Source organism: Hyperolius riggenbachi, chromosome 11 (assembly GCF_040937935.1).
Source record: "Hyperolius riggenbachi isolate aHypRig1 chromosome 11, aHypRig1.pri, whole genome shotgun sequence".
NCBI classification, from domain to species: domain Eukaryota; kingdom Metazoa; phylum Chordata; class Amphibia; order Anura; family Hyperoliidae; genus Hyperolius; species Hyperolius riggenbachi.
Genome location: NC_090656.1, coordinates 113,366,731 through 113,438,819, shown reverse-complemented (window position 1 = coordinate 113,438,819; position 72,089 = coordinate 113,366,731). Strand labels below are relative to the sequence as shown.

General features: G+C 45.3%; 1 protein-coding gene across 1 annotated transcript; it reads right to left on the bottom strand.

The window, feature by feature from the left end:
* Positions 1–34,946: 34,946 nt before the first annotated feature.
* On the bottom strand, positions 34,947–69,857 carry IFITM10 (interferon induced transmembrane protein 10). The gene is made up of 3 exons (XM_068259469.1): positions 69,751–69,857; positions 65,750–66,115; positions 34,947–35,501 (listed from the first exon to the last, which is right to left on the bottom strand). Exons 2-3 carry the CDS (start codon positions 66,008–66,010, stop codon positions 35,352–35,354), a joined length of 411 nt encoding a protein of 136 aa, XP_068115570.1. The 5' UTR covers positions 66,011–66,115; positions 69,751–69,857; the 3' UTR covers positions 34,947–35,351.
* Between the last annotated feature and the right edge of the window lie 2,232 nt (positions 69,858–72,089).

The following is a 72,089-nucleotide window of genomic DNA, read 5'->3' as shown; positions in this document are numbered from 1 at the left end:
GCAGTTTTCTTTGAAGGGTGGAGCTTAAAATGCAGCTAAAAATTATGCTTTGGTAAGAAAAACAAAGTTCTGATGCTGTGAAACTGTTAAACAAACACCAAGGCTTCTCAGTTCTGCTGAGTAGATTTTTAGTCCGGAGGTTCACTTTAAGCTCTCCCCACGGCAAGACGAACCCCGGCATATAAGACAACCCCTGACTTTTGAGAAGATTTTCCTGGGTTAAAAAGTACTCTTTTACGCCAGAATATACAGTAATTAATAAAATTGCTTATTTTTTACAATATTATTTATAGATTATTTAGTCAGTGTTTTCCCATTTTAAAATGGGCAGTGATGTTTAGCCTAGGCTATGATGTCATGAAGCATTCTCCTCCCAATGCATTCCAGGGCCCATATGCAATTAATTTTTCTCCTGAGTTTCCTCCTAGGTGATATTTTCAAATGTGTCTATAAAATGCATTTTAAACCATCAGCAAGCAAGAAAATACTAAAAATAATGTTGGTAATACTTTTTCTTCTACTTTTTGGTACTGTTTGAATTGCAAAGTGCCGAAAAAGTATTTTAAAGGGAACCTGTACCGAGTAAAATTATTTAAAATAAACATGAGGTAACTTCAAATGAACATTAAATAGTTACCTTGCCATCAGTTCCTCTCAGAAGCTCACCATTTTCATCTGACAGTGATCCCATCCAGTTCTGACAATATTTTGTCAGAACTGAAATATATCAGTTGCTGTCAGTTATAGCTGAGTGGACATCTGATGTGGCCGGTAATGTCCGCGTTTCCCTATGGCTCAAGGGGGCGATGTTACAGTTTAACAGTGTGCTGACCAGAAAGCTGTTATGGGGTAATGGCCATTTTCAAAATGGAGGATGGAGAATTCCCTTGATCACAGTGGACAAACAGGAAGCAGGAGAGGAGAAAGCGATTGATGAGTAGACTACACATGAGTTAAGCATGACGTGTGTATGTTTATTTTGACTTTTAATTTTCAGTTCAGGTTTTCTTTAAATAGAAGGTGAAAAATTATTACCTAGGAGAAAACTTAGGAGAAAAAGTTACTTTCATATGGGCCCAGGTGTTGTTTTTGCGCTCTTTGGAACAAACAAACATTCCACAGTGATGCACCTGCCAGCATAAAGATGTCATCAAAATTTAATACATTTTCAGAATGTAAATCAGGGTGAGGAAAGACTTTACAATGGGCAAACACTGACTAAATAATTTCGAAAGAAATAACCATTTTAGTCATTAAGTAATATTCAGTGAATTTCCTCTTTTACTGTTTGGTAAATAGGGCTGGTAAGATCACTTATCCTAGAACCATTATGGAAGTAAGGTCACATGACTCTAGTCTGATGTCACTGGCAGCATGCTTGTTCCAGCTGTACGGCTCAGTTATGAAGCTGAAGAACCAACATGACACTTGAGCAACTGGCATTTTTTAAACGTGAATAAAGATGATGCCTTCCATAGTCTTCTTAATGCAGGTGTCAAATAAAGTGTTGCACTTATGTACAGCCTGATGGCTTCAATCAGTATTGTAAGATACACTGCTAAAAAAAAATGCTTTGAAATCAGATCAAAATAGGAAAAAAAGATCATGCTGGATATCTGCTGATCAGGGCCGGCGCTACCATAGAGGCAAAGGAGGCAATTGCCCCAGGGCCTTAGAGCCTGTAGGGGCCCTCAGTGGCTACAAGAGGAAACATTTTTTTTCCAAAAAGACCTTATAGTTTTTGAGAAAATCGATTTTAAAGTTTCAAAGGAAAAAAAATACACATTTAAACACCTGCCGACTTTAACGGTTAATAGCAAATCCACCTTAAATGCTATAAAACACCAAATTTGCAGGATATGTTAAGGAGATCATTAGGAATAAGAGGAAAAAACAATTTTTCAAAAAGACCTTGTAGTTTTTGAGAAAATCGATTTAAAATTTTCGAAGGAAAAAAGTATACTTTTAAATGCGGTAAATGTCACTTTTAGTAGCAAACCTAACGGTAGTGTAGTTTTACATGTATCAAAAGAAAGAGCAATGAATTTCCTGACGGGGTTTCCAGGGGGTGGAAACTCCTCCGCATCTGCAGCGCTTTGGCCAGGGATCGCTATACAGCCGCAATATGGCTGTATGAAGATCCCTGGCATTTCTTCCTATTTTCACAATTTTCTTAGGGGGGGGGGGGGGGGAGTGTGGGAAAAACATTTTTTTATTATGTGGGGTCCCCCCTCCTGAAACTTTTTAACCCCTTGTCCCCCGTGCAGGCTGGGATAGCCAGAATGTGGAGCTCCGACTGATAGGGGCTTCACACCCTGACTATACCAGCTGCAAAAAGGTCCCTTAATGCCGATTTTTGTTCCGGGGTATCTGTTGGGGGGCCCCCAGGTTTATTTTGCCCTGGGGCCCCATTGTTGCTAAAACCGGCCCTGATGCTGATATGGACTGGGTAGTGTGTTACCAACAAAACGATGCCAGATTGTGTGATGGAAATTACTGTCAACCTACAGCAAGCTGAATTCAAAGACACTCCCAAATCATAGTGGAAACAATGCAGCACGCATGCTGAAATTTACCTGCAGCAAATCAAAAACTTGACTGACATCAAACTGAAGTCAAAGATCCATTTTACAAGAGCCTTACATGTTCCAATATGTTCTTCACAACACATATGGCTATTATATATTCTCTTTTCTATACAAATGTGTCATTTGCATCTGTTTAACCCCTTGCTGACCAGCAGTTTCTGGCCCCTTAAGGACCAGAAACTTTTTGGCCCAAAAATGGGGCTCGCTAACATCACACTGCATGCACCTGTTGCTACCGCTGATCCAGCTGCTCTACTGTTGCTGAAGCTCATTCGCCCTGCTATGGGTATAACAGCAGAGCTCTGTGAGCCTGTCAGGAGCCGATTTCATTGGCTCCTGACCCTGTGATCAATATTAGCCAATGAGATTGATTCAGTGATTATGGGGTCAGGAACCAATGAAATCGGCTCCTGACTGGCTCACGGAGCTCTTCTGTCATACCCATAGCATGGCGAGTGGGCTGCAGTGGCAGGAGAGTAGCGGCGGGAGCTTGCAGCACAGCAATTGAAATTGAAATGAGTCTGAAGAAAATGTTTTTTGCTATGTTGAGCTCATAGCTCTGCCTCTCAGAGCAGCAAAATCCACGACCAAGTTGGTCGTGGATGTTTGCCTGGGGATTTGGGGGGTCTGCAGCACTCGTTTTTCAGTGGGGATGCGGCGGTTTGCGGCTAAGCGAATTAATAGGTAAATATAGCAAAAAAATTTGTTTCAGAGTCTCTTTAAGTACCACGGTCCGGAAGCAGTTAGCAAACTTTCCAACACAGAGATCTGTATTTACTTTAATAATGTTTTTTTTTACTGTCATTTGTAATATGACACAAGATGAAGTTGATTCAGCTAACATTTTTGGTGCCTCTAATGCCTGTTTTATCTCATTATTCAAGGATTTGGCTACTTTCAATTTAGCTCCAGATTACAAAAGATTTAACAGCCATTAACAAAATGTTGTATTGATTAAGCATCTAATTATGAACATAAATAACACAATTGCAGAATTTGCTCATAAATTAAATTAACAGCCTCCTTACACAAAACCTGCCCTACCTACATCTCGGAGCTTGTTCACAAGTATACACCAGGTCGCCCCCTCCGTTCCTCCAACGACCTTCGCCTCACCACCCCACGCATTTCACACTCCCATGCCCGCCTGCAGGATTTCTCAAGAGCTGCCCCCACCCTCTGGAATGCCCCTCCACCACCCATCAGACTTGCTCCCTCTTTTAACACATTCAAGCAAGCCCTCAAAACCCACCTCTTTATGATGGCCTACCCACCTCCTACCACACAGTAACTCTCTAGGGAATATTTAACAGCCCCACCTAGTGTTTCCACCCCTCCCTTTAGATTGTAAGCCTCTGGCAGGGTCCTCCACTCCCTAGTGTAATCTACAGGATCATGTGCTCCTGTCCTATGACAGCCTGTACTTGTATTACTGGGCCTACCTAACCAGCCCATATTGCATGATCATGTATTTTGTACAATTTGTATGTATAACTTTGTTCTATGTGTATAACCCTATGTCTGTCATCCTTGTATCATTGTATATATTTATTGTCCAGCGCTGCGTAATATGTTGGCGCTTTATAAATACAATAAATAATAATAATAATAATACGAGTTGATGGGAAACACCATGCTCTCAGGGTTTCCCTCTGCTTACTACTTGCTTCTGTAGCCAGGGGAAGGGGTGCTATATAGCCTCAGGGAGGTTGGGCCCATGCTTTTTTTATCTTCCAAGGAATATATTCAGTAACATATAAAACAGATACTTACCAAAGTAATGCTCCAGAGGCTTCCCAGATTGATCTCAATCCCACCCCTACTGTCTGTGCACCTCTTCTTCGCTGCCATGCTACTGTCTGTGTACAAGCACGGCGGTACCTCGCATGCATGAATGCAGTCTGTGCTTGCTTAGAAGCACAAAGTCGCTTGTGCATGGAGGAGAAAGCAATGTATGAGTGGCTTCATGCTACTGGGCAGGAGAAGACTGAAGTCAAACATGTATAGTATGGTGTGCAAATGGGTGCATGTCCACAAAAACATTCAACAAGCCCTTGTCGAATATGCTTAGAGGGACTCTATGCTGGAACGGTTGGCTACAGGAGGATTGGGGAAGCCTCTGGACTATCAAGAGGCTTCTCTCTCTTAAGTTAATTGTATTTGTTTTCCCGCTTCAAGTATGCTTTAAAATACACCTGATCCAGTTGAAAGTTAGATTTTTAACTTCTTCCAGCTCCCCATAGTCTTTGTGGTCCTTCAATGTCCTCCACCTCCCTTCTGTTGTTCCTCTGTCACCCCAATTGAAGTCCATAACCCGGGTAGGATGCGCACAAATGCACATGCCGTGCAGAGGTATTAGCAGCAGAAGCCAAACACGTCTCACCTGATCCGGGGGAACTCACAGCGATCAGCAACATCTCTTCTTCCTCACTTTTCCTCTAGTGCCGCCTTTTCCTGATAGCATCATTACACACGACCAGCACTAGGGGGACAGTGAGGGAGAGGAGACATCACCCAGCTATATTTATTATTCAAACCCAGCATCACAGACCTTACTCCACAAATAAACGCTTCCTGAAGCTGCAAACCACAAGGCAATCGCTCTGCTGCATCACCATCAGGCTTCCAGGTGGTCCCATGTGGTCGGTCAGTAAGTTGCAGCTGCTCCTCCTAGTCCCAGGTGGCGTTGCAGGAAGCCAGTGCTGATGTTGCCTAGCAACAATAACGCTGCAGCCACCAATCCTGTGATCTCGGCGACTCAGGGAGGGCGAGTGTGCACCAGGAGGAGATTAATCAGTGGCAGACAAATTTGCTACTGTGCACATTAAGCCAGGCAGCACTTCTATTTCCTGGAGGAGGGTCTCATCCCATGCTGCATGATCAGTCTCCGTCACCCCCGTCCATTCTGGAGTTCAGAAAGTTGGAGCCCACTCCTCCTCCTAGGCAATGCGCGGCACCATTGAAGTGGAATACAGCTTTTTGTTATTGTGTAGCAACACCAAACACTAGAGCTGGCCTGCACCTGTCACCTCAGCGTGGCTTAGGACAGGGAGGACAGGCACCGGTTCTCGGATGGCATTGAGGCGAGCAAGCACAGAGAGCGGAGAGGAATGCGCTTACAATGCAATGCGCCCCAAGGCTGGAGCCTCTCCAGCCTCTGCCTCGGTCCAGCTCTGTTCCTGAATGTCCTTTTTTCAACTGGTACAGATTTACCAGTAAGTCTACACAACTTAGGAAACACATTAGGAAGGCACACAAAGCAATAACACATCTACTAAGGAACAGCATAAATCTACTTTTTATTATTGGTGAATAAGCAGCTTCCTTTGCAAAACAGTTTAGCTTGAAAACAGAATGTTCCCATAAACAAGGTTCCAGTTTACCTATTGTTCAATTTCCTGTTCATGTTCTCTAAAACAAGCGTTCAATATATTTCTATTGCTTTATTAAAACCACACTGTGGTCACAAATGTGTTCCTATGAAAGCAGTCTGTGGCAAAGCTTGTGCTTGTCTGTGTGAAAGCTTCTCAATCAGCTGATGCCAAATCATTCATTTTTAAAGCAATCCAGTAGTGAGAGTAGTATGGATGCTACCATCTTCTCGTGTCTCGCTCAATACTATAACTATACCATAGTTCTGAAAACTGTATCCCATACTACGAATGTGACCTCACAGTCACAGGGGGTTTACAAAAAGGGAAGTAGTATAGGAGAATCTCATGATTTTACTTCTCATTTTAGACTTTACAGAATTGTATGTGCTTTAGCTGCTGCTGCTGCTGCTGCTGGGCAGTAACAGTGGTTGCTTCATTTATTATCAGCCAGCATGCCAAATCTGCTGACCCCAGATGTATACTACTTTGCTTACCTTATTTTATGCCTCTGGCACATCCAAGATGAATGACCTTTCATTTGTTGAATCCTTGTTTTAAACAGAGTACCTAAAGGGGGAACAGTTTTGGTTTCATTTTATACTGGGAGCTTTAAAAATTGTCAAATAAACTCTGCTCCCAGCATCCACGTGTTTCTGTGCACTTATGTGCCTTTGGGCTATGGCTGGAGATATGTGCACATACATGCAGTGTGGCGTTGGACTTGGCATATGCAGAATTCAGCAAATGCGCTTGCTCTTGCAGGTGATCAAGAATTTGCCTCCAAAAATTGCCAAAGCAGGTCAAGCTTCTCCATAAAAGCTTCCTTCACCCAGCACCCTGTGCTGATTGTTCTGTTTGCCCTGGTGGTTGTACCTGTATGTACCCAGTGCTTGTCTTACTATCTTTGATGCTATCCCTTTGACCTCAACTTGTGTCCATGAATTCGCCTGATAACTGCCTGCCCTGACCTTGGCCTGTCTGCTCAATTCTGCTAGTTATCTGCCTACTCTGACCATAGCCTGTGACTACGACTACACTTGTTGGCTGCCTGTCCTCAATATCTCCAGATTGCAGCATCACCTGTTTTCTCTCACTGGTGGGGCAATCTCAGAGGTCAAAACCATCAGGCATAGCAATAGGGGGTGCAGGGGTAGCGACCGCATCGGGGCCCTTGGGCCAGAGGGGCTCCAAGGGGCCCTCCCTCAACTGTAGTATTAGCTCTCTATTGGTCCTGTGCTCATAATAATCACTTCTATAGATGCTTTTAATAGTAGCAAGCTGTTCCCCATCCCCTTCTTGCACCTCTGACACTGTTGTTGCTATTGGCAGGTTTTGATGCGCCGTATCAATTGTTATGTATAGAGTACTTGCGGTGCCCCATTGTAAAACTTGCATCAGGGCCCAGAGCTCCTTAGCTACGCCACTGGTCAAAACCTAGTCCTATCAGGCAGCAAACTACTTTAGGCTAAAGTCCGCGACTTTAACAGGGTAGACTATGGTAGAACACACCGGACTGGACAGACACCGAGGGAGCCCATGGACTACAGGGGGCTGGAGGATGCCCGAGGTAAGTATAAATCCTTATGTTGTATTCATCACAGGTTCTCTTTAAAAATGCTTACACACAACAACCTTTGAAATAGCAAAACAAACCACTAAAATCTTAAAATAGAGAAAAAACGAACCAAATAATGGTTCATACCCCCTGAGATCACCAAACTTCTAGTACTTGTTTCTCTCTTTTCATCTACCCTAACAGCCTCCTATCTCCTGTTGAATATCAAAAGTCTATATTCTAAGACAAATGTTTCTGCTACATTTATCTATTCTTCTCAGTATTCCTTCTTCTTCTTTGCACTTCCTCTTCACTGGCTTCCTGTTCACCTCTGAATCCAATGTAACTGGCTATGCTTCACCTCTTCATCAGCATGCAGCTCTTGTCATACTTACAGTTCTGATCTGACACAAAAAAATCCACCCCTTACTACTCTCTCTGCTCCTCCAATGACTTACTAATGTCTTCTACATGTATTCCCCTTTTCCAAGGCATGGCTTGAAGACTTCTCTAGACCTGGCTCCACTACCTGGAATGCCTTACCTTGTACTAACAGTAACACTTTAAATACTAAGGGCAGCCCCATATCTCCTATTGTATTTTGTATGACCCTTCTGCTTGTGAACTTGATTGGATCCTTGTAACGAGTGCAGCTGCGGCGAACGGCATCGCTGCCGCAGCTGCCTCTGTTCCCCTGCCTGTCCCGCCGGCATCTAGGACGCTGAGGACAGGGCTGTTATTTGCCCATAGGGTCGCTGTCTCACGCGGGCGCGCGCACAGACAGGACCTTTATGCTAGGAGGAGGCTCGTCAGCTGACCTCAGAGGAGACTCACAGCGCCCCGGATTGGCTGTGAGCAGGGGGCGTGCCAGTGAGGTCTCCTATGCTTCTTAAGCCTCCGGGCTTCAGTCTGGCGCTGTCTGCTGTCGTGAATACATTCGTGTTAGCGTTTAGACCTTAGACTAGATCCCAGGTGTTGAAATCAAGGACTTCACACCTAGACTAGGAATTTGTTATATTGTTACTGATTTCCTGTGTATGACTCTGGCTAAACTCTGACTCTGCTCTCGCTTACTGATTCTGTACTGCTGCCTATCTGCCTAGTTGCTGAACCTTTGCTCGATTACTGTTTACTCTTCTGCCTCACGATTTCTGTTCCGATGCTAACCTCTCTGTTGCCAAACTTAGCCTGTCTCACCACTCTGTCCTCACCAGTGGGCCTAGCCTCTGGTGAGGGATTTCTAGTATAGAACCACCTGCTCCTCAGGTGTTCACTAGCCTGCAGTACAGTCTGAATCACCCGCTCCTCGGGAGATTCTATCTCTTCCTTAAAGTGACTAATAGTACCTTACCAGCCCCACTGGTAAGGTCTAGCTAAACTATTTGGTCACGAGCTCTGCTCCAATTAGATTGTCACTTAACCTCCCTGCCGGTTATCCCGAGCTCAGCTCGGGGTAACCTGCCGCGGAGGATTCCTCAGGCCCTGCTGGGCCGATTTGCATAATTTTTTTTTTGTTACACGCAGCTAGCACTTTGCTAGCTGCGTGTAACTTACGATCGTCGCCGCTCCGCGCCGATTCGCCGCAACCCGCCGCATCAGAGGGTGCCCCCCCCCCCGAGACCCGTGCGCTGCTTGGCCAATCAGTGCCAGGCAGCGTCGAGGGGTGGTTCGGGACTCCCTCTGATGTCACGACGTCGGTGACGTCATTGCGCCCGTCGCCATGGCGACGGAGGAAGCCCTCCTGGAAATCCCGTTCAGAACGGGATTTCCGGATGGGTATATGCGCCGGCGGCGATCGGCGCATTCGGGGGGATGCCGCAGGGAGGGGGGAAGCATGTAGCTAGCGCTAGGCTAGCTACATGCTAAAAAAAAAAAAAAATAATGCCAAAAAACACCCTCCCTGCCGTGCGCAGCAATTTTTTATAACGGCAGGGAGATTAAACTGATAGTACCTTACCAGCTCCTCTGGTAAGGTTTTGCCAAACTATACAGTTGCCGTGACTGATGATACCTTACCAGCCCCTCTGGTAAGGTCTGACCAAATTATACGGTTTCTGTAGCTGATAGTACCTTGCCAGCTCCTCTGGGAAGGTCTAGCCAAGTTATACAGTTACCGTATCTGATAGTACGTAGCCATCCCCTCTGGAAGGTCTGTCCGTACTTATCAGTGCTCTCGCAGCTAGTGCCCACCAGCAACTCTGGAGAGGCCTAGCCTTATTGGTTCTGAGGCTCATCAGCTCCACTGATGAGCACTCGTTATTTATTCGTCAGTAGTCCCTAGCCAGCTCCTCTGGTAAGGACTAGTTAGCCTATTTTCTGTATTCTCCCTGTTAGTACCTTCTCCAGTCCTCTGGGAAGGTCTGTTCAAAGCTGTACAGTCAGTGTTCTGATAGTACCTTACCAGCCCCTCTGGTAAGGCCTTGCAAACTATTAAAGTTACGGTTGCACCAAGCACTACACTCATATCATCCATGTAGCTATACTAGTATTATTGGTGATTCTGCAGATCACCACATAATCAGGTATAGCGTCTGCATTGTTGGTGATTCTGCAGATCACCATATGATCAGACATCTGAGTTGCTACACCCAACCGTTACAATCCTATTCTCCTTCGCCCCCTATGCCATAATCTGTACTTGTACTTGTATGTAAGTTTGCGATTTGCACTGTTATGTTTTGTTATACATCACTGAGCAAAACTGTGATGATCCGCTCAGCTGGCTGCACAGGCAGACAGCTGTTTGTCCATTCCTCTAGTCTGTGGGCTGCAGGTCTCTGGAACAGAGACCTGTCTTTCCATTGCAAGTTTCTGGTCTGTTCTCTTGCTGGGGAATTTGCATACATTCGTTATGCAAATCCCCTACCTGCCTTCTTTGATGACTGGCACTATAAGAGCTTTATGTTTCCCAGAAGGCTTTGCTGGTCATTTCCCTTCCATGGTCTGTTCCTGATGGACACTGCTGGAGTGTCAGCCATTGCTATCTAGTATAGTTAATTCCTGGGGGTTGCTTTAGGCTCCCCTTCTAGCCCAGTCAGGTTGTATTATCTGTTTGTTTGTTCTGTTGCCATTGTCCTGTCCCAACGGTGGTCGACAGGAAATGGTTCTGATCTCTGTTCTTGGAGTATAGCTGGTGCAGCGGTTGCTACCAGCTATCTCTTCTGATCTGTCTCTTTGGATCGCGCTAGCCACTTTTCGCTAGCGCTGTGGATTCTTCTGTTCTGTCTCCTGGCTGGCGCACTGTTGCGAATGAGTGCGGTGTTCGCGGTTAGCTAGCGTTTGTTATTTTCCGTATCTCCTCATTGTATTATTTGCTGTGCCTTTGCTACCCTCGTGCCCTGTTTTGCTCAGTCTTGTGTCTCTGTCGGCAATCGCCATTCTTGCGATTGCATTCCCACTTCGTTTCCGCCGTTGTGTGTTCACCGTCGCTGGGTGGCGACTAGTTTGGTGGACACACATTGGTTCTGTCCCTTTGCTCTGTTTCTTGTGGGCTATCCAGCCCTGCCTGATCGTACCTTGTCCTGGATCTGTACAATTCCTGTCTGGCATCTGTGGCTGTGCAGCGACTGTGTTCGCCTGCACTCCACAGCGCCATCTGCCGGAGGGAATTGCCCTCTGCGGGTGCATAGCACCTAGCCTGGGTGTCCTCAAATTATACGCTGGTGGAGGGTTTTCGTTGTGTCAGTGCGCGTCTTGTGCGCTGACTACGAAAACGACCCCGCCATCGTTACAAAAACCCTGTCAGTTTATGAATGAAAGATGATAATTTGGTACCTAGTAGTAATAATATTATTTTCTTAATGAATAAAAATAAATTGGTTGATCTTAAACAGCTTGAAATGCCATGCATTTATTATACCACTTAGGGCTTAATGCTATAAAAACAGAATTTTACCATCGGTCTGTTTTCACTTCAAATACTCAATCAGATTCAAGACAATTTAAAGAAACTTGACACTTAAGGTTCGTATACACGTCCGATAAAGATCGTTCGTTACGAACGATTCGTGACGTTTACACGATATTCAAATTAGACGGAAAAGATCGTTCGTAATGAACGATTGTGTACACACGTGAACGATATAAGTATAAAGTACTGAACGACGAACGATTAAAAAATGCGTGCGCAAACGGAAGTGACGTTATGACAGGCAATAAGAACATGCGTTATCGGACAATCTTTGTACACACTGCAACGATTGAACGATTATCTTTCGAAAAAATCCGCCGGGTTGGATCGGTCCGATTGAACGATAACGATCGTTATCGTTCACAAAAACGATCGTTCACACTTTTTGAACGCACGATTATCGTTCCGATTGTCGTTATCGTTCGTTTTTGAACGATCGTTATCGTACGTGTGTACTCAGCTTTAGTAGGTTTGAAGTGAAAACATGGCAAGCAAAAATGTCTCTCTTTATACCTGTGTACTGTAGCAGGACAGTATATCTGATCCACCAGTATGACTGCCATCTAGTGGATATTTAGAGCTCTAGCTCACCCTAACAGATTTTCCTATAACATTAAAGCGGATCCAAGATGAAAAGCTAACTATAACAAGTAACTTGTCTATATATCTTATCTAAAGTTTAGATCGTTTACACAGCATATCTAGCTGCAAACAGCTTCAAAAGTTTAGGATTATTTTTTCCTGTGATACAATGAGGGAATCCATGTTCTGTTTGTCACATTGTCACAGGCTGGAGATGCTATCAGCTTACCTGTGTGTAAATTCAGTCCCCTCTCCTCCTCCCCTCTGCCTCTGAAATCAATGGCTAGTAACCTCCTCCTCCTCCTGCCTAGACTGAGCTCCCATAAGTCCTTGCTACAGTGCCAAGGCACAAAAGGAGCTGTGGGCGAGGCTTGTTTAGTTTATAGGGAATTAGAGTATTAAAACAAAACAAAAAAAGTATTTAGCTTTAGGAATGCCCTATAAACTATATGAAAGGAACACAATTATGCAATGAGTAAAAGTTTATCTCTGATCCACTTTAAGCCCCATACACACACTCAACAGCGGTCTTCTATGCAGCACAATTATCAAAAACTTTTGTTGTGAAACAAGTTGAAAGACCAAAAAAAAGTTGCTTGCTATTTCTTCAAACAACTGATAAGACTGATAAGCCGTCAATCCAACAGTTGAGGCGCATACACCAGCCGGACTTTTTCAAATTCTGACGACAGTTCCACGTGAGTACAGGCTGTCGTCAGACTGATAAGACTGATTTTGACTAATCCGCCGAGCGGATCAGTCAAAATCAGTCTTATTAGTCTGACGACAGCCTGTACTCACGTGGAACTGTCATCAGAATGACCGCCCCGCGAGCGGGTCTAACGACCCATAGTTTGAAAAAGTCTGGCGTGTGTACGTGCCTATGGATTGACATCTTATCAGTCTTATCAGTTGTTTGAACAAATAGCAAGCAACTTTTTTTGGGTTGTTCAAAGTTGTTTAATAATCGTGCTGCATAAAAGACCGCTGTTGAGTATGTGTAGGGGCTTTACTTACACAATATGATGCAAAGGAATACTAACACAGCTCATGGTGACCCAGAACCACCTGGAGCTATTCCAGAGAAATCCCTTTAAAAAGTGATCCATAGATCCCTCTAGAATGCATGCAGCTGGCGGATTCTGTGTTCTTGTTTTTTTATATGAATATTATTTGTCATTCGCATGATTTTATTTGCATGATTTTGCAATTTTTGCATGTTCTGTAATTTGCATTACTTTTGCATTTTCTTACATGCTAGTTTTGATACAATAGGTAATCTGTACATCCTCTCATGATTCTGAACTTTTTCATAATTTTAGAACATTTGTATTACTTGCATCAGCATGACTCTGCATTTCTTTTCAGAATATGTATTTGTATTACTTTGTATTATGTTACATTGAATTTATTATATCATTTTGTGATCTTTACAGATCTTTCCTGAACATCTCCATACTGTTTGACAAAGGATCTTAAGGTGCGTACACACGCACTACAAAAGGCAACGACGGGTCCGCTGGGCGGTCTTTTAGCCGACAGTAGCGCGTGTGTACGTGCTGTCGGTGGCACTGAGCGGATCGTTCACAAACAGCCTTATCAGTCTGCCGACAGTCTCCCAGCGGGAGGGTCCGGCGGACCCTTCGTTGCTTTTGTAGTGCGTGTGTACGCACCTGTAGTGACCCAAAATGGACTTAATCCTGCGTAGCATTACTTGGACACATTTTGAAGTTGTTCTGGATTGAGGAACTTGACATGGTGTAGATGACATTTGTATATGTTACGGCCAGAACCCGAAGTGTGGCCACTTCGCGTTCTGGCCGGCCAATGTGCGAAGTGGCCACAGCGCAGCGGCCAATGTTAGAAATGTTATGTTTACGCCGTCTCGCTGCGGCCAAATTTATTACAACTTGCTTAATTTAATTAAATATAGCCGGCGGCAATGTAATATATGAAGCCGCCGGCTTTCGCACCGCCTCTCTCCTCTCCCCGATCCCCCCCCCCCCGCCTCCCATACAATAACTAGCAGCCGGCGGGGACACGCGTGTCCCGAGAGTCGTTCGTCGCAACAGGGGAATCCTGCCGTTCCTGCAGAGCGGGTGCTGGCAGAAGCAATGTCTGCAGCCTCCCCGCTCTGCTGCCCCTGCTGCGACGAACGGTCCGGCTGCATGTCCCCGGCTGCTACTTATTGTATGGGAGGCGAGGAGAGGAGAGGAGAGAGGGGGGGGGGGGGGGGAGAGGAGAGAGGCAGTGAGAAAACCGGCGGCTTCATCTATTACATTGCCGCCGGCTATATTTAATTAAATTAAGCAAGTTGTAATAAATTTGGCCGCAGCGTGACGGCGTAAACATAACATTTCTAACATTGGCCGCTGCGCTGCGCAATGATTTGAATATTATTATTTTGAAAATGTAAAAAACGCCAAGTGTGAAATATATTGAAATTGTATGATTGGTATTCTTAAAATGCTTAATTAGTAAAATGAAGTTTTGAGACAACTACAAAAAGATTGCACAGCAGGTTAAAGAGAACCTGAACTAAAAATAAAAAGTAAAAATAAACATACACAGGTCATACTTACCTCCTGTGTAGTCTACTACTCAATTTCGTTCTCCTCTCCTGCGTCCCATTTGTTCACTGTGATCAATGGAATTTTTAAAAAATGGAAATTACCCTGTAACAGCTTCCTGGTGAGCACATTGTTAAACTGTAATATCGCCACTTGAGCCATAGGGAAACATGGACATTACCTTGCACATTCAGTTGTAACTGACAGCTGCTGATATATAACTGACAGCAACTGGTATATTTCAGTTCTGACAAAATCTTGTCAGAACTGGAAGGGATTCCTGTAAGAAGAAAATGGTGAGCTTCTGAGAGGAACTGACGGTGAGCTTAGTATGTAATGTTCATTTGCAGCAACTTCATGTGTTAATTTTAAATATGTTTACTCGCTTCAGGTTCCCCTTTAAACAATGAAGAATCCTATCAGAGCCTACAGTCCAAAGCCTGATACATAAATCAAATTTTGACTTGCCAATGATTGGCTAATTTTACCACTTCCATCAGTACGAGAGCTTACCGACACAGTCACAAACGTCATAGTATTCTAAGCCTGTTGGCCCTTCTGCTATGTGGCAGTTGGTAAAATTGGTTATAGATTGGCCAATCAAAATTGGAGGTGTGCATGCACTTTAACCACTTGATGACCCACCCTTTACCCCCCCTTAAGGACCAGCGCTGTTTTTAGTGATCTGTGCTGGGTGGGCTCTACAGCCCCCAGCACAGATCAGGGTGCAGGCAGAGAGATCAGATTGCCCCCCTTTTTTCCCCCCTATGGGGATGATGTGCAGGGGGGGGTCTGATCTCTTCTGCCTGCGTGTGGCTGGCGGGGGGGGGGCACCTCAAAGCCCCCCTCCGTGGCGAAATTCCCCCCTCCCTCTCCTACCTGCTCCCCCCCCCCCCCCCGGTGATCGAGGCTGCACAGGACGCTATCCGTCCTGTGCAGCCAGTGACAGGACGTCCCCTGTCACATGGCGGCGATCCCCGGCCGCTGATTGGCCGGGGATCGCCGATCTGCCTTACGGCGCTGCTGCGCAGCAGCGCCGTACAAATGTAAACAAAGCGGATTATTTCCGCTTGTGTTTACATTTAGCCTGCGAGCCGCCATCGGCGGCCCGCAGGCTATTCACGGAGCCCCCCGCCGTGATTTGACAGGAAGCAGCCGCTCGCGCGAGCGGCTGCTTCCTGATTAATCAGCCTGCAGCTGGCGACGCAGTACTGCGTCGCTGGTCCTGCAGCTGCCACTTTGCCGACGCACGGTATAAGCGTGCGGTCGGCAAGTGGTTAAGAGATGGGAGACATCACATACAATACATAAGGAATATGGCAGTGGCTGGAGGTGGTGGGGGTTTATAATAGGAGATGTTGGGTGATTCTTTGTATAAATAAAATAGAGGCAAATCTATCAGAATGAAGAAAAGGATTTCAGAGACTGGGGGGCTGCTCTTGATGGAGATTGTGCGCTCCCCTCTTGACGTCAGCCCCCCCCTCCCCTAGTGACTTTACCTCGTCTCACAATGCTGTACATTTTCTACCTTGTTCCCACCTCCAGGTGGTGTCACACCAGCAGGGGCGTAGCAATAGGGGGTGCAGAGGTAACCACCGCATTGGGGCCCTTGGGCCAGAGGGGCCCCGAAGGGCCCTCCCTTAACTACAGTATTAGCTCTCTATTGGTCCTGTGCTCATAATAATGACTTCTATAGATACTATGAATAGTGGTAATCATTAACAAACTGTTCCCCATCCCCTTCTTACACCACAGACACTGTAGTTGCCATTCGCAGGTTTTGGGGTGCCGTATCAGTTGCTATGTATAGAGTGCTTGGGGGGCTCCATTGTAAAACTTGCATTGGGGCCCACAGCTCCTTAGCTACGCCACTGCACACCAGCCTCTGAGTGATTGGCTTCTGGGCCACGCGTCCCTTCCTGTCAGCGCCACGCCCTGTTACACTGCTGTTTCCATGGAAATAGTGCACACAATCACCATCTTGATTGTGGTAACTCTTCGAAACAGCCCAGCATTCCCCTGCCCACAGCCTGCGTCTAGTTGCTACAGCAATTTGGCCATACATTTCCCTACATAAACAGATATTGCACGTGCCACTGACTCACCTGATAAAGGCACGCTGAAACGTGTTGTGAGTCACTGGCACGCTAGCTACAGGGTGGTGGCCTGCTCCCCTCTTCCACCACTAGAGTCGCTGCTGGCCACGGTGATTCAATCGGCATTGTCCTGGACGTTTTTTGGGAACAGTCCCAGATATGCTTTTATACCATTTTAATCAAGTAAGCGCAATGATGCATTGTGTGGCTCAATACTATGGGCTTGATTCATTAAAGAGACACTGAAGCGGAAAAAAAAATATGATATTATGATTTGTATGTGTAGCACAGCTAAGAAATAAAACATTAAGATCAGATACATCAGTCTAATTGTTTCCAGTACAGGAAGATTTAAGAAACTCCAGTTGTTATCTCTATACAAAAAAGCCATTAAGCTCTACGACTTTCAAAGTCGTGGAGAGGGCTGTTTTCTGACTTTTATTATCTCAACTGTAAGTAAATTTTTTACTTTTCCTCTGCCAGAGGAGAGGTCATTAGTTCACAGACTGCTCTGAAAGAATCATTTTGAATGCTGAGTGTTGTGTAATCTGCACATATTAGAGAATGATGCAATGTTAGAAAAAACACTATATACCTGAAAATAAAAATTTGAGAATACTTTCTTTGCTGCTAATCTTCAAGTAATTATTCATAGTACACCACCAATTCATTATATCATATATTTTTTTTTCGCTTCAGTGTCTCTACACTGCTAAAGCAGGGCATCTTAATGTGAAGGAGCATCCGCTAATGCATGCCTTACATAGGGGTAGCGGGCAAGACAGGGGTATTGGGCCTAGCGGTGGCGTAAAACTTCTAGGGGCAGCATCCGCCCGTCCGTGGGGGGGGGAGGGCGGACGCCGAGCTGGAGGGGTAGCGGGCAGGACGGGGGTATTGGGCCTAGCGATTGGGAGGGGGGTCGGACACCCCCTCCCTCGCCTGGGTCCCCCAATCTGTGCTCCCCTCCAGCTTTAAATAGTGAGTAAGCAGCCGACAGTAAGAGGCACGGGCGGGGGATCACTCACCTCTTCCTCGTTCCAACGTGCGCTCCACTGACGTCACTTCCTGCAACGCCGGCCACTTACAATACAGTGGGCGGCGACCCCGACCCCCCTCCCCACCGCAAGGCCCAATTCCCCCTGACCTGCCCGCTACCCCTCCAGCTCGGCGGTGCCCCCCCCCCCCCCCCGCACCCACGGACGGGCGGATGCTGCCCCTAGAAGTTTTCCGCCTGAGGCAAAAGTTTCACCCCGCCTCATGAGCGGGCCGGCCCTGTGCCTTCCTATACATAGTAGCTTAGATAGGAGCATGCCTTCCTATACATAGTAGCTATGTATAGGAAGGCACATGCCTATCTAAGTAAGGCACACTCCTAAGGAAAGTACGCTCCTTACATGACAGCGGGTGCTGCTATGTAAGGCATGCATTACCGGCCGCTCCTTCATATTAAGGTGCGCTGCTTCAAGCTCTATGTGTTTCATGATTGGAGCACTTTCCTTTCTGTTTCACCACTCCTCATCCCAAGGTAGCCTGACAGCCAGGCTGGGAGAGCTGCATGAGATCGTGATTGAGCCACAGACATTCCTGATAGCACAAGATTGCACCTCACTCCGTTTCTCTTTTTGTGCTTACAAATTAGCTGCTCTGCCAAGGACTGCTGAGGTTCCTGAGCTGTCACAGCTGAGAGATCAAATTACAGTTGTGATTTGTCACAGATGAGGGGGAATTAGACAGGCTAAACTCTCTAAATACATACAGGGTACATTTCTATATGTCTCCTTTTGTCCTGTGCAAGAGTTCAGGTCCACTTTAAAGAAAAAGAGTAATGACAGGCTTAATGATACAGGACTGGAGGGGGGGGGGGGGGGTGTCAGGGTTAAATACTTACCTGATTCAAGGAATTCCACCTGGCAGGTGATCGCCCCCCCCCCCCCCCCCCCCCTCAGAATTGCTCACTCATATGCATTAGCACGGACAGTGACGTAGCTAAGGAGGTGTGGACCCTGATGCAAGTTTTACAATGGGCCTCCCCAAGCACTCTATACATAGCAACTGATACTGCGCCGCGCACCGATACCTGCCAATGGCAACTACAGTGTCAGAGGTGCAAGAAGGGGATGGGGAACAGCTTGTTAATGATTATCACTATTCAAAGTATCTATACAAGTGATTATTATGAGCACAGGACCAATAGAGAGCTAATAATAAGAGGGAGGGCCCCGATGCAGTCGCAACCTCTGCAACCCCTATTGCTACGCCCCTGAGCACGGACCCGACTGGGCTTGGCTTTTTCCCGGCAGATCCATTGTGGGCCAAGTGCTATTGTGCATGTGCGAGCTGTTGTCAATTTTTCGGTGGTCAAGTAGCTGGAACGTGTCAATTGAGGAGGACAGAGGAGGCCTCTCCAGGATCATCCTCCCTGTGCTCCAAACAGCTTGCACGCATCCTATTGGACGCGATGCAAGCCTCACTATGCGCACTTCCTCCTTCAAGCCGGAAGGAGGAAGTGCACGGTGGGGAGGCTTGCAACGCGTCCAATAGGACGCGTGCAAGCTTTTTGGAGCACAGAGAGGATGGCGGACTTATGGGTAACTAACCCCTTCAGATCCAGCCGCACACCTGAGGCAATTAAGCCTCATTTAAATCATGAATTTGAGTCCTTAGAGACTCGTAACTACTCCTGAGCCCATGCTTGGTTAGAACCAATGGCGTTCCTATCGTTGGGCGCAGGGGGGCGTGGCGCACTGGGTGACTGATAGGCAAGGGGGTGTCGCCAAGCCCCCCTGGCCCCTGCAGCAGCAGAACAAGGAGGAAAAGAAGCGCTAGAAGGAGGGGCGTGGAGGCAGCGGTGGGGAGGGGGCCAGAACCCCCCACTCCCTCACCTGGGACCCCTCCTTCTGCTAGCTTCCCCTCCCGAATAGCGGCGGCAAAGAGGCGGGCGGGCGGAGGATTAATCACCTAACTTCCGCGTTCCAGGCGCTGGAGCGCAGCGTCCCCATCGTCACAGGTCTCCGCCTTCAATGCCGCCCACTGTGCTTTCTGATTAGCGGAAGCACAGTGGGCGGCATTGAAGGCTGAGACCTGTGATGATGGGGACGCTGCACTCCAGCGATTGGAACGCGGAAATTAGGTGAGTAATCCTCAGTCCGCCTCGCCTCTTTGCCGCCGCTATTTTGGAGGGGAAGCTAGCAGAAGGAGGGGTCCCAGGTGAGGGAGTGGGGGGGTTCTGGCCCCCCTCCCCGCCGCTGCCTCCATGCCCCTCCTTCTAGTGATCCTGCAGCAACTACACTGGGGCAACTACTCTGGCCACACTGGGGGGCAGCTACACTGGGGGCAGCTACGCTGGCCACACTGGGGGCAACTACGCTGGCCACACTGGGGGCAAATACGCTGGCTAAACTAGGGGCAACTATGGCCACACTCACTGGGGGCAGCTACTCTGGCCACACTGGGGGCAACTACGCTGGCTAAACTGGGGGCAACTACTCTGGCCACACTGGGGGCAACTACGCTGGCTAAACTGGGAGCAACTACTCTGGCCACACTGGGGGGCAGCTACACTGGGGGCAGCTACTCTGGCCACACTGGGGGGCAGCTACACTGGGGGCAGCTACTCTGGCCACACTGGGGGGAAGCTACACTGGGGGCAGCTACTCTGGCCACACTGGGGGCAACTACGCTGGCCACACTGGGGGCAACTACGCTGGCTAAACTAGGGGCAACTATGCTGACTAAATTGGGGGCAACTACGCTGGCTAAACTGGGGGCAACTATGGCCACACTGGGGGCAGCTACTCTGGCCACACTGGGGGCAACTACGCTGGCTAAACTTGGGGGCAACTACTCTGGCCACACTGGGGGCAACTACGCTGGCTAAACTTGGGGGCAACTACGCTGGCTAAACTGGGGGCAACTACTCTGGCCATACTGGGGGCAGCTACTCTGGCCACACTGGGGGCAGCTACTCTGGCCACACTGGGGGCAACTATGCTGGCTACAGTGACTGGGGGTAACTACGCTGGGGGCAACTATGCTGGCTACACTGGGGGCAACTATGCTGGCTACACTGGAGGTAACTGTGCTGTCTACACTGGGGGTAACTGCACTGGGGGCAACTATGCTGGCTACACTGGGGGCAACTATACTACCTACACTGGGGGAGCAACTATACTAGCTACACTGGGGGCAACTATATTACCTATACTGGGGGCAACTATACTACCTATACTGGGGTGTGGGCAACTATAATAGCTACCTATACTGGGGGCAAACTTTGCCGCACTTGCTCCTTTTTTTGGGGGGGGGGGTGTCTTATAATACCCAGCAGCACCGGGTGTCAAATACTCTAGGTACGCCACTGGTTAGAACCATTAATTTATTTTACTCAGGTGCTCCACCTGCTGGCCACAAACTATTAGCATAAAATTAAAATGTCATATTTGTATGGCTAAATAAACAAAAAAATCAAACATCACATGTATTACTGACTAAAATGAATAAGAAATATAAAAACCTAAATAATGTAAAATTCTATTCTGCTTCCACAATTAGTTGGGCTAGTGAAGCAAAACTGAACGCAATGGAATTACATAATCCATTTATCTTTACTCCAAATGGTTTATTTCAACGTTTGTTACACATCATTAGATTTGACTATTATTCATTTCATCCTGCTTGTTAATTTTGAATTTGTCATTGTTTATAACCTGACATTATGATAAAACTATTGATTGAAGCTAAACTAAATCAGAATTAAGCTTTGTGTGAGGTTGCTGATACGGATAGGGGGAGGAACAATCGAGAGCCCGCTCTAGTTTTGTATTGTTATGCGGGGGGGGGTTATGTTTTGGCGGGGGTTATGTTTTGGAGGGGGGGGGGTGAGGGGGGCATGAACAATGAAGTTGGCCGTCGCTGGAGGAGAGTCAATCTGCTGGGCGAATCACTTACGCGTAATGGATACTCGCAGAGCCGGGACAAGGTCCCCCAGCACCCAAGGCTGAGACACCAAAGTGCGCCCCTCCATCCCTCCCACCCCAGCCGTCACACACTGATTGCTATTAGACTAAGAGGGCCACAGGGCCCACAACCTCCCCAACACCTTAATATCTAGTTATCTAGCTTGCAGTCACTGTTATGTATCCCCTTTTCTTATTTCTTTCTGCTTCATACACAATTAGGAACTGAATGAATTGTGCGCCCCCTCCTACACTGCGCCCTGAGGCTGGAGCCTCTCCAGCCTATGCCTCGGCCCGGCCCTGGGATACTGTACTGTACACACCTGATTATCAGATGGAGCGGTCGTGATCAGCTGCATTGGCCGATGACTTTAGTCAGGTGTGTGTAGGCCTTTAAACTTATTTCTTTATAACCATCTGCCAATTGTTCTTCAATCTATTGTTTTCCAAAGACTATGTTTTTCAAAAACTATATAGCCGCATCGCACCACATGTGATGGAAATGGGCCCTAAAGTGGGAGAACAATAGAAAACCTTAGTGCCTACGCATCGTGTACGATCTGTCATAACAGATTGCTAAATGACACCATGGAACACCTGTGCTGACACTAGATTTTTGCCTGATAGACTCACAAATGATTGTTTTTAATGACGCTTTAGCAAAGAAAACCTGGCATTTTGTGTTTACCTTTACAATGGTTAATTGACTATCGAAAGAATGCTTACCAGCTGCTGAGTGCGGCACTATGTGAACAACAAGCTGCCTGTTTAGGGCTGCTCGGCAACAAAGGGGAAAAGTGCTGCCTGGTAACTGCTCACTGACGCCTGGTAACTGCTTGCTGAGCACACAGTGCAACTGTCCTTGGAAAAAGCAGTTGAGAGTGTTTGAGAGGCATTTCACTGCCTATCAACTGCCCTTGGAAAAGAAGCCTTAGGATCCTTTTCCACAAGCCCATAAAGTTTAAATGGAACTTTGCGCTCAGTGAGCAGTCACTTCCCAAACAGCAGCAAGCAGTTGCCAGGCAGCAGCAAGCAGTTGAATGAGTTTGATTGTCTTTTCCCTGCCTGCCAGCCCTTAGGGCTCATTTCCACAGACAGTTGACCTGTGTGCTCGGGAGAGGGTAGGAGGCGCCCGTGGACGTATATCTGTAGCTCTTATATTGAGTATAGTATTCAAACAAGATACTTATATTCCTACCTTAGAGTGGTGTAACTCACACGTAAAGTAGTGGTTGAAATTTCTCAAACTTTATTAGGGTCTGAAGTTTTCCTCCCTCCCCCGGCTTCATTCTTTAGCCACTGGGTATACCCACCTCGTCCCCCTGCAGCCCGGGGCCCCCTGGTTTTGACCTCCGACCACTCACTACGGCTGAAATCCATTCCAATACTATCCCTCTTACAGGTATAGGTTTCCCAATCTGTATTATCCCCCGTATAATCCCTCCATAAGCTTTTTTATCTCCCACTCATCGCCCCCCACTATTCTTTATATGTGTCATACAGTTCAGACCCCCTGACCACCATGAGATTTTCCCTTGGGTCTGGGGACCCCTATGGCCATATACACCCCTGCATATCAGAATGTAGTATAACCTGCTGTCCATACAATATGCATGGATGATGTTCCATTTAAACTTTATTTATATCTATATATATATATATATATATATATATATATATATATATAAATGTTGGCCGTGCAGGCATACGTGTGTATGTGTGTATGAGTGGGCACATGCACACGTTTACATGTTTTTATGCCTATATGGGCACATATGCTCTACCCCTTGGGATACTGTGGTGTTTTCCGAATTGTCTTTTTATTATTATGAATTTCTTATTATTGTGTATTTATTGGTGTTATGTATTTATTAGTGTTATTTATTGTTGTTTATGTTTACACCGACATTCAGTGGCGTGTCTATCCTGATTGTTGCCATATTGTATTTAAAGGCACACCTATAGACCTGAGGAAGCGGCTTGGCCACGAAATGCGTTGTCAATTGTGCCCTAATAAAGTTTGAGAAATTTCAACCACTACTTTACATGTGAGTTACACCACTCTAAGGTAGGAATATAAGTACCTTGTTTGAATACTATACTCAATATAAGAGCTACAGATATACGTCCACGGGCGCCTCCTACCCTCTCCCAGTCCTTTCAACCCCTGTACAGTGTACACTCGGAAAGTTCTTCCAGTGGCATATTTTTCTCTTGGAGCTGCGACCAACCCTATTATCAGAAGCAAGGCCGAGTGAGGACGGTACTTCCTCACATGCAAGTATAGTGGTTGCTTCTATCTAGCAACCCAACATTGTGAGTATATTTCCTCCTATCATATACATATTCTGATGTCTCATTGATAATACACCAGATCTGGCTCCCGGTCTCCCTGTGCTTTTTTTTGTTTCCTACAAGAGCTGACCTGTGTGCTCAGCAAGCAGTTACCAGACAGCAGTGAGCAGTTAACAGGCAGCAGCAAGCAGTTGTGAGAGTTTAGCCTCTTTTCCACAGACAGTTGATAGGCAGTGAAATGCCTCTCAAACTCTCACATCTGCTTGCTGCCGTTTGGTAACTGCTCACTGCTGCCTGGCAACTGCTTGCTGAGCACACAGTTCAACTGCGTGGAAAAGAGGCCTTTTAGAGGCTTTTCACTGCCTATCAACTGCTCGTGGAAAAAGGGGCCTTAGGCCTCTTTCCCACGAACTGTTGAGCTGTGTGCTCAGCAAGCAGTTGCCAGGCAGCAGTGAGCAGTTACCAAACAGCAGCGAGCAGTTACCAGGAAGCAGCAAGCAGTTGTGATAGTTTGAGAGGCATTTCACTGCCTGTAACCAGTTTGTGGAAAAGAGGCCTTATACTGGCTGTGCTGTATTGTTGTGCTATTAGCTGGCACAGTGCAAATTACTCACCTGCCTGCATGGATTTCAGCCTAAGGGCCTGTACACACTGCTGCGCTTGCGCTGCGTTTTTAAAAACGCATGCGTTTTTAAAATCGCAAGGTCTTTTGAAAAAGAATGAAAATCGTGATGACTTGTACACACTGGTGCGATGCGTTTTTAGAAAAACGCAATCGCAGTGCCTGCTGCGCTTTTTTTAAGCGCAGCGCATGAAAAACGCATTAAAAACGCATGCGCTTGCGTTTTTGCCTGCGTTTTCAGAAGTCAGTATCCCAGAAGACTGCAATTTCCTGATTCCTGTTGAAATGTAAACTAGAAAAAAAACAAAGGATTCTTTAGCCAATCAGCAATTACAAGAAAAATGCAAACGCATCAAAAACGCAGGCAAAAGCGCATGCGTTTTTTAAAAACGCATACGATGCGTTTTTAAAACTACATGCACTTGCAATTTTAAAAACGCATGCGCTTGCGATTTTGCTTGCGTTTTTCAGTGTGTACAGGCCCTAAAACATTCTTCAGAGTATGCTTATTATGCAAACAGTATACATTATCAGATTGCTTGGTGAAACAGGTTTCACACAGCAGTGGTAAGTAAGGCCCTTGTTTAGACAACAGCTGACAGAATTCAGCTATATACAGGCTGACCATATTTTCATTTAGCCTGATCACTGGTAATCGGAGCAAATAACAGCCTCAGGCCCCATTCACACTTGAAAGCGTAAAACGACACTTACCGTGATTTTTCAGCGGGAAAATCACTGAACAATGCAGCGATTTTTCCTTGATCGCATTTAGCGCTTCTATAGCACTGAAACGCGATCGCCGGAAAATCGCCTGAAAATGTTGCAGGCGACACGTTTGTGTTTCGCAATTTTGAGTGATTTGCGGCGATTAGCGCAAATCGCCCAAGTAAGAATGGGCCCATAGGGTTTAATTACACTAGTGCTTTCAAAAGCGTTTTGCCGCTCAAGTGTGAATGGGGCCTAAGGCCTCTTTTCCACGGGCAGTTGATAGGCAGTGAAATGCCTCTCAAACTCTCACAACTGCTTACTGCTGCCTGGTAACTGCTCACTGCTGCCTGGTAACTGCTTGCTTAGCACACAGCTCAACAGTTCGTGGAAAACAGGCCTTAGGAAGGATCGCTGTACAGAAGCACTGCCCAGCTACAGCCTGTCCTGTTGTATGGAGAGAGCAGGGGGGAATGATAAGCAAGCAGCACCTGTGGCCATAAAAATGATGTGGTTTTTTTATCATTTAGTAGTTCATCATGACAGATCACTAAGCAAATTTGCAGCACAGATGTAAAGATGCTAGTTTTTTGCACTAGGTGGGAGGTTAGCAAGTTTTTAGTATAGCAACTGTGAGGCTTTGTATACACTATGCACTTTGCTGCATTTGAACATATATGTGTATGGGCACATTCACATCTCTGCAGTGTAACGGACCACATTATTCAAATGCACTTTTAGGAGATGTCATAGTTTGGTAACTATTCACAGGTTACTGTGGATAAAGTGTACCGTGAGTGGCCAGACGGAAACCTTTCATGGAAACTGTGAGTCATTGATGGGAGAGGTGAACGTTGGCTGTGCAGGTTGGCACCATGGCGTTTTTGCGGCGTTAAATGTGGTGTTTTGGAAGCATCGTTTTTTGGGATCTACCGCCGTCCCATTAAAGTGAATGGGAGCCTTTAGGGCTGGCTTTTGCAGGCTTTCATGAAAGCCTGGCGGTTGATCCCAGCATTGCGTCTTGTCTTGAAAGCAAATGTAGGGACCCTAAACGCTAGTCTTGAATGCTTTCCAAAAGCCTTCAAAAGCTAGCGGTTAAACACTGGCGTTTAAATGCCAGCATTTGAATGCGGTGCCGAGCAGAAGCTCGGCAGATGTTCGTGTGAACTAGCCCTAAGTCAGCAGATTTGGGACCACTGAATTCACCAGCACATGCCCATGAACATCTGTCTGACGCATTGCAGTCTGCAGGGCTCCAGATACCTCCAGATACCATCCAGCATCTTATTGAGCCAATGGTGTATGGCTGCCATCCTTGCTGTTATGCTGGATATTAGCAGGCGAGCATAATAATGTGAATCCACTGTATATATTTATCTCTCAGTCCATTGCAGCACATTAATTAAAACGAGCAAAGAAAATTAATTGAATGCAACATTTTCATTTATTTCCAAAACTGCGCAGAAGTGGTCACAGGAATCTTAGTAGACGCTGCATGTCTACTTATAGATAAGTCACAATGTAGATCTCAAGAAACAGAAATCTGCCTATCATTGACTGTTATCAAGGACTTGTGTATATGTGTTTATTTCTAGATTGTAAGCCTTTGGGCATGGTCCTCACTCCTTTTGTGTCCTACCTGATCATGCACATCTATTACTGTGCACCCATGCTATGCATTTGAGTGAACCTTACTTGCCTAATCTCCATGGTGCCATCCAGTGACTGACTAAGCATTACCTTGTACTCATACTGTGCTGTGTGATCTGGTTTTCTTGTATTCCTGTATTGTCATATTGCTGTTTGTCACCCCTAAATATTGTCTGTAACCTAAATTAATGTCCAGCGCTGCGTAATATGTTGGCACTTTATAAATACAACAAATAAATAATTTCTTGCCTTTGCTCTGCATTTTTTGATGGATCTTAAAGGAAACCTAAAGTAATTTAAGAAAAAGCCAATTTAACTTACCTGGGGCTTCTACTGGCCCCCTGCAACTGCCCTGTGACCACGCCGTCACTGTGCGTTCCTCCTGTCCCCTGCAGCGCCCCATTTTCGGTTCCGGCGACTCAGCGAGCCAATGACCCTGCCCTTTTGCAGCCCTGACCGTGCTTCCTCGATCATGCTCCTGTCGCCGGGAGCGTCCTGCGCATGCGCAGTAGAGATTTTCTTGTGCTGCACATACCCAGGATGCTCCTGGTGATGGGAGTGCAATCGTGGACATGCGTGGCTAGGGCCACGCTGGTCTAGTGGACACGCTGAGTCCCCGGGAAGCGATAGTGGAGCGCTGCGGGGGGACTGGAGGGACGCTCAGTGACGGGGTGGGCATGGGCTGGCTGCAGGGGGCTGGTAGAAGCCCTAGGTAAGCTAAACTGACTTTTTTTTATAATTACTTTAGGTTCCCTTTAAATTGAACTATGAATGAGATATTATGGAGTACTTTTACCCTTCATTTGGGTTCCCTTTGAACTGTGTTTGCTTTGCATTTTGTTTTTCCAAACCTGTCCTATTTCTGTGTGCATGAAGTCCTTTCCTGATTGTTTTAAAATGAGTGGGTGAGGTCGAACACTGTACAAATGCAAATCATATCTTATTTCAACGTTAATAACGGGCAAATAACTATAGACACATACCTTTATTAATATTATCCCAATCGAGCGGTTATACATTATTTTCCACTCCAGTTTCATTTATATTTATCTGATCATCAGCAGTCACTTCAACCCAGCATGTCATTTTAGATAAGGTAACCATTTTACAGGCTGATGGTGTCATCTTGAAGTCCCAAATACAACAAAAGCATAACAAGATCTTGTCACAGATAGGTACTTGCAAGCCTTACTTTGTAGCCACACACTGTACAATTTATTTTGTGCCCAATTAGACATAAAAATCGAATCAATCATACATCTACGTGGACTTATGTATTTACAATTAATATTACAAAACTCGGAACCAAAATGTTGTTTTTTGGTCAGTTGATCATTATATCGATCGGAATTACTATAAAAAGCAAAGTTGAATAGTGTAAGGCCAGCTAGGCCAGCCATGCACCACACAATCCAGTTCAGTATTGTCTCAGGTACATAGAAGAAAGCTGTGTACAGACATATTTTTAGGCCTGAGATAGTTATTGATGATTGTCTCAGGTGAAAATGTAGCATAAATACCGGTTTCTCATGATTTCACTGGGCTTCCTTTCCACAGTCTGGCACATTGCAAAGCTCCTGGACTGCCTATTGCTTGTCCACCCTCCTCCTCTCTTCAAAAAACAGGGTGGGCTGCTTAGCAAGGAGCCGAGCAGTACGTTTGTACAGCAATTGTTCCTACACGGTCACCCATAATGATTGCTACCTATTCTTTCAGCTTAGCATAACTGAGAATCTGTACAATGTTTTAGACTCAAAAGACTGAAAATACATTGAACAGATAATTTAGATACTGCAAAGACGTGGTATACAAACCTAGATAATCCGGATTCCATGGTGCATGGCCAACTAACTTGTGAACTTCTATTTGTGACCTCCAAGTCAGGACAATACCCGGCATTGAGAAGAGCTGTTTATATTGCCTAATTGCAATAGGAAATGGTCATAAAGCAGCTGTCACATATTAAAAGGACAACTGAAGTGAGAGGGATATGGAGGCTGCCATATTTATTTCCTTTTAAGTAATATCAGTTGCCTGGCTATCCTGATCCTCTGTCTCTAATACTTTTAGCCATAGACCCTGAACAAGCATGCATCAGATCAGGTGTTTTTGACATTACTGTCAGATCTGACAAGATTGGCCGCATGCTTGTATCTGGTATTATTCAGACACTATTGCAGTCAAATAGATCATCAGGCCTGCCAGGCAACTGGTATTAATTAAAAGGAAATGAATGTGGCATCCTCCATACCCCTTTCACCTCAGTTGTCCTTTAAAGTTGCTTCTACATGATTGCCAAGTACACAACTGAAGGTATTGTTAGTGACAGTTACCATATTTTCCGCTTTATAAGATGTACTCCCCCTTAACACAAAAAAATTCAAAAACATATGGGTGGGGGGAAATGTGTGTGTGTGTGTGTCTTATGGACCGAATAATAATTTACAGTAGGGCTGATACCAGGTCCCCCCCCCCCAGGCTGTGTCTCTCCCCTCCAGGCTAATAGTGATCTCCCTCTGCCCCTGCAGAGTAATAGCGGCAGCAGAGCGGACTCACCTATCCAGACATTGCACTTCTTCCTGTCTGTGTCCTCCCGCCATCATTCTCGCTGGCGCCTGTTCTCTATGACCCAGTGGCATGTGCTTACTTGCATACACGCCGCAGGATCACACCAGTGAGAATGAAGATAGAAGGACACAGACATGAGGTGAGTACACTGATGCTACTCTGCGGGGGCCCTGGGAGAGCTCTGTTACTTAGGGAAGTGGGGGAACAACATAGTGGGAGATGCTCCAGAACACTCCTCTGCACCCTGAAAACACATCAGGTTTAGAATACTGGTTTCTTTACTTTCTTTACTGGTTTTGCGCCTCTAAACCTAGGCATGTTATGGTCAGGTCTTATGGAGCGAAAAATATGGTATGCTGCATAAACTAGAGAAAGGAAATGTGTAGCAGTGTCAGCTCAGGCAGAGTAATAGACAACCTTCCCTCCCTGGTTTTCTTTACCCTTACAGGAGATGAAATTTATAACTGTACCGATAAACTAAAGTGCAGGTAAAAATACAAAACAAACAATATATATGAAACAACTTTGTTCTAATTCTGACAAGATCAACACTAACTCATAACTCTCCTCTCATATCCAATGCTTTTCCATAGTTAGGGCCTGGTTCACACCGCAAAATTTTCAGCGTTAGTGATTTGAAAAGCTCTTGCAAATGCAATGCTATGGGAGATTTTTATCAAATCCCATCGCTCCAGTGAGAACAAACTCATAGCATTACATTAGCAAGAGCTTTTTCAATCACAAGCACTTAGAAAAAGCTCTTACAGTGTGAACCAGCCCTAATAGTGCATCTTAACTGCCACTGTGACTGACACAGACCTCTAATTCCATTTCTGTCATTCCTGAGCTCCTGTGGACTACCTACAGGTAGAGCATACATGCACACTGTCTGCCTACCACTACTCTATGGGAGCTAAATTGCTAGGATGGTCCTTAGCTCTCTTCCAATGCAGCAAGGAAGGCTGAACTCACCAATGTCTACAGAAAAGCATCAAGGAAGTGAATAGGGGGAAATAGGAAACTAATAGATATGAGTAAAGGCTAAACTACTCAGCACTATCCAGTGGTGATTTTGTTTTCCACCTTTAACAGTACTAATTGGAACTCTATAGCTGGTATGTGCTTATCATTTATGACCTTTCCACACCCAGTTCATTGCGTTACAATGGACAATAACATCACATCGCAACACAATGATATTCCTATGGAGCCTTCACACCAAGTGCAGTGGGTTCCGATACATGCTATGTGCTAGACAGGTAATGCCTGCATTAACAGTGCCAGGCATTGAGGCATAATCACATTGTACTGTATGCCGCGCTGTACAGTTGCACTGCAACATTACCGTGTTATTTGACTCTTTGGGTACGTTGTGTTGCGATGTTATTGCAGGGCAAAGAAATTAGCGTGAAAGGGCCCTTAACATCTAGAAAATGCAGAGTCCCACCCCCTCCTACCCAAATTCCAGGGCCACTTACAGTAGTTGAACTGGAATTAAATATATACTGTATAGATGTTGTTGTACTTAGCCAGGTTTCTTTTAGTGCCATTTTCTAAATAAAGTTAAATAACCCACTGAATTACTGCACTTTACTTTATAAGTGAAGGGAGTTTGAAAATGAACATCCAGATTTTTGCTGGCTTGTTTATTTTAAAACACACCTGAAGTGAGAGGGATATGCAGGATGCCATATTTATTTCATTTAAACAAATTCAAATTGGCTGTTGATCTTCTGCCTCTAATAATTTTAGCCATAGACCCTGAACAAGCATGCAGAACGGATGTTTGACTGAAGTCTGACTAGATTTGCCGCATGCTTGTTTCAGACACTATTTATGCATGAAAGATCAGCAGAACTGCTAGGTAAATGGTATTGTTTAAATGTAAATAAACATGGCAGCCTCCTTATCCACCTTAATTCAATGAGTTTTAAAGGGACTCTGAGCTGTGTCGTAAAAAAGAAAACAGGACTTACCAGGGGCTTCCCACCCACCGTAGCCCTTCTTCTGGCCCCTTCCGCGGTTCCGCTGTTGAAGTTGCGCATGCTTGCCCTCGCTGTGTACCCATTGCGTCATCACGCCGGCCACCGTAAGAGTCCTGCGCATGCGCGGTTCTCTAAAGGCTGAAGCGCAGCACTCTTACGACGGTCGGCATGATGACGTGACGAGTATGCAGCGGGGACAAGTATGTGTGACTTCTCCTGAAGTCAATGATTTACCAAGACCGCAGAGGGGGCCAGGAGGATGCCGGGGACCTCGTGGGCTAAATCCCATTTTCTGGTTTAGGACAGGGATCAGGGACACGTCACAATTCTTTCTTGTTTTACTGATAACTAACATGGTACAACACTCTACTGCTTCCACCTCAATTCAGGTGTCCTTTAAAGTTCTCCTCCAGGCATTTTATCAACAGTAGTCAATAAGGCTGCTGAACAATACAAGAGGAGAACCTCCTTTACATAAGGAAATAGTAACACTGAGCAAAGTGAGGTTGATTGACAAAATGACCAGGTGCAAAATATATCATAACACATAGGAGAAAGACTAAAGAAAGACATAAATAGAGGCCCATATGCAATTATCTTTTTCTCCTGCATTTTCTCCTGGGTGATAATGTTAAACTTGTCAAGAAAACGCCTTTTAAGCCACCAGAAAGCAAGAAAATATTCAAAATAATTTTGATAGCATTTTTTACCTACTTTTTTGGTACTTTTTCAGTTGCAAAGTGCTGGAAAGTTATTTTAAAAATAAGATGAAAAAGTATCTCCTAGGAGAAAACTCAGGAGAAAAAGTTAATTGCATATGGGCCCATAGTATTCTGATAATGATTATTAAGCTGTTTCCTCTGACTATTTTTGTAAGATATCAATTACTATACATGTGGGGGAAATTTTTTTTGAAATACCTTAATTATAATGCATCTGCTTGCTGATCCCCAGGCAAGCACACGTGATATCTGGAAAGGGGGGAGTGGATGAGATTCCACCTGTTGCTAAATAAAGAGCGGGGTGTTCTAACTGTGATGGAGGGGCGGGGACAAGATGTGGGTTGGGCAGAAGGCTTCCCCGAATCTGCATAGGTGAGCCTACCAGTCCATGGGACACTACAAGGACCAGCTTCAATCATTTCATCGCCACATTTAACAAAGTTACAGCAATAGTGTGATTAGGAGGGGGGAGTAAATTAGAAATATTTATATGTGAAGAGGAATTTAAAGCCCAATATTTTTTTAAGTTTTGATAGGGTGAAGAAATATTAAATCCTCTGTCAACGTTTTATTGCTGCCTGTGTAAAGGTACGTACAGACATGCGATAACGATCGTTCGTAACTAACGACGAACGATCAATTAAGGCGAGAAATGAAACGGTCGTTAGTAAAGCGGTGTTGGAAGTGCCAAACGATCAGATCGTTCCCGAACGAACGATGCGGAACCAAAAAGATGGCTGCCCCCATGACAAAGATGGCAGCCACCATGAAGCACAAACATTTGCCTGTTCTTTTAAAACAGGGTGGGTAAAATATTATTTTACCTATCTTTTCGAATTAACATAACTATTGTAACTTAAGGACAGTATGTTTGTTTAGGCTGAAGTTCCCCTTTAAAAGATTAAAATTAAAACCATGTTTTTGGAGAATAAATGCACATTCTTAAAACTTTAACAGTCGCCTGTTTATTATACACCTTTGAATTAACATGTATTCTTATTGTTTATTACTATTATTAGTATTGGATTATTCTTCTTATAAAGTGAGCACAAAATAACATTTGAACCATAAAAATAGCACATAGTGTTTAATACACAATCACACACACAAACACATATGTATGTGTGTATATATATATATATATATATATATATATATATATATATATATATATATATATATATATACAGAGAGAGAGAGATAGATAGATAGATAGATCTCATTCAATATCAACATATATCTATATATCTATATACATCTATATATACATATAGATATATATACATATATATATATACATATATATATAGATACATCTATCTACATCGATATACAGCAGAGATATATATATACATATAGCTATATACATGTCTCTGTCTCTCTGTCTGCGCATGTACGGTACTTAACGAACGATCGTTTTTGTAACGACCAGCATACACACGTACTTTTGCGAACGATCGTCGTTACAAAAAATCCGCCAGGACGGATTTCCACTTTACAACGACTTCGGTCGCTGATCGTTAGCCTTAACGATCGTTAGCGGTTATTTTGTAACGATCGTCGTTAGAAACGATCGTTAGTCGTTCGTTACCAACGACTTTAGTCGCATGTCTGTATGCCCCTTAACTGCCTCACTTCCTGCTGTAATTTTATATACCTGTCTGTGTCACTGCCTTACTTCCTGCTGTAATTTTATATACCTGTCTGTGTCACTGCCTTACTTCCTGCTGTAATTTTATATACCTGTCTGTGTCACTGCCTCACTTCCTGCTGTAATTTTATATACCTGTCTGTGTCACTGCCTCACTTCCTGATGTAATTTTATTTACCTGTCTGTGTCACTGCCTCACTTCCTGCTGTAATTTTATATTCCTGTCTGTGTTGCTGCCTTACTTCCTGCTGTAATTTTATATTCCTGTCTGTGTTGCTGCCTCACTTCCTGCTGTAATTTTATACTTCTGTGTGTGTGTCACTGCCTCACTTCCTGCTGTAATTTTATATTACTGTCTGTGTCACTGCCTCACTTCCTGCTGTAATTTTATTTACCTGTCTGTGTCACTGCCTCACTTCCTGCTGTAATTTTATATTCCTGTCTGTGTTGCTGCCTCACTTCCTGGTGTAATGCTGGCAGCCTGGATTTGGCTGTAGCATAAGAATGCTGTGGCTTGGGTCTCTTGGGAACATGACCTAAGGGAACATCTTCTCTAAGCAGGCACAGAAAGTAGTGAAGCGTTGGCAAGATGTTACCGTTTCAGGAACTTGTATTACATTTTGATCTGAAGTTCTGCTATGCGCCTTTTGTCATAAAAATCCTCTGTCAGGGTCAGGTATGTCTATATTATTGGAGTCTATATATAAATATGTGTATGGCCTCATAAGCCCTGCCCCCATCGCTAATGTTATTACCTTTAAACAGAAAATGTTATTGCTTTCTTGGTCCTCCCACAAGGTAATATGAGGCACTTTCTAAAAATAGTTATATGAATGTGTACTTCATACATCGTACATTTTCCATAGCTGTTAGTATCTCTGCCCCCATTTCCCTAGGCACTGGCCTGTAGTGCCTAATAACAAATACATGTCTAAACAGACCTTTAGCTAATGATATTCTTCACCATATACAGATAAAATATTCAGTCATTACCACATCACATATTGTTTCATACATAAACGCTATGACCTGAAACTAGAAGAGCATTTGACAGAAAGTTTTGATAACATGGTGACCTCTTAATCATTCTGCCTCCCTCCATCATAGACACACGCTTTGGAAAACCTTAGTCCTTTATTTGATGGGATCACTTTGTTTCTACATAGAGGTTCTCAATTGACACATTGGGTCATTCTTTAAGAGGCACATGAAGGGAGGAGTCAAGACATCAGTCCCACCTCCCATTAGTTTCTCCCCTTGTGGTGGGTAACATTGCCTGTAGTTCATGTTTTGCATATTAGCTGCCATCAGCCTATTGGAGGCTGCCTTGCGGCGCTGATGACATCACAGTGAGATCCGGAAAACTTTATGGGAGGATACTTAGAGCAAAGGGGAGGTTACTGAGGCTCATAGCTACATCTATCTATACTGCACAGAACCAAACCTCACAGTATAGGATAAAGAGCTAGAACTCGCTTTAAGATAGATATCACCCACACGTCAGACAGACATCCATTGCTCTAAATGTCAGCAGGTGGGGAACGTAAGTACAACAGCACGATGATGATGGTGAGTGTTGCCAGTGCTGAGCTGGTTATATTGAAGAGACGAGCGGTCTTTGCATCCTCCACAGCCCCACTGAGGTCATTCAGTAATTTTTTGTCTCTGACCTATAAGATGCAAGAAAAAAAATGTCAGCAACATAATATGTCTGGTTGGAGCTAACACCTGCCCTCAGCTCCTACATTTATTTCACTATTTTGCACTCAGTTGATTGCATTATTATATGCAGATACCATAACTGCTTTGCTTCCACTGGGACCTCTCACTGCCTGATGTATATGCAGAAAGCACCTGTATCAGGTGGAGTGTCCACTAATGATTCTGTGAAGGTTCTGATTTATCTAGGTCCTGATATATATTTAATAGTGTTGGTGTTTGAATTTGGGATCCTGAATTCAGAAAGTGAAATTATGCTGAACACAGTACTTCAGGACCTAAGCAACTGGAAGGAGTAAGCATCAGTGTCCTGTGAACTGTACTTTAGTGACACTGTCCACCAGCTCAGGTGCTGAAGTGTGCTGTTTGGCGTAATATGGGTTTTTTGAGTGACCCTATCCAGTAGCTCAGGTGCTGAACAGGGGCGTAGCAATAGTGGTTGCAGAGGTTGCGACCGCATCGAGGCCCTTGGGCCAGAGGGGCCCCGAAGGGCCCCCCCCTCAACTACAGTATTAGCTCTCTGTTGGTCCTGTGCTCATAATAATCACTTCTATTGATACTTTGAATAGTGGTAATCATTAACTGTTCTTCATCCCCTTCTTGCACCTCTGACACTGTAGTTGCCATTGGCAGGTTTTGGTGGGCAGTATCAATTATTGTGTATAGAGTACTTGGGGGGGCCCCACTGTAAAACCTGCATCGAGGCCCACAGCTCCTTAGCTACGCCACTGGTGCTAAAGTGTGGTGTTCGGGTTTCCTGAATGTAAGATTTCGAATTCAAACCCCAACACTAATCTTACTAGTAACCTGGTGTAGTGGCTAGCAGCACTCTTGCCTCTAGAGGCATTTTAGTACATCCTTGTGCTTGTGTGGATTTCTCCAGACACTCCAGTTTTGCTCCTGCAGCCCAAAAAACACAACTGAACTACAATTATGATTGGGAGTAGATTGGGAGTTCCTCTCAAGGTCAGTTAAGCTTGCCATACATTTATAGATTTTTAAGTTTGATTTCCTTCAGAAATCTATTCCTCACCATGTCTGATCGATTGTAATTTCAATGGATCTTCAGTACAAATTGATCAAAATTATTGATTGGACTAGACCGAAAATTTCTGTCAATCGGGGCAGGAGTGGCAATAGAACGACAACCCATAGCATTCCTGTTACAATACTTCTCGGCCATTGTGGACGCGTGCCTATACGCATGGCTCTTTTATCCTATCTGGGCGGTTGTTGGCACGTCAGCGCAGCATGCGCAAGCGTACAGGTGCGCGCATTACTAAGTGTGTGCACGCGTGTATGCATGGCCGCGTCAGTACGCGTGCATGCGCATACGCGTGAAGATTAATTCAGGCGCCAGTTTTGAATTTACTATTTAAAGGGAACCTAAACTGAGAAGGATATGGATTTTTCCTTTTAAAATAATACCAGTTGATCCTGCTTGACTTCTGCGGATCCTGTGTCTCTAATACTTTCAGCCACAGCCCCTGAACAAGCATGCAGATCAGGTGCTGTGACGGTCAGACTGGATTAGCGGCATGCTTGTTTCAGGTCTGTGATTCAGTCACTACTGCAGCCAAAGAGATCAGCAGAACTGCCAGCACGTCGGTCAAATTGGGGCATCTGCCCTGCCCTGTATGCCCGCTGCCCCCCCCTGGCCGCGGCTGCCCCCTCTAGCCGCTGCTCCCATCCCAGCTGCCAGCATCACTCAGACCTCAATCAGCCAGCGGCCAATAGTGCGGACGCTAGGACCTAGCACACCGCACTGATATGCGGAAGTGACATCACTTCCGCATATAGAGCGTGGTGCGTCTGTACGCCCGCTCTAACTGATCGGGTCGCCGGCTGATACTGAGGTCTGACGCTGCAAGTAGAGGGGGGGGGGGGGCGCCTGTCACTACCTAAACTGGGGGTCCCTGTCACTACCTAAACTGGGGGTCCCTGTCACTACCTAAACTGGGGGTCCCTGTCACTTCCTAAGTGGACTTGGGGTCCCTGTCACTACCTAACCTGGGGGGCGCCTGTTACTACCTAACTGAGGGTCCCTGTCACTTCCTAACCTGTGGGTCCCTGTCACTACCTAACCTGGGGGTCCTTGTCACTACCTAACCTGGGGGTCCCTGTCACTTCCTAACCTGGGGATCCCTGTCACTTCCTAACTGGGGGTCCCTGTCATACCTAAACTGGGGGTCCCTGTCACTTCCTAACCTGGGGGGCGCCTGTCACTACCTAAACTGGGGGTCCCTGTCACTTCCTAACCTGGGGGGCGCCTGTCACTTCCTAACCTGGGGGTCCCTGTCACTACCTAACTGGGGGTCCCATCACGTCCTAACCTTGGGGGCGCCTGTCACTACCTAACTGGGGGTTCCATCACCACCAGCCAACCAGCCCAGAATCACTGTCAAGAAGGCCACAGCATCACCACCAGTCAGGCCAGCATTTACGTCAAACAGCCAAGCACAGCCCAGCCCAGCATTACCGCCAGCCAGGTCACAGCATCACCGCCAGCCAACCCAGCCACAGCATCACTGCTAGCCAGCTCGGCCACAGCATCACCGCCAGCCCGGCCACAGCATCACCGCCAGCCCGGCCACAGCATCACCGCCAGCCCGGCCACAGCATCACCGCAAGTCCTTTCAGCCCACACATCATCCCCAATCCAGCCAAAAACAGTATTGCCAGGCCAGCCAGGCACAGCAGCCAGTAGAGGAGAATTGAAAAGCCAGGTGAGAGGTGTCTACCATATTAAGGGGGCATTCTGCCTATTTATGTGAAATGCTGTCTATTTATGTGCCTCATGACTGCTGAATGTGTCATGTTAGGGGCCTCATGATTGCTGAATTTGTCTTGTTGGGGGTCTCAAGATTGCTGAATGTGTCTTGTTGGGGGCCTCATGATTGCTGAATTTGTCTTGTTGTGGGCCTCATGATTGCTGAATTTATCTTGTTAGGGGCCTCATGATTTGTTGGGGGCCTCAAGATTGCTGAATGTGTGTGGTTGGGGGCCTCATGATTTGTTGGGGGCTTCATGATTTGTTGGGGGCTTCATGATTGCTGAATTTGTCTTGTTGGGGGTCACATGATTGCTAACTGCGAGACTATGGGAAAAGCTGAATCATCATCATATGAGACAATAGCATTAAACCTACTTTTTTAGCTTTTTAAAACAGAAAATAAAACTGGGAGGTTCTAAAAAAAATGAATACATTTTTCAGGAGTAGGATGGATGAAATTGTTTATCTTCACGGTTTATTTTCAACTTGGATTTTCCATAATGTTCATGTATGAGTTAAAACATTTGTATTTAGTTTAAATTGCTGTTGCCACTTTGCGATAGATAAGTGAATTTTGGGTTGCAGTTTGGGCACTCGGCCTCCAAAAGGTTCGCCACCACTGTCCTAATCTAATGTCCCACATTGCTAAGTTCATGTAAATTTGTCTCCACCATTGTGACCACACCCACATTCTAGTCCATGGCTACACCCATTTCTCAGCCGCACAACTTAGCCCTCATATTTTTCGCCGTGCTGCATGCACCGCGCCACTTCTTCCCCATCTTTTTGCCCCCCCTCCTGGAAAATTTTCTGCGGACGCCCATTACTGCCAGGCAACTGCTATTGTTTAAAAGGAAACATCCATATCCCTCTCAGTTTAGGTTCCCTTTAAGAAGTCTGCTGACAGTACTCCAGTGCTGTTGCTTCTGAGCAGCTAGTGCTAGTGGTACCCGCTAGAGCCTTCAGTTGTATATTGCTTTCCTGTTGCTGACCTTTGCTTGAGCTTGACCACGCCTGATTGCCGCCTGCCCTACCTCTGCTCATTTATCGATTATGCCTGATTGCAGCCTGCCTTGACCTCTGAATGACTATCGATTAAGCCTGATTGCTGCCAGCCTCAACCTCTGCTTGAATATAGACCACGCCTCTTTGCCACCTACCCGACTCCTGCCTGTCACACGATTACGCCTGCCTGTTTCTAGCATCCCCTCAAGTCTCACTACGGTGTCTGTTGTTCTCCAAATTACCGTTAGGGTCTCTCTGAGTGCAACCTGAACAAAAGGCAGCTGAATGTCCATTGTTCCTTGCGGGCGCTCTGGTGAACGCCCGTGGGCACTTAGACTCTGTGCTTAGAGAGATTCTCACCTCAGTGGGGAGGTCAACAATGCACCTGAAGAACCCGCATCACCGTAACAATTGCACTGCATCGATAGATGTTCAATAGACTTCACTGTGAAATCTATTGCAAATCTAACTGAAAGTACGTGAAATAATTCAAACCCCTCTCTGATTAGATTCAGATCAGACAGGGCCACATCACATATCCTTTTGCCACATTGAATTGCAGTCTATAAATGTATGGCTACCATTGACATGACAATGGACTCTGTACAGCACTGCAGAATATATCAGCATTATATAAATATACGATAATGATAATTCCACAGCAGCATCTGTAAAGTGCTTTCTTTCCATAGCATTCCAAGTGCATAGCATGTCTCAGTTTAGTAATTAGTGGCAGGATGGATTTTTTTTGGAAATGTCAGACCATACTGGTGAGCTTTCTGGGCTCGTTCACACTAGAGGCATTTTCGGCCTTTTTTCAAGCGCAGGCGATTTTTCAAATCACCCCAAAACCCTTGTGCAATGAATGTCTATGAGAAGGTTCATATCAGCGCGGTTTGTGCGCTGTGCGTTCAGCAAAGCGGTGCCTGGACCACTTTAAACGCTCACAAAATCGCTTTATGCAGCAATTGCGTTTGTGTTTTAAAGAATAAACACATTGTATTTATTTTTTTCCGGGTCAAAGAGTTCACTTTCTGACTTGCGTCAGGGAGTGAATTAAAAGTGAATAAAAAAAAAAACTCTTGGGAAAAGCACTTAGAAAAGCGCTTTTCACAAAAACGGAACGCCCACCCAAGCACCGGGAATCGAATAAAAAAAATAGCTACAAAAAAACCCCAACACAAGCGGAACGCAATGTGAGCAAGCCCTCAGTCTGGATATAAGCAACTCCAGAAGCGGAGCTGTGCTGATTGATTGCAGTAAGGAGTTCCACAGATCAGGAGCAACAGGACAGGAGGAAAAAAAAAAGTGTCAAACTGCACATTTTTGTATGTTCTAGGACAGTGTTCCCCAACCCTGTCCTCAAGACCCACCAACAGTGCATGTTTTGTGGAAATCCACACAGGTAGTTAATCAGCTCTGCTAAGACACTAATTACCTCACCTTTGAATGTTTGTTGTTTTTCTGCAAAACATGTACTGTTGGTGGGCCTTGAGGACAGGGTTGGGGAACTCTGTTCTAGGAGACATTTCATTACTTTACAGAGTCATTTCTTTAGTTCTAATGAGAGAAGGAAATGCTTGGGGAGCAGGAAATTTGGGCATCCGTGTATGGTGGAAGGTCGATTGCTTCAATAGGCTCCCATAGAAATAACAGCAATGGGGGGATATTTGGGTACCAGGGATGCCCTAAATGCAAACTACACTACAAATAGTGGACGCTATTTTGCATTGTGCATGGCCCCAGCATCCAATATCTATCTGGGGCTGCGGACAACCACATTTCTCCCCATAGCTGTCATTTCTATGGCTGCCTATGGCGACACCTGAAAAATTAGCGTTTTTTCAGCAGATTGGTGGCAGGTGGGGTGGTTAAGTTTAGCTGTGGGGGAAGGGGGAGTTAAGGTTAGCCGTGGGGGAGGGGGGGTTAAAGCTAGGCATTGGTAAAGGGGGGGTTCAGTGTGAGAATAGGGTTATGTTAGCTGTAGTAAAATATTGGTATTTATTACCAATATTTTACTTCATCATTTGCACTGTAAGGCTGGTTTCACAGTGGGACGTTAAAGTCCCACGTTACAGCAGCCAGTAACGCAGCCTAACTCACAGCACTGTAAAATCAATTGTGCTGTTCACAGTGCCCACGTTGCGTTACATAGTAACGCAGCACGTTCAAACAAAGTGCTGCATGCTGTACATTATACTTGGCTAAACAGCGTTAGACTGCTTGCACATGCTCAGTAATGTTGGAGGAGGAGGTCTCCCCTCCTCCTCCGCCGCCAGCCACATGGCTAATTAATATTCACTGCACTGCAGAGACTCGTGGTAGGACTGTAGTGTTGTCCGGATCATGAACGAATCGTTCATTTCACTTTTTTGTGAGTCGAATCATCCGGATCATCACAATGAAAGATTCGGTTCACAGTGGATGTCTGTCTGGAAGAAACAGGAACATACAGAATGTACAGTGCAGGGAGATATTTTTTTATTAAGAAAACTACGACATACAGCATACATGACAAATAATAAATAAATTAAAAGTATGCCATCCAATATAAACTCAAAATTCACATGAGTTTCTTCAATAACAGAAAATGCACATCGCATAAGTATGCTCTTAAGAATAAACAAGAAAAATGCCATCAGATAACTAGGTATACGTATCAACCACTGCTGAGGAGGTAGCACTCACACCACACTCATACTGACGAGACACCCAGACAAAAGAATAAAACCATATAACATGAACAACCACCAAAAAAGACAAATGACAACACCCACACTACAACTATCATACCCACAAAAAAAAGAAAAAAAAAAGAAAGAAATAAAATACACGACATACACCACCACCAAAAGTGAAGAGGACAACACCCACATTACACCACGCATACACGCATCCATACAGTTGGGACTTTTACGCCCAAAGACTCAGGATATAATGAGTTCCAGCTTGAAATACACAAGACTAAAGATCACAACAGACAAGACAAAAAAGAAAACAAAACAACCAGACAAGACATAAGCCTCACCTACAAATAAAAGGAAGCACAAAGGGACAACCCCTTTGTGCCTGCAGCCAGACTCAAAAAATGTAATAAAAAGGAAAAAATCTAAGGTGAAAAGAAAGCGATAGGCAGCCAACACCCAGGAGAGGTTCCACCAGCTCAAGGAGGCTTGATGTTCTGCCACGCCAGAACCCAAGCTCCTCTCCCCAGTTTCTTCCTCTACAAGAATCGAATGATCCCCACCTCACCCAGAATGTTGCTCACCACCACCTGGACAGGCAAGTCTTTCTTTCTAATAGTTAAGTCACACCGTGCCAACAATGTGTGTCTCCTAACCACTAAGCTGACTACATATAACGTGCACAAATCAAAGCCCTGGCGCTGATTGAACGCTCCATACGCCCACTCAGCATAACTAAGATGCTCCAGAAATGGAATACCTAGAGCCCTCCCCACCTGTTTGTACACCTCTACGTTGAACGGGCATGACATCAGGAAATGGTCCATGTCCTCCTCAACAGCGCACCCCTGTCGAGGACAAACCCAGTCCGCCACATCCCGACACTTCATGTTCCCCCTAACGTAAAGCTTGCCCTGGAAGGTAAGCCAGGCGATGTCCCACAATTTGTTCGGCACTCGCAGCAAATTAAGTAATCGCAAGCCCTCCTGCAAAATTGTGCCTGGGCAATCCCTTAAGGCCAGTGAGTCAGGATAGTAAGAGTCCACCAACCTAGTCAAGAGGACCTTCCTCTCAACCGATCTGATGTCCTCCACCATCAATCCCCACTGCAGTAGTTTTTTCATGCAAGGCATAACATAGGCCGGAAGGTAGCCGTGACGTTCTCTCAGATTTTTCACTGGGCCACCGCTCTTCCATTCCCCAAGGAAAGGCTCACACCAAGTCTGAAAGATACCTACCCAACTAGGCGGGCTCTCTGCCAACAAGCTACCAAGATTGTATTTGATAAAGATCAGAGAGAAAAAAAACAATCGGGTTGACCATACCTAGGCCACCCTCCCGCCTAGTTTTGCAGGTAATGTTCCTACGCACATGGTTTAGCCTGTTTCCCCATAACATCAGGAAAAACAGGCTATTGACCCTGGGGTACAGAGATGCTGGCAAAATCGCAACATAGCTGACATACAACATTTTTGGAACCAGATAGATCTTGATCAAGTCAACCCTTTCCCTAAGGGTCAAATTCCAACCCTTCCAACGAGTCACTTTAGTGTTGACATCGTTCAGTTTGCATTCCCAATTTCGCAGGCCGTAGTCGCCTGGGCCGAATTTAATGCCAAGGATCTTGATTTCCTCCTGAGGCACGGGAAAGGAACCGGGAAGCACAAAGGACTCTTCAGCTTTGCCTATCCAGAAAGTTTCACATTTATCTGGATTGATCTTTGAACCAGATGCCAATGAGTACCGGGAGATCTCTTCAGCAACCACCAACGCCTCCTCCGCTTTAGAGATCACCGCGGTGACATCATGGGCATAAGCCACCACCTTCAGAGATGAGACACCAGAGATGCCCACCGGAACCCCACCAAGCGTGCTGCCCTCTAGCCTTCTCACGAAGGGGTCGATGGCAAACACGTATAGTAGAGAACTCAGTGGACAACCCTGGCGGACCCCCGAGCTCACCTCAAAAGGCTGGCCGACCCATCCATTGATGAGCATGAAACTCTCAGCCTCTTTGTACAAAGTTTGTAACCAATTCACAAACCCACCCTGCAAACCGTATACACTAAGTAACCGCCACAGGTACTTGTGGTTGACTCGATCAAAAGCCTTAGACTGGTCCAATGTCAGCAGGAAATTTCCCCAGCCTTCAGCCCTGCAGCGTTCCAGGAGCTCCCGGACAGCTAACAGCGCTGAGAGCATACTCCTGCCCGAAATGGCACAGTGCTGACGGCGGGAAAGAACATCTGTTACCTGGGACAATCGCCAGAATAAAATCTTTGCCAGGATCTTCCTGTCGATGTTGAGAAGGCTGATGGGACGCCAGTTCTCAATCATCTCAGGGTCACGCCGTTGTGACAACAATATCTCTGCAGATTGTCTCATGGAGGGCGGTAACTGGCCCTCAGCGAGACAGTCATTGAATGTACCGGCCAATTGAGGGGCCAAGATAGACGTGAAAGCCTTATAAAATTCGGCCGTCAGTCCATCTGGCCCTGGAGTCTTTTTGGGGGCGAGACCACCAATGGCCCTTGCTACTTCATCTACAGTGATCTCAGTTGTCAAGTCTATGGCAGAAACATCCACATCTCCCAGACCTGGTATGGAGGCCAAGAAGTCTTCCATCCTCGCTTGGTCAAGTGGCTTCTCCCCAAGCAGCAATCCACAAGGACTCGACCCTCCAGAAGTGTAATACAGCGAAGTATTTATTTTTATATAGCGGTGATACAGCACACTAAACAGCACAACGTTTCGGGCAGAGGCCCTTTCTCATGTGCTCAAACTTTGAGCACTTGAGAAAGGGCCTCTGCCCGAAACGTTGTGCTGTTCAGTGTGCTGTATCACTGCTATAATAAAAATAAATACTTCGCTGTATTACACTTCTGGAGGGTCAAGTCCTTGTGGATTGTTGCTGTTGTATGGACTTCATGGTGAGGTGTGATGGGCCCTCTGACTGCATTGGACTCCCCGTGTGAGCAAAGATTCCTCTGTGGCCGGCAGGTACAATGTGTTCTCCCCAAGCAGATCAGCGTAAAACTCTCTAGCGATGGATAGGATCTCCGACCTGGACTTTGCCAGAGACCCCGAACCATCCCTGAGACCGTGGACCATCTTAAGCGCTGAACTTTGTTTGAAACTCTGGTAAGGATCAGGCGAGTGGTATTTACCATGATCCCTTTCCAGAGTCAAAGAAGCCAACCGATCATACTGCTGCTGCTTGAGGTGAAGTTTGACCTCAGAGATCTCCCCCGGATCTCCGCCCTCAGAAACGAGTATGTTCAACTTCTCCCTTAGGTGTTGGTAAGCGCGATTTCTATCAACACTTCTACGGAACGCTAGACCCTTGAAACATCTGGAAACCTGTGCTTGAAAAAACTCCTCAAAGAATTGTCTCACCTCATCTTCCAGTAGCAGGAAACGAATTCATCCTCCAAATACCGGGAGGAGCATCTGAAGCATTCAAGCCCACCGACAGAATAAGGTGATCAGAGAACTCCACCGCCAACAACTTGGGAGTTGAAGTGATGAGGCTCTCTGAAACAAAAAACCTATCTATCCTAGACCTACTACTACCTCTATAAAAGGTGAACCCCGTGAGATTTGGTGAATGATGAATGTGCACATCCACCAAATCAGCCTCATCAACTAATCTAGCTAAATACCTACTATCAAGAGAGACCCCCGAGAAGCCAGGAGGCCCCACCGGCGGGGAGGAGGGGAGAGGAACTGACTCAGCAGAGACAGGAGGGGGGGGATGAGGATCAGGATCAATGGGAGGGGGAGGAAGGGAGTCAGGGGAAAGGTCAGGACGAGAGGGGGGGGGGGGAGGAGAAGGGAGGGCAGGAAGAGGGGGGGAGGAGGAAGGGAAAAGGAAGGTGGGGGGGAAAATAGATAGGGAATAGGAGGTGGGAGAATTTGAGAAGAGGTAGCAGAAGGCGGCTCAGAGCCGCCCCCCTTTCCACCTCTCCTTTGAGACCTAGTGGGCCCAGGTCTCTGCGGCTTGGGAGGAGAGTCTCTCCCCCCGTGAGCAGCATCCCGGATGCAAGCCGATGACCTGAGTCCAGCCCGCCCCTCAGGGGCCATGCTGGCACGAGGAGAACCAGGGGGAGGGACCACAGAGGACGGCATAACGCTGGACACAGAAACAATAGGTGCTGAAACAGGCTGGACAGAAACAACAGGGGTAGACACAGAAACAGTCGGATTCTCCTCATCCATACGCTCCAGCATGGCCTTCCTGAGATCCTCAGGCATAATAGTCCAAGAGACCGGGCACTGCGTGTAAGGATGTCCGAACTCAAAACAAAAATTACATTTGATTTTCTTACAAGAACCAGCAGAGTGCCCGAACTCCTGGCACCTACTACACCTGGGGTCGGGGCATCCACTAGCGAGATGTCCCCTCTTGCCACACCGATTACATGTCCTTGGCTGACCCGGGTAATATGTAATGATCTTATCAAGCCCTATAAGGGCGGAGCGGGGAATGTGGGTGACCACTCCCTCCTTAACATGGAGCTTTATCGCCACCTTATATTCCCCCCACCATATCCCCAGGTCATCCAGGACTCGGTGTGGCGGGGGACATGACATCAGCATAGTGCTGGACCCAAGTCATCAGGTCACGAACCGGATGCTCTCATTCTGCACCACGATGTGAGCCTTTCTCTCTAGGGACTGTCTGGAGAGAGGGAGCACCGTGAAGCCATGCCACTGATTATTGACAGACTCCCTCAACCTCTCCTCCAGAAACGCCTCCATCCCATGCTGTGAGAGAAAGCTCACATCGTAATACTGAGGGGGGTCCCCTGGAGCCAGGATCGCGAACAAGTTGCATGGCTTAATCCTCAGGTCTAACAGATACCTAACAAATTCCCTCTTGTTGGGAATCGCGGAACCATGTTCCCATTTCAAACGAACTACGTTCCATTGACCTGGGGAGTAAGCCTCTGATCCTGTCTCCAGAGGAGCCAGGAATCTCCTCCCAGAGGCCGAACTCCTATCTGCCCTAGAATAGGACATTGGCTGTGCTGGGGTAGCACCCTGAGCCGAAGCTGCCAGAGGAACGAGACCTCAATGGCACAAACATCCACAGTGGAACCAGGGGGGGGGGGGGGCAGGAGGGGGCTTGTATCTGGGAGCATTAGGGCCCAACCCGAAAATGGTTGTCATCGAAATTTGTTTACCCTCAAAATCAAATCTCTTGATTGTCTCATTTTCTACCAACACCCTCTTTCCCTCAGCCCTAAATGACATTTGAAAACCACAATCGGGGTTACCCATGCCCACCAGATGCAAGCCCGAGTAATTGCCCCCTGGTTCCACCGCTTGGATCACCGCCTCATTGATGTGCTCATCAATGACAATTAACCTGCTTTTCTCTAGCCTGAAGGTCAAGTCCATGGTCTTGAACTCTATATGCTTCTTTTTCCCTTTTTTCTTTTTCTTTTTCTCCTCATCAGTCAAATCCCCCTCTGACTCAGATAGAAAAAACAAATTCCTTTCAAAGAGGATGTCTAAAGAACTTGTTTTCATTCTCCTCCTGGCTTCCTCATTCCCCTGCACTAGCAGGATATCACCACCTTCCTGTTCCTGAAAGAAGGATTTCCCTTTCCCTTGCAGGATCCCCCCTTCACCGGCACCCACTTTTCCTTGCCCCCCCCCCCCCCCCCCAGTATCAGAAGGCACCAACACCACACCCCCACCCTCATCACTATCTTTCCCCCTTCCTCCATGGAAGATAAGTCCATCTCTTCAACAATTATTTGGCTGACAGTATCACACTTCCCTCCAATCTCCAACCTCACTGTCTTGCTGATTCTATTTCTCCCTTTCTTGCTGTCCTTCTTTTGCTTAGGGAAAAAAAGAAGTTTTTCTCCACTGTCTCTTGCGGAGCGCTCATAGCCAATTCCACTGTGGCCCACTAGAGGTCTCTGGTTAACTTCACCAGAAGTTTCCTCTCCAGCTTCCACCTCCGGGCAAAATTCCTGGCCAATTGTTCATGCTCTATGTGATCCACCCTGCTCCCAGCAGAGCTAACAGGTCCATGGACTTTCCCTATTTGCATGGCCACTCCCCCTTGCTCACTCCCCTTAGTCTCTGCCTCCATATAGAGATTAGCTGCACGGATCCCCGCCTTGCTCCCCGGATTCTCTGCAGATAGCCCCTGCGGATGTGCGCCAATCTCTGCCCTTCTTCCGCCATCCACTGTGACGGAAAGGGCAACTTCCGGATCCTTCGGCGCTACTTCCAGCCCGCCGGGCGGAAGTTCCTTCGGCGCCTTTCTTCTGCCCGGCTCAGCGCCATCTTGCCCTTGTCCAGCCACTTCCTGCGCATGCGCGCCTGAAGATTCCTCACCTCCCACCACAGCAGAAGGGGCGGCCTCCATCTCTGCCGACATCACTTCCTGCCGGCTGGGCGGAAGTTCCGCCGGTGTCACCTCCATCTTGGATCCCTTGCCAGCGCCATCTTGCCTACACATAGAAGTCTTCAGCACAGCCGTGCCAGAAGCCGGATCCTCCCCGCCCTCCACCATAGCACAGCGGGCGGCCTCTTCAGATAACACTCCCTGTCGGCTGGTCAGATGCTTTGTCCCCTCTACACCGGCACCATTCTGCTCCTCGCAGCTCTGCGATGACAGGTTTTCCCTCAAACTCTGGGCGCACTCGTCACCCCCCCAACATCGCACCGGGCACCATAGAGACCCCAGGTAAGGGCTTACCAACACTACCCAGCACTCCACCAGGGGGCAACATCGTGCGGGCACCCGGGAGGGCCACTACAGCCCCGCCAGAGACAGGTACGGCCACCATGACAAGAGCATCAGCAGCACCCCCACCACTACCAGAGGCCCCCACAGCCGGCATGCTGCCGGAACCCCCAGCGGCAGGGGCACCACCAACACTCCCCCAGGCACCCACCACAGAGCCAGGTACTAACCCCTGTGATACCTCCTCACCTTCCAACACCTTGATGGCAGATAGCAGGTCCCTCCTTCCGCACCGCTGGGCACCCTCAGTCACCTCACTTTGTGCCAAAGGGATTGGGGACTGCGTGGAAGTGCTTTGGGTCTCTTCGGGCTTCACCCAAGGGGGGACTCCATCATCCGTGTCATCGCTGTCGATGTCGGTTTCCGGCTGGAGCATTCTCTTGAAACGTTTCCTGTGTTCCAACTGCTCGGCGAAAGGCCCCCCAACTTTCTCCAGCGCAGCAAGTTTCGCCTTCTGGGCCCGAATCTCCAACCTCAGTCCGGCTATCTCCTCGTTAGTGTGGAGGTACTCGGGCTTCCAGCTTATTCCAAATCTGTGTCTGGCTGTATAAAAGCTCCATCTTAGTTGTTTTAGTACCTCCTCACTGCTCTTTACTTCCCACAGCCACTCCAGGACATTGTCGGTCACAGAAACCTTAGATGAGGAACCTCCATCATCCCCTTGGTAAGTGGTAGAGGTAGGGGGAGTATGAGCTGGCCAGTTAGTGTAGGAAAGCCCCTTCCCAGCAAAGGCCCGAAGCAGGGACCTCAGGTAAAAAAGTGTCCAGAAAAGCAGCCTCCAAGTCAGTCTGGAAACAAGCCTGATAGGACCTCCTCTGGAACTCCAGGAGCTCAGAAAGACACGTACTCCACCTGCAGGGAAAGTCCTGTCCTGCTAGTCATTCCACCCAGTCTGCTTCCCTAGTAAAATGATTCAAATTATTCGGTTCAAAGATCCGGATCTTTTCAATGATCCGATTCAAATGATCCGAATCCTTAAAAAGATCCGGACTTCCTATCACTAACCTGGAGCGGCTGCTTTGAGAGCTGCATAACGCAGCTCAATCTGACGTTCAACTTCAACACCACCATGCGTTGGGTTAGGGGCACGTTATGCGACCATAACGTCCCCTAAAACGCAACGTCTTGGTGTGTAAGTAGCCTAAGAGTAGAATATATTCTACTGACAGCTTTCCTGGGTGCCCACATTTCCAGGCACCCATTTTTTTATGTATGCAATGCTTGAGCAATTATGAAGTACTTCCATATTTATTCTGGAAAACAGACTAGATAAATGAAAATCACTGTGTGTATTGTCTTTTCATTAAGCTTTTAAGAACAATATACACTTTTAGCCAAACACCTAGTCACCGAAAGTGACATGTAACATGATGAGATGCACATGTGCATGTACAGTCACAATCCTACGCAGGACTAGCCTGTGTTGCCATTTTCTTTTCTTTTTTTAGGGCTGGTTCACACGGACATTTTGTTGGCATTTAACGTAGCGTTTTAAAAGTAACGTTTTTAGGGATCTACCGCCCGACGATGCAAGTGAGGGCTGGTTCAGACGGACGCTTGCGGAGCGTTTACCGCAAGCGTTCGGAACGTCGCAGTAAACGCTCCCATTCAAGTGAATGGGAGCGTTTACACCGAGCTTTTGCGCGCTTTTACCCGAACGTGGCGTTCGGGTCCCGATTTTCGCGAGCGTTCGGGCTGCCCCTGGAAGCGACATGTTGCTTCCAGGGAGCGGCCAACCGCGACGGCTAATGTTCCCCTAGGGGAAGAAAAAAACGCGACCGCATCACGACGCGACCGAAGGCTACTGAAAGCCTGACCGCGCAGCCGCCGCAACGCCCCCAGACGCGACGCCACGCAGACGTCCGTCTGAACCAGCCCTGAATGGGAGCATTTAGTACAAGCTTTTGCAGGCTTTCATGAAAGCCTGGCAGTTGATCCCAATGTCTCGTCTCAAAAACAACATGAGGGCTGGTTTACATGGCTGTCTGCCGAGCTTTTGCTCAGCGCCACGTTCAAACGCCAGTGTTTAAACGCTAGTGTTTAGATGCTAGCTTTTGAAGGCTTTTGGGAAGCCTTCAAAACAAGCAGTTCAGATCCCTACACTGGTTTCCCGGCGTTTACCACCTCTGAAAGCAACATGATGCTTTCGAGACAAGACGCAATCCCGGGATCTACCGCCAGGCTTTCATTAAAGCCTGCAAAAGCCAGCTCTAACTTGAATGGCATGGCAGTAGATCCCAAAAAAGGCTGCGTTCGAAACGCCGCAAAAACGCCTGTGTGAACAAGCACTTTCTAGAAGGTGTTTGAAGACCAGCAAAAGCCACTGAAAGCCAATGAAAGCCCATAAAAGCCCAGCCTTTCTCTATGCTTCCTGCCATAGCCCAGAGAATGCAACACTCTCCTGAAAGCTATTAAAAGCCTTCAAAAGCCATTAAAAGCTTAGCTGTTAAAGAGAACCTGTAACAAAAAAAGTTCCCCTGGGGGGTACTTACCTTGGAAGGGGGAAGCCTCAGGGTCCCAATGAGTCTTCCCCCACTCCTGTAGCTGCAGGCAGTCCAGCACTGGCTCCCCTGAAGTGTCTCGGAATCCTCCCTCGACAAGCCTGACAAGTGCTGATAAGCGCTGATTTATTTACCTCTCCTGGCTCCATCGGGGGCGCGGTTGTGGCTCTCCGAACAGAGATAGGTGAAAATAGCCGCTCTCCGTTGGGTCCGCTCTACAGCGCAGGCGCAGGAGACTTGCGCCTGCGCAGTAGAGCGGCCCGACGGAGATCGGCTATTTTCGCCTATCTCCGTGCGGAGAGCCGAGACTGCGCCTGCGCTGGAGCCGGGGAGGTAAATATTTACACCGCCGCCGTTCCGGCAGGATTTTCGCCGCCGCCGTGGGTCCGAGGAAGACGGGGGAAGCCTCAATAGGATCCAGAGGCTTCCCCCACCCGAGATAAGTACCCCCCAGGGGAGGCTTTTTTTCGTTACAGGTTTTGTTTAAACGCTGACATTCTTGAAAACAAAAAAACCACAGAGTTTGAACGAGACGCTGAGCAGGAGCTCAGCAGAAGCCCGTGTGAACCAGCCCATACTGTAAAGTTTAAGAATCCAGGGCTCTACTAAAAACACTTGCTTTACAATGAATCTCTGTAGTAATGCTCACTGATAACTAATCAGAGGTCATGAAATTCCTGCATGGCCAAGAAACGCTTCTGAGTGCAGGGATCAGATAAAAAAAATGTGTGGACAGGGTGGCTGAGTGGTCAGCATTCTGATCACTACAGTAGCAGAATCAAATCTCAGCCATGACACAATACACAATGAGTTTGTAGGTTATCCTTGAGTGGGTTTCTGTCCCAAAATGCATAAACATACTGGTGGACTAGAAATCTTTCCCATGTAATCTTACTTTACTGACAACATGTTCCTCTGCTCCTCTCTAGTCACCACTTCATATTCTCACATAAAAGATTTCTCTTGAATCTCCCCACTCCGCTGGAAACCATCTTTACACAGAACCTGAAAACTGACCTCATCAGGCATGCACATAATCTTACCTAGCCACCAACTACCACATTGTACACAGTCCCCACTTGTCATTCTACTGTGTAGACTATGAGGCCACTTTTACACTTCATTCATTCCGTTTGGCTTTACAATCGTACCACAATGGTCCCGAAAGGTTCCACCGCAGGTTACCACTGCTTTGCAACGATGCAGTGAGGCATAATTTACAATGGTTCACCACACACAATGCACTGCAGTTCTTGCATCGCCATGACAGGAGCCTCTGCACTTTTTTTGTGTGGCGCGATGGAACGGACTGCGGGGAAATGTGAAAGGGCCCTAACCACTTGGGTAGGATTCTTTCCCCTTATATGTTATTACTGCCATTTAAACTGTTACATAGCTTCATGTATGATGTATGGCTGACCTGCCTATTTGATGTTTATCTGTAACTCGTTCCCTTGTAACTGTACTCTGTTTGTACTCAGTGTTCACTATTGCAAAGCATCACAGAAGATGCTACTGCTATGTAAATCCACAATACTAATAATAATACGTTTGCATTAGAGTAATGTGGGGACAAAATACAGTGAGCCCCGATGAGGGACAGGTCATCTAATGATTTACTCAGCATACTCTGTAAACGGGTGTTAAAAATGTGTCAGTAATGTAAAATATAAACTTCAATTTATCAATTTCTAGCTGCGCTCACCATTAGAAAGTACAGTTCCTACAAATAAAGCAGACACGCTAATATAAAATAACAATACATACAGTAGAATCAGGTATTGTGGAATATCTGGCTTCCCTGATCAGTAAGCTTGTTCAGTAGGAGAAGCTGTGGGAATTATTACAGGCACAGGATCCTCGCTGTAGCCATAAAGATGGATGTTTCAAGGGCTCAGCTGTGGCATCCCCCATAATTCTCTCAAGACAGGTTTACTGAAAATACCAATACTGCACTCCGGGTATTTTAGGACAACTCCAGAAGCACTGGTTAGAAACCGAACACAAGTGTCTTCCTATTCCAGCAATTGTGTGCACAGCCAGGCATTGCATTTTACTGTTTAGATTCTATCTCAACACTCATTTCTCAGCAATTACCGGTCATGTATTCTGATACCCTTGCTGCAGGCAGAGATACACAGAACATAATCATAAAGGAAGAGAGGGGGAGGCTACAGGTAGACTGCTGTACTGATACTAGAAGCACTGCAGTCTATGGTGAGTCATACAGGGGTTGTTAATGAGCTACGCTAATGTATAAACCAGCCTACTTATTCTAGGGATAGCTGGTGTGCTGGAAATAATTCTAATTTTAAGCAACTGTACGCACCTTAAAAATGGACCAATCCAATCTTGCTGCTCATTGGTCCATTTTTAACCACTTAAGGACCAATGGTGTTTTCCAGGATCTGTGCTGGGTGGGCACTTCAGCCCCCAGCACAGATTAGCAGGCAGGCAGGGCGATCAGACTTCTCCCCCCTTTTTTCCCCACTAGGGGGATGTCCTGCTGGGGGAGTCTGATCGCAGCCGCTTACGTGTGCCTAGCGGGGGGGGGCTCCTCAAAGCCCCCCCCCCCGCAGTACTATTCCCCCCTCCCTCTCCTTCCCTCCCTCTCCTACTATCTGTGGGCGGCACAGGACGGCGATCAGTCCTGTACCGCCTCTGATAGGCTTCAGCCTATCAGATGCCGACGATCCCCGGCCAATCAGAGGCCGGAGATCACCGATCTCCTTTACGGCGCTGCTGCAACAGCAGTGACGTGTGACGTAAACACCGGGGATTTCTTCCCCGCGTGTTTACATTTCGCCTGCGAGCCGCGATCGGAGGCTCGTAGGCTGTTCACGGAGACTCCCTCCGTGAACTGACATGGAACCACTGCGACCAGCGGACGCCTATCTGCGTTAAACGGTCATTAAGTGGTTAAGCTGCATGAATTTACATAAAGTCTGCATAAACTTAGAATAATTAGCATCTCATTGACCATTCCTAATTCTGACTTTATAATTTGTATTAATAGAACACTTTAAAATTCAGGCAAATCCAATGTCTTTGATTAGTTGGCATTTAACCACAGCATTTGGGTGGAGTTTATTACTCTGCACAAATGCAACTGAAGCTAATAATTCAAATATGCAGTAAAGAGACCAACAAAATCAATAAGATCAGAGTGGGGTTTTGTTTTTTTGCCAATTTTTCGCTGACATTTTTCGGTACAAATACAGCCAGTGTGGCACAACCAGTATGAGGCCTCTCGCAAATCCGATTTCCAATTCCAATTTGCAGTTCCAATTATCCCTGGATGCAATCAACACAGAAAAAAATGCAGCATACAGGACCAATTCAAAATCGCAAATTAGGATCGCTTGTAGTGTGCAAGAGGCCTGTAATATAAGAATAATACATAAATCCAGACCTTAAGCAGATTTTGCATGAATGAGGAGTGTGAAAGGGCACAGGGGACATAGGCCTCAATTCACTAAGCTTATCTCCTGTCTTTAATAACGTTTCTAGCGTGATCACCATGGTGATGAGGCATGTTGTATTCAGGAAACATTTTACCTCAGGCAAACCTAAAGTTAACTCTTCTGTTTTTAAGTTAACTCTTCAATCCTTAAAGCGGAATATAACCCTGCATTTCAACTTTGCTCTAAAACATTATTTACAGTATATTATATGCAACCAGCATTTTTTTTTTTACTAGACCAGCATTGGAAGGGTTACACAGGGCTTTAAAGTTCCTTTAGATTTCTGCAGACGCATCCGAAGCTGAAAAGAGATACATTTTGTTTACAGAAATGTATCTAAGTGTTGAATGACTCATCTCTCTGACTGAGAAGGAGCTTGGAGGACTGCCAAAGAGTGTGTAACTGTTTATCAATAGATACATAGAATGTAACAATCTGAACTTCTGCATATCTCTCCACAGAACTTGAAACGTCTGTGTTTAACCCTTCCAATGCTGGTCTATTAAAAAAAAATGCTTTTTGCATATAATATGCTGTAAATAATATTTTAGAGCAAAGTTGAAATGCAGGGTTATATTCCGCTTTAAATAACTCCAGAGTTAAAGACAGGCTGTTTATTAACTGCATGTGAAAATAACTACAGAGGAGGTAAATTAACTACAGAGGAGGTAACTTAAGGAATGAAGAGATAAGATAACTTTCTTAATGTGTGGTGGTACGTTTTCTCTTGCCTTATTATCTCCAGCATGATCTTAGTGAATTGAGGCCATTTTCTGATGACTTTACAGCAAATCAAGAGGAATGTTGGGCAAATCAATATTCCCACTTTTATAAGTAGACGTCAGTTGTCCTCATGTATGAAACTTTTCTCAAAAGGTTTCACGTCTTACCTTTTTCTCACTTTATGTATCTGTATACTATAATGGAGTGATGTTGGTATTATTTGGCACTACTCTCCATCTCCAATAATAAATCCTTGGTACTATTCCCTATCCATGTTTAAGTAGTATCCCAATGTAGACCCTCACCAACATAAAATATAGTTCACTCCTAGCAGTCACCCGACTGTAAATCCAATTATTATTAAATATTTGTAGCCCTACATGTCCTAACAATACCCCCAACATAAAATACTATTCGCCCTTCATGTTTCAGAAGTACCACTATCCACTAACAGAAAAATTATTCTCTCTTCACTTCCTAGCATTCTCCTCACTGTAAACCCTAGCAAGGCAAGATGCTATTTCCCCTCCATGTCCCTCCCCAACATAAATTACTCTCCATTTTCAGGTCCCCAATATAAGCTGTTCCTCACAGAATACTATATACTGACGTTTGTAACAGAGGCACCAAAACAGGATAAGATTCATTAAAACCCATTTAAAAAGAGGAGGTAGTAGTGGACTTATTCAATTCACTTTTTCTCTAAAATATAATTTTTTATCTTCTGTTTAAAGCCCCTTGCGTAGAACACAAATTCACAAAGTGGGCCGAAATTGATCCCAGGGACAAAGTCGCGGGCCGACCTCAATGTCTAGTGGCCGCTTCTCCCCTTTAAAAAGTTCCCTAATAGCCCCCTCAATCCTCTATACAGTTCCCTGACAATTAGTGGTCCTCCCTCATCTATACAATTTCCTGATGTTTAGGGGTCCTCCCCAACCATATACAGTTTTCTGGTCTCTGGTGTCCCCCTCCTTCCCCTATACAGTTCCCTGGTGTCTAGTAGCCCCCTCCTTCCCCTACACAGTTCTCTGGTGTCTGTCTCCCTCCTCATATGGCTTCCCTGGTGAGCTAAGGATTATCCTCCATTATAGCTTCTCTGGTGGTCTAGAGTGGGCCAAACATAATCCAAAGTGGGAAAAACCACTTGAGGGCCAAATCTGTTGGCTCTGAGGGCCAGATTTGGCCCACGGCTGGAGTTTGACATGTATAGTGTAAAGTCACTTTTCAGCCCCCTCAATTGAAAGTAGTAGGTGAAAATGTACTGCCAAAACTATTATGAGTATTTTCTTGCTTGGTGGTGGCATAAAAGACATTTTTTTTATAAGATGTGAAAATATCACCTAGGACAGTGGTTCCCAACCTTTTTTGACCTAAGGACCACTTCAGCATCAGGCTATTCTTCCAAGGACCGGGCGGATGCAAGCGTATGCGGGGCTGGGGGTGTTATTGTGTGTGTGTGTGGGGGGGGGGGGGGGGCAGGGTCATTACATAAAGAAGTCCTGGCAACACCAGCCCTACCTAACCACTATCTTCATCACCCTCAGCACTTTGGAAAAAATGTGTTTGCACTGCACTGGGGCTGCTGCATAAGCCACCAGCACAAGGTACATTTGGTGGGACAGGTGGTGTGAAGGGGGTGGGGGGGGGAGTACTGCCTGGGCTTCCTTATCTATTGACACAGTAATTTCCTCCCCTCACTTTTACCCTTCCCTCCCACAGTCCCTTTACCCTCGGTCCCCACACTCACTTCACCCATTCCTCCTCCCCACACACACACTTCACACTTCCCTTCTCCTCACACACACAGACAAACACTTCCCTTCTATACACACACACACACAGGGCCGGATTTCTGGCAAGGCCACATAGGCCATGGCCTAGGGCGCCAGAAATTTAGGGGCGGCTCAGTGAGGGGCAGTAAAGCTGTTTTATGCAGCCATCCCTATCTACAAGGACAGCTTTAACCTTTGAACTCTCTGTCCAGTACTAGTGTCATCCAAAAAAGTCCTGTAAGCGCTATACTGCAGGTACACATCAGCCTAACTCACATGGAGACACAATGGGTCCATCATTAATGAGATGGGAAACATAACATAAAAGTTGTTAAGGAGAACATAACTTATAATCTATACGCATATTACTGAAATAGCTATTGTCTGTGACATCCAATGATAGAAAGTAAGATTTTTCATTGGGGCACGGAGACAACAACCATACAGATGGTATACTGTAGTTGGCCTTGGGCGGTAAAAAGTATAAATCCGGCCCTGCACACACACACACACACACACACACACACACACACACACACACACACACACACACACACACACACACACACACACACACACACACACACACACACACACACACACACACACACACACACACACACACACACACACACACACACACACACACACACACACACACACACACACACACACACACACACACACACACACACACACACACACACACACACACTTCCCTTCTCCCCACACTCACTTTTACCCTTCCATTCTTCTTCCCTCTCTAGCTTCCAGCATCAGCTGCTCACCTCCATGCAGACTGAACTTTAGCAAGAGACCGGAGAGTCCCAGTCATCCTCACTGCTGCCACCTGGTGTCCGTACAGACAGAAAGCATGCTGCATTACAAATAACAGACACTAGGTGGCAGCAGTAACAATGGCTGCAGACGATTCTTCTCTAAGGCTTCCTGCAAACTTCACGTGACACTTCTCTCTGTACTGTTATTTATGACAGATGGCAAGGCCCAGGTCAGAACAGCCTGCGGCCCAGTAGTGGCCCGCGGCCCAGGGGTTGGGGACCCCTGACCTAAGAGAATCAGGCCTATTATCTTTATGCCAATATAATAGTGTAGGAAGCAATGAAATTGGCTCGTTACCAGCACACAGAGCTGAGCCAATTTTAGCAGCAACCGATCGGCAATACCATGGAGCACACCGATGAGAGATTGAAATGTATGCCCTGGCTGGGATAAGAGGCTCCAAACACGACATAGATTATCTGTGTGCACTAGAAGAGGTTTAAAAGCAGCACAGCAAACTTATTGCTGGCGATGCAACTTGCAGCTCCATAGTAATGGCTGGCAATCACTTTGTGAATTCATGATGTGCCATTGCAGATGGGGTGTACAGTATTTTTGTTCCCTTAGAACCACAGACAAGTTTTCCTAATAACTGCAATAAATGAATGCAGCAATAGTGAGTTATGTTCAGCGGATTTGTGAAATTTGAAATAAGATATTTTAGAAAGTCATAGTTGTCTGCAAATCAAATGGGAAAGGTGTTGTTTCATAAAATTAAATTACAAGATGGCTTGTATAGTACTGACAGCTCTTCATTTTAAAATTAAATCTTTGGGTTTATTTTATTCATAGCTCCTGACATCATATCGACACTTAATTCTCATGCACAATCTCAACTGGAAATTGTGCATTAACCAGCTTCAATACTTAACAGTCACTCCTTAAAGAGAACCCGAGGTGGGTTTGAAGAATGTTATCTGCATACAGAGGCTGGATCTGCCTATACAGCCCAGCCTCTGTTGCTATCTCAAACCCCCCTAAGGTCCCCCTGCATTCTGCAATCCCTCATAAATCACAGCCACGCTGCTGACAAACAGCTTGTCAGAGCTGGCTGTGTTTATCTCTATAGTGTCAGTCTGCTGCTCTCCCCGCCTCCTGCAGAACTCAGGTCCCCGCCTGCATCCCTTCCCTCCCTCCTGATTGGAGGGAAGGGATGGGGGCAGGGACCGGAGCTATGCAGGAGGCGGGGGAGCAGCCGAGACTGACACTACAGATGTAAACACAGCCTCACAGCACGGCTGTGATTTATGGGTGATTGCAGAGTGCAGGGGGACCTTAGGGGAGTTTGGGATAGCAACAGAGGCTGGGCTGTATAGGCACATCCAGCCTCTGTATGCAGATAACATTCTTTAAACACACCTCGGGTTCTCTTTAACTGATGAATGTTTAAAATAGGATAAAAGTAAATCTCATAGCAGCTTAAAATTTAAACTAATGTAATTTTTCATATCTTTACCATACTTTAATTGCAAAAGTAAATATTTCATGCAATAGTTAATATCTTTTCAAAGTACAGTCAGTCTCTTATCTAAACATTATTGTTAAGATAAATACTACATAGGCTTAAATAGTGCTACTATAAAAGAATCATTAATAAATAGAATATGAAAAACGACAATACTTTATGCCAAAATTAATAGTATGAATGAATGAGTAAAGTGACAGCAAATACAACTAATACACCATAAATATTATTATTATTTAGTATTTACATAGCGTCAACATCTTCTGCCGCACTTTAAATAGTATATATAGTCTTGTCACTAACTGTCCCTTCGAAGGAGCTCACAATCTAATCCATACCATAGGCATATGTCTATTGAAGTCTAGGGCCAGTTTTAGGGGGAAGCCGGTTAACTTATTTGTATACTTTGAGGTGTGGGAGGAAACCGCACTGACGGAGGAAACCCATGCAGACACCGGGAGAACATACAAACTCCTTCCAGAGGTTGACCTGGCTGAGATTTGAAACGGATCCAGCGCTGCAAGGTGGGAGTGTTATCCACTAAGCCACCGTGCTGCCCACCCAATGTTATGCAATTCTTGTATATAGTGTGAGGTCCAACTGATGGCATTGTTTATCTATACCAGAATTGATATATGCTTGCTTACGTCCATTGAGGTCGAACTATAAAATTAGGAGCCCAGGCTGAGATTTTTTAACCATACAAGTCCAGTTTAAACAAATCTTAACCCATTCAGGTTCCGTCATTTTCATGTGAGAAATGTTCACCTCCCATTCATTAGCCTATAACTTTATCACTACTTATCACAATGCACTGATCTATATCTTGTTTTTTCCGCCACCAATTAGGCTTTCTTTGGGGGGTACATTTTGCTAAGAGCCACTTTACTGTAAATGCATTTTAACAGGAAGAATAAGAAAAAAATGGAAAAATTCATTATTTCTCAGTTTTTAGCCATTATAGTTTTAAAATAATACATGCCTCCATAATTAAAACTCACGTATTGTATTTGCCCATATGTCCCGGTTATTACACCGTTAAAATTATGTCCCTATCACAATGTATGGCGACAATATTTTATTTGGAAATAAAGGTGCATTTTTTCCATTTTGCATCTGTCACTATTTACAAGTTTAAAATAAAAAAAATATAGAAATATTTCATCTTTACATTGATATTTAAAAAGTTTAGACCCTTAGGTATATATTTACATGTTTTTTGTTTTTTTTTATTATTGTAATGGTTTTTTTTTTTATAGTAAACATTTTATTTGGGTAGTTTTGGGAGGGTGGGAGGTAAACAATAGATTTATAATGTAAATGTGTGTTAATTTGTATTTTTTTTTCTTACAGGTGTAGTATTACTTTTTGGCCACAAGATGGCGGCCATGAGTTTGTTTACATGACGTCACTCTAAGCGTAACACACGCTTAGAGTGACTCATCGGAGAGGGAACGGCCAGAAAAGGCGCAGCTTCCGAGAGAAGCTGTCGCTTTTTCAGCGGGGGAGAGGAATCAATGATCGGGCACCATAGCCCGATACATTGATTCCCTGGCTACTGAATCCGCGGCCGGGAGCACGCGGGAGCGCGCATGGTTCCTGGACGTAGAAACTACGTCCAGGAACCAAAATAGGTTAAACTGTGAAACATAATTAAAATATACTGTAAAACATAATTATGTAAAGGTCCCCCCAGTATATAAAGTTGCTGGTCTTATTTAAGTGAAAAATGATAGATATGCTGTCCCGTTTTAACTAATCAGATAAAGCTATGAATGCCGTAGTTATAATCATATATTGAAGCTTCTTAACCATTTACCGCCATCCTAACGTATTAAAACGTCATGCTTACCGCTATTAACAGCAACATGACGTTTTAATACGTCGCGCATTCCCGCCGCTGCTACCGCCGTGTGTCCGCCGCTACCGCCGCCATTACCGTCGGGATCCCGTGCTGGGCGATTGGGGAAGAGGACTGAACAGTCCTCTACCCAATCGCAGTGCCTGGAGTGAATGGACGTGACCGCGAACAGCGGCTACGTCCATTCACATAAACAGGAAATGTAACAGTTTAATAAAGTGTGTAAAAAAAAAAAAAAAAAGTGAACACGTCCTATGAGTGTTCACCAGCGCCATCTTGTGGCCAAAAAGTATATTACACCTACAAAATACATACATTTTCAAGTATATACACATCATTAATAAAATTACACTTCCAACCCTCCCCCCAAAAAAAAACACTTGTAAAAAAAAAAAAAAATCAGCTTAAAAAAAAAAAAAAAATAGTTGCCTTAGGGACTCAGCTTTTTTTATTCTATATTTTATGGGGGAAAATTAATTTTAATTTATTACATAGGGGCTTGTAATTATGGCCAGAACAAACAGAAAAATAACCACTTATATTTCAAAATAATATACTGTCGCCATACATTGTGGTAGGGACATAATCTAAACGGTTTAATTATCGGGACCACTGGGCAAATAAAACGTGTTTGTTTTATCCACAGGAGAATGTTTAATTTTAAAACTATAAAGGCTGAACACTGAGAAATAATGATTTTTTTTCTTTTTTTTTCTGTTTTTCTCATTAAAATGCATTTAGAATAAAAAAATTCTTAGCAAAATGTACTATCCACAGAAAGCCTAATTGGTGGCGAAAAAAACGAGGTATAGATCATTTTCTTGTGATAAGTAGTAATAAAGTTATTAGGGAATAAAAGGGAGGAGCGCTGACAACTGAAAATTGCTCTGGTCCGTTAGGATAAAAACCCTTGGGGGTGAACTGGTTAAAGCAGGATTCTCACCATAAAAATCAAATTTCAACAACAACTGGTCTGAGTGTATTAAGTGATAACAATGCTAATCCTGCGTTCAAAACTTTTTCTGCTGTTATGGTTTGGAGTGATCACATATTTTAGGAGCACTGGCCCTTTAGTAGTTGGTGCCAAACAGTTGCATGCTGGGGGTTCTTTTTATCTATAATAATAATAATCCTCCTCTTTCCCTTATTTCCCTGTGTAGCTGCTTATCTGAAACATGATCCTTTGCTCATTTGTGTTTACAAGCAAGGGTGAGGTGACTCAGCGTTTGGAGGAGAAAAGAAAAAAAAGTTAAGGGAAGAATGACATCAGGATTTAGCCTAAACTATGGGCAAAAGACATGGCCCCACCAGGAACAGAATTCTCTTCATTTACTATATAAAATTCACAGAAATCAAAACGTGGACAGTACAATACATGTGTTATGTAAGTAGATCAGGTATTTATCTACTTATATATGTGTTTTTTCCCTGGCATAGTATGGCTAATCCTACTGCTTTAAGATTACAGCATGTAAAGATAGTGTGTGCAAATATCCCCTCCGCTATGGGCTACATCCCTGCAAGGAACCTCTCACCCATATCTTTAGGAGTACTTCATTATTTTTTATGATTGCTTTCCAAATATTTACTTACAGGTTTAAATAACAATATATATTCAGGTTAACTGATTTTTTTTTTAAGAGGAACTTTACTGAATATAACTTAATGAACAAAATGTCTTATTATTTACAATATTACTTTAGAAATTAGTCAGTGTTTGCCCACTGTAAAATCTTTCCCGATTTACATCCTTAAATGTATCACAGGTGACATCATAGCCTAGGCTGAACATCACTGGGAGGGAAGGCTTACATACTAATATACAACTATAGAAAGTGTTTCTGATGCTGAATAATTAACTTAGAAGTGGGTATCCTGAGTAATGTAGTACATTCCTCTGTATCTCGTAGTGCCTCTTTATCATTTATTATAACTATAAAGTTAGTTTCATGAACAAACTGCAAGTTCACAAAGGCCCCGTTTCTACAAGGCCTGAATCTGAGTCGCTTAGGTAAACCCTGCCATGTGGCCAAAGACTTGCCGCCCAGAACGCATGCCGTTGCAAATCTGGTCAGCATGCTGCACATTTCTGCAGCGCTCTCTCCAATCCCTAGCTGTGCATGTCACAGCTAAGCGATCTGGATGCGTGCTCGCATCACTTCAGTGCCGGCATATATCCTGCAAGAGGCATGCTGGCTAGTGGAAACCGTCCCTTACTCCCTGAGCACAAATTATTTACCCTCTAAGGAATGTAAACTCTGTATTGAGAGCCTAACTGTATTGTTTTCTGTATGTGTCAATGGCATAGGAAGACTTTCATTATACCTAAAGGTGGCTATACACCAAGCGATCTTGGTGGCTGATCAATCAAGAGACATTGCATGAAATCTTCTGGGAGTCTGCCTAGTAAAGCCGCCTCGCCACCCCACCACGTCCCCATATGTAGATGTACCCCCCCCCCCTGCATTCTTTACTCGTTCAGTTTCATCTGCTGTCCCCGCACTCTTCTTTATTTGCGCCCCATGTGGTTGCTGCTGTGTGCAGGTGGGGCCGTGTGTGACATCATGCACTCAATGTGCCATACACTGGCAACCATGTGGGGCGCTAATTAGGGTAGATGAGTGCGGAGAGACTGTGGTGGACACCGGGCAGGTAAAGTAATAATGCAGGGGCCCTGGGGGAGGGGGGAGTGTAACATCTACATTTTGTGGCCAGGGGTTTCCGTTGCATGCATGATTATTGCATGTCATTACCAACGTGCACCCAGTCAAGCATGTTGGCCTGAGATATTCCAGCATGGCCGGTTGATACATGAGACCAATTCGGCATGAATTTGGTCGGACTGTTGATCGGCATGCACTTGGTAGCACCAATTTTCAGTGGTTTAGGTAATTATTGAATCTGATGGTCGATCAGCCACCAAGTCTACAGATGTATGGCAACTTTAATGGAATCATTGATATCTTTTGGGTCACCCCAATTTTTTTCTGCGTATTTAAAGCAGACATAAACTCTAATATATAGTTGCTGAGAAATTCACTGTGTTTGTGTTGAAAAAGATTACACAGTCTGATTACCCCTTATCAGCAGGTGTAAATCAGGGCTGTTAGCTCTGTCTGAACTGTGTGGAGGTGTGCCCTTGTTCTAGGCTAATATGTAAACATTGGAGGTTAAGCCTCTCTGTGCTCCCAGGATACCAGGAAGTAAACACTGCAGGGTTTTTGTAAGATTTCTGTAAGTTGTAATTTTTTTTAAAGGGTTATTGTGTTGCTTATCTATTAGAGCAGAGAAGTTCTGAGTTTAGGTCCACTTCAACAACAAACATATTCAATGGCAGTTGCTTTATGCCTTTTTGAGGTTTTCATGGAAATGTGACATTGAACAGTCACTACTCCCGGATTTAGTACAATCCTGCAGTATGAAAGAGAGCAGACCCATCGCTCAGTTGCGATGATGTGGTGGGTGTATACATACTTTTTGCTTGTCTTGCAAAGTGCTTGCAATCCACTATGTAGCTGAACCTGTGGTGGAATGCCACTAATAGCTTGATAGTGAAGCTTCTAGTGAGCAATTTGAAGTCACCATAACTAAAGACTGTGAAAACAGGAGGGAAGGACATTTTAAAGGAAGCACAGCATTGTAGCAGCTAAATGACTCATATATATGTTATGTCCAGAACCTAAAGTGTGGCCAAATTGGGTTCTGGACGGTCAAAACTACAAGTGGCCGTGTCACTGCGGCCAATGTGAGAAACAGATTGAATCCTGCCGGCTCAGTTATTGTCCCCCAGCTCTGGATCCCCCCCTTCCTATGATGTCTGGGCTTCTGTCAGCCGGGGACACAGTCCCCAGCCCCCCCCCCCCCCCACCCCACGTCATTCGTTGTGGCAGAAAAGCAGGGATTTCCTGCAGAACGGGTGCTGGCAGAAGCAATGTCTGCAGCGTTCCCGCTCTGCTTTCCTGCCACGACGAACCACTCAGGGAGGGGTGCGCATTTGTCACCAGCTGCAGAAGTCAATAAGAGGGGGCGGGGGGAGGAGCCAGAGTCGGGGGACGGAGCTGGCAACATTCAATCTGTTTCTCACATTGGCAGGACCATTTCTAGTTTTGACCGGCCAGAACCCAAAGTGGACAGACTTCGGGTTCTGGCCGTAACATATATAATAAGAGCTAAGAACAGGTATTGTATCCTAATCTGACAAAAGACCTATTTGTGTATCGACACTTATATTCCAGCCAATGGACCTTATCACTGGAGCCCTCCTAACAATATATTTCAGCCTTGGGTGGAGTATTTCTGCATCTGTAATGAGTTGTTTTACTTGGAATGACAGCAAACATACCTTGAGAGAGTAAGCCAATGCGATGAAGCCCAGGCAGCAGAAGTTCAGATACACAAAGTTAAAGATGGACCACAAGTAATAATCGTTAACTTCCGTGGTTTCAGGAGAAATCTCTATTATGGTAACAGGATGCCCACTTTTCCCAGTGGGGACAGATACTGTGCCGGGGGGATGCTTGCACTTCTTCTTCTCCCGCTCCAGTGTGTGCTTACACTGTGGAAGAGGCCAGGTGCCATCTGTCTTGTATGACTTGTTATCCATGACTTACACAAGTACTGCAGGAAGCCTTTTCAGTGTTAAGCTTAAACAATGAGGAAGGTAGAACACGAGCCAGAGCCAAGATCTGCCCACAAGGAGCAAGAGAGGCTACAAAGACAGGGAAAGATATAATATAAAGAAAAGAAATAAGAAAAGTTGTAGGAAATATGACATGTCAATATGAAAGTAAAGAAACACAAAAGAAGTATGACTTCACATGTATGTTATTTAGGGGCTCATTCACAAAGCATATATCATGAATTATCTCGTCCTTACTTATTTTATTAGACTATAAGGAGAGAGTATTCTTTGGAAAAAAACAGATAAGGAGAGGTTAATGCCATTTGTCTTGTCTATTGGTGAGGGTTTTAAAGTGTATCAGAGCTGTGGATAAAGAAGATTTGATACTTACCCGCGGCTTCTACCAGCAGCATAAACACGTGTGAGTCCCTCGTCATCCTCCCGTGGTCTGTCGTTCAGCCGCTATCAGCCCTGGTAACAGGCTCAGTCAGGTCCAGTCTGGGTCTTTGTTGCATGCATGTGCAGTAGACCTGGACTGACGCAACTGAGGCAGTTACCGGGACTGATCGTGGCTGAACGGCAGACTGCGGGAGGACGGTGTGGGACGGGTTTATGCTGCAGGAGGAAGTTGTGGGTGAGTATCAAATTTTTTTTTATTTTTTTTACAGCTCTGGTTTACTTTAAACTACATATTAATTGTATGTATTTATACTTGTGTTGCTGGAAGTCATGATTGTACAGTGTGTTGAATTGCTTATGTATCTATGCTCCCCATTATTGTATGTGTTTGTACTATGTGCAGCGGTGCTAGGGAAGATGTTAGCGCTCTATAAATTTAAAAAAATACATTGTGAGTTTTTTACCTTTACATTTTTTTTTCCTGGAACAGCATGTGTGACAGTGTTGCATGTGGAATAGTGTTTGCTTGCAGCTCAGTCATGCGACTCTCGGCCATGTGCAATTCACTTTTTCTCCTAAGTTTTCTCCTAGGTGATATTTTCCCACCTTAGCAATAAAATGCCTTTTAAGCCACCAGCAAGCAAGAAAATACTCATAATAATTTTGAGTGCTAAATAGTTGTTTTAAATAAAATGAAAAATGATTTCCTAGGAGAAAACTTTGCAGAAAAACTGAATTGCATATGGCCCATAATGTATGAATATGGTAAAAAAAACGATCTTCATTATTCAAAATTTGTCCGGCAAAACTGCAAATTAATTAAAAACCACTAGTTCTCCCCAGTCTTCATCCAGTGTTTATCTGGCAGGTGGATGCAACTTGACCCGGTGTGGTAACTATATACATATAATTTGCATTGTCACTGACTTGCCGCTGTGCCTCTGATAACGCCCTTGTACTGTTTTCTGAGCATAGTATTAATATTTTTTACGTATTTGGTGGCCATGATATTACAACTCACTCTTTTTTTAGTAAAACAAGTGTGCCACACTAATATAGTGTTTACAGCATGTAAACCAGTTTCACATACTTCTGTGTTATGCCCATTATCTAGCTCCACTCCACTCCACCCATGACCATGTCCACACACCGCATTGGGTCCATGTCACCATTTGTGGGGCCACTGGAGACTGAGCTCATCACAGGCAAGATGAGATATTTCAAGACAATATTTGTTAATCTTTCTCGTTTTCTTGCTTGTTGTAAACATTTGAGATCCCTCATCTTTGCTATGTTGTTGGTTCTGTGTGCTTTGTAGCTTATTTTTGGAATTACTTCCTTAGTTTAAAAGCCCCCTCCACCATTGAACTCCCATCTAATGTAATCCATTAATGGCCAGCTTAGAGGTGGTGTGTTGGATGATAGGATGGAGTGGAGCCTATGGCGGCCTTAATTTACTAGCAGGTTTACTTTGTGGAATATACCGTAGTTTGCTATTAAATTCATTATACAATTCCTCAATATGAGCAGAACGTGAGAACTCCTATGGACCCTTCTGTGTAGAAATATGACTTTCAACAGAAGCTTTTGTCACATGAGACCTGATGTTTCTGCTCTTTGTGTGTAATGAGAGCCTAATGGATTGGATGTAGCCATTGAGCAATCATCATCTGATACTTGACGTTTTGCCAGATTGAATGATAATCATATTGTCAATGTCGTGCTTCTTTGTACAGAAGCTAATCTTTATGTACCATATTAATTCTCAGTAAGCTGTCAGCTGAGGTTGGCCAATAGCCAGGTGTTCCTGCAAATAGAAATCTTACCATTTAGTACCTACAGGTTCTACCATCATTATGAGAGAGTACTTGCTCAATTAAGCATAACTCTCAGTGTCTGGAATGCCCAATGACCATTTGATACCCATTTACAGCCTTAAACTGCTGGATTTTGAAACCATCACTGGTTTTATAGAGGGACGTGGAATATCCAGCTAAATCCTATGTATTTAATATAGCGTGATGAGCGGACACACCTCTTCCAAGTAAAAAGAAAAACAGTTCTATACGTGCAGCAATGGCTTATTTGTTATCATCAGACAAAGACACTGGAGAAGTGTAAACCAGAGCAAATATTGGAGCAACAACCCAAATTCTTGTTTCATTTACCAGCTGATACCGGTTTGGTTGCTGTGGGCCACTGATCCAATTGTCTGTGCATCTATGGATTAATGTGTCCATGCATGTATTTCTGACACAAACACATCAGCAGGGTGTTGTCTGCCCCCAACATGGAACAGTGAAAAATGGAGAACCGGTCAATTTTGTTGGCTTGGTGGAAGTGATCAGGATGTACTAAAATCATCAGTATGGCAATGTGTATAGGAAACTTAAAAGGAGACAAGGGAACAAGGTTGTGTGAGAAATGCAAGGTCAAGAAGAAGCAAAGTGAGCGAGGAGGTGATTATTATAGACAAGAATGTTCAATCTCCACTTCAAATGTAATTAATAGTGCATGAAAATAATTCACTGAATGAGGAGGCATCAAAGCAAGCAGGAAGGCTACTGGTGACTGAGGATAAAACACCTGTTTGTGCTTCGTAATGACTATTTCTTTCTGTTTTGCTTTAATTTTTACTCTTTCACACCCTCTATAGCCCCCATTCCCCAGTTCTGCAGTGTGATTCTGCAGCAAACCTCCATTCATTGTTGTGCTCTGGGTACTGCAGGCGAGATCAGAACTTGTCAATAAGCCTGCAGGCTATTGCACTGCGCCCAGCACCTCTCAGACCATTGATCTGTATCTAATGGAGCGATCAACAGCAGTAGGAACCTCGTAACATCTTAATGCATTCAACAGAGTGACACTAGTGCATCTACCAGCACCTCCCACCGTACTCCAGTCTGTCACTGCATCAACACACCAGAGTATACATAAGACACCACCACCAGCATCACATCGGCTGCTGCACTGCATTGGCTGCTCTCAACTATGACATCTCACACTGCACAGCTTTGCAATGGATCCAACACTTCACAAAGTGTGTCATTGCCTTTCAAGCATTGTAAACATCATAGCATAGTGACTCACTGTCTCAGCCAACAAGAAATCCCAGAAGATGCTCTAACACTGAAGCAGATATGGACCAGTAACTCCGGGGTAATGAATCACAGGCAGTACTGCAGTGATGATGGGACACTTCTGCCTGTATCCTATGTCTAGTTTCTGCACTATTCCAGTGACCCCTGCAGAACATCACACTGCATCCGTATCATCTTACTGTGTCCTGCATAGCATCAGGGTACCACACGATTGCTACTCACCTCACAGGGCTCTTGTTAGGACCACTCTAAGCGTCTCTCTGTGACAAGTGGGCATCCCCGGGGACAGAGTACAGAGAGGAGCAGCTGCATGACTTAAAACAAGAGACTGTCTGTATCAGTCAGACAGACTACAGAGGAGGAGGAGGTGGGAGGAGGAGGAAAGAGGGTGTCCAAGGATGCTGGAATGAGAGAAAGAAAGGGAGGAGGAGCAGTATGGGAGGGAATGCCACAGGGGTAACTACAGCAAGAGATAGAGAACACATGATTCATGTAAACATCATAAAGAAGAGCATTGTCCTTGTAACTGGGGACAGAGGAGAATTGCGGCCAGAGATAAATTTGGACCCCAAAGATTCTTCTCAGTTTATCATGCAGCAATAAAACTGTGACCTGCTAAACTAATATTGCTCAGTTACAGTATTCTTTTATTTTAATACTAAGTGTGTCCACTGGGAAAAGAATACAGCTTACTTCACATTAATTGGAATGTGACTATAAGGGCCGAGCCGACTAGCAATCGCAAACAAACATTTTCAGGCTTCTTTTACCCTGCAAATCCCAATTCCGATTTCCAATTCCGTTTTGCAATTTTCACTGGATGCTAGCAACACGAGAAGAAAAACACAGGAAAAAACGCAGCATGCAAGAGTTTTTTCAATTGCATCAAAATCAGAAATCAGAATCGCACATAGTGTAAAAGCGATTTTCATAGCACTTAGAAGAAATACAATTTTTTTCCTGCATGGCTTTAATCACAAATCGCTACAAAAATGCAAGAAGGCAGCACAATTGTGATTTCATTCAGATCGTGAGTGTTGTAGTGGAATCACTCTCACAGGGTCTCACTCATAGCGCTTTGCAAATAGCAATAAAGACTAATTATCAAGCTCACAGAAAGTACTGATAGTGGATCCAGGCCCTAAAGGGTACGGATGACCAGCAATAACAGCAGCATAGTGGTTAGCAGCAATCCCACGTTGTAGCAATAGAGTCCCAGGAACAAACCTCAGCCAGGACACTATCTCCATACGGTTTGTATATTCTCTTTATGTTCACATTTAGTTCTTCCAGGTAGTACTCCAGTTTCCTTCCATACCTCCACATGCTAGGGATGGATTTCATTGTCTTACAGCTCCTCTGAGGGAACGATAGTGACATGACTACTCTGCAGAAAATGTCACCATATATAACCGCAGAATAGTAATAATATTGATGAAAGCCTGTTCTGTCACACATAGGGGTCGATTCAGAAAGCTTTCTCTTCAATTATCTCATCATACTTTTATATCATGAGATATGGAGAAATACATCATGCATTAAGACATGTACAAGATGATAAATCATGCGATAAACAGATACTGGGTGCTTCAATATTACATGAAGTCTGATCAGTGAGTGAATTTGCAAATTTTGCGGTTATATGGGGCATTTATAACACGTTGAGTGGGGTGGCTACAAGCTAGACCAGTAATGTTCTCTCACCCTCCCAAGCAAATAATTAAACCCTTAGGGTATGTGAAACTCTGTCTGGTCAGTCTGTACATCTACACCATTTTAGGAACAGAACAGAGATTACAGTATCAGTCACACCCAAAGGTATTGACTAATATATGGCTACCTACAGTATATTTTTATAGTTAGCCTAAGGCCTCGTCTCCACCATAGCGAATCCGCATGCGGCGACGAGATGCGGATTCGCTTGTTACACTGAAGTGGCCGGGGCTGTTTCCACATGTGCGGCGTGCGGGAGCGATTTGGCGGCGGGCCAAATCTGCACGACGGGACCCACAGAATTCGCCTGCGTCGGGAATCCGTGCGAATCGCCGCTAATGTATTTAATAGTAAAAACGCATGCGTTTGTTACATGCGTTTTTACCCGCGATTTCGCGTGCGATTTCGCACCTTTTTTAATGTTATTTTGCCCTGGCAGTGTCATGGTTAACGCGAAATCGCGGGTAAAAACGCATGCGGAAACGCATCCGCATGCGTTTTTACAAGCGTCGGGACGCCGGCGAAATCGCGTCGCAACAGTGGAAACGGGCCCTTATAGTTTTCTCACTTGCTCTTAACACAGCGAAATGTCACCTGTTTAAAAATCACAATTCCCCTGCTAGTCATAGTTGCAGTTGTGCTCATATGTTTACATACCATGGCATAATTTATGATTTCTTAACCATTTTTCATAGAATATGAATAACACAAAAACCTTTCTTTCTCTCGTGATTAGTGGTTGGCTGAAGCCATTTATTGCCACACAACTGTAATTACTCTTTTTCAATTATAATCACTACACAAACTACCCAAATGTCCATGATCAAAAGTTTACTACTAATACTATG

Excerpts from the sequence above, each read along its gene's own strand:
- IFITM10 (XM_068259469.1), bottom strand. The coding sequence starts at position 66,010 with ATGGATAACAAGTCATACAAGACAGATGGCACCTGGCCTCTTCCACAG. Across the intron at positions 35,502-65,749 it reads CATTGGCTTACTCTCTCAAG|GTCAGAGACAAAAAATTACT; the intron begins GTATGTTTGCTG and ends TGCATCTTATAG.